Source organism: Macadamia integrifolia, chromosome 12 (assembly GCF_013358625.1).
Source record: "Macadamia integrifolia cultivar HAES 741 chromosome 12, SCU_Mint_v3, whole genome shotgun sequence".
Taxonomy (NCBI): domain Eukaryota; kingdom Viridiplantae; phylum Streptophyta; class Magnoliopsida; order Proteales; family Proteaceae; genus Macadamia; species Macadamia integrifolia.
The window spans coordinates 17247452-17319540 of record NC_056568.1 but is presented as its reverse complement, the minus strand read 5'-3'; the positions used below and the strand labels follow the sequence as shown (position 1 = coordinate 17319540).

Here is a 72089-nt window from a genome sequence, read left to right as displayed (position 1 = left end):
GTATCCACAGTCGGGGGCACCCACATTCAATTTTTTCAAGCCAAAATTGAGATGGTACTCGTAGTGCCAGTACAATGTGTAGCACCCACTACACGGGAACACCTACTCCAAATGCTTAGCACTTACTAAGCACTCAATAAAGAATACAATTAAATTGGGCGTATATCATTGTCTTACAGTCACGCCCTGCCTAGCATATACATCCACAACTAGCTAGAATACTTACAGTTCATCCACAACTAACCTAGCATGTATATATTCATACACAACTAACCCTAGCATACATACATGTATACAATATAAATCAAAGGTTAGGGAATCTCACAACCGATTGTCTGGGTTGACTGGGAACTTGCACTGCTCACACCTTCTCTTCCCTTGGCTTCTTGCTATTCACAATAACAATAAGCAAACTCATCCTTGGTTTCTTCTCTTTCTCTTTGGCTTTGAGTTAATATATCATTAACACAGTTCAACCACCTCTTTTACCTCTTTCCATAGCCTAAGAACAATTATCATCAAGTATTCATGTTCATTCAAGAACCAACAAAGAGGGGGAAGTTTCTCTTGCCAAAACCGTAGTCTTCTTTCATTCAAAGCTTTTTTTTTTTGCTGCCATGGTGTAGAGCTTAAAAAAAAAAAAAAGTAGCAACTTGGTTCATCTAATTAGGAGTTAAAATGAGGGAGATATGACCATTTGAAGTTGGAGCAATGAGATAGCTTGAAATGAAATCTTCGTAGGGGTGGCGTAGGCTATGCCGACGACGAGTAACAGGGGCGCAGATCTGACTGGAGATCTCATCTAAAAGATTTTATAATCTAAGTCGTCCGATTAAACCAATGGACAATAGATCTAAACCAATAAATTTTATTTTTACAAAGTCAAAGATGACATCATCATGTCGTACCTACTGACATCATCAGACGCGTTGTTGATCACCGATTGTCTGGTGTAGCTTGTTTCACGATACGTTGTTGGCTAACTTTAATAAATCTCCATTGATCTTGACCGTTAGATTGGAACCAATCTGATACGATTGGCTCAGATCAAGATATGGAGAATCTCTTTATAGATTATATGCACGTGTTATACAAAATTAAGACTCAATATGGTGAGGCACCAATGTCCGATGCACTTCACCAATGAGGACCTTTGCGTAGGAATCTAAGCCGTCTCGTCAGCGTCCAAGTTCAACAGCCGTTAGATGAGAATAAGGCCTACGTGGTTTCATCTGAACCCTCCATTCTACAACTCTATATTCTCTTTTATTACAACCAAACCTCTACCTCCATATATTTCAGTGCTGAAACACCCTTATTAACTTAGACCTTTAAAACCTTAAAATTACATAAAAACCCTTCAAATTTCAAAATTAAAATCTGGAAAATCCACCCAACACCGAGAGCAACTGATGAATTTTTCGGTTTGGATTTTCAAACCGGCTTCACGGAAACAAATGTAACTTTTTCATACAATATTTGATCGAGATGAAACGGAGTGCGTTGGAACCATGACTGGACAATCTACGACTTTTCAGAAGATCTGATCATCTGACTCAGTCATATAAAAGACCAAAATACCCCTATAACTTTTCAATGGTGCATCTTCCTCATACAGAATCAGAATACAATGAAATCAGAACCGTTGGAAAGATCTAAATTTTTTCGTATCGTTACATGGAGAACATTTTTTTAAAAAAATTCATCTTTAATAACGAAATTTCCCCCGACTGCCATAAATATCATAATTTCTTCATACGTTATCAGAACACGATGAAATCAAATGCACTGGACTAGATAAATTATAATATATATTTTTCATGAAGAAATGGTCTTTCAAAAATATCATTTTCACTGTCGAAAATGCCCATATCATAAATAGGCCAATTTTGCCAGTTTTGACCCAGAAACCCGCCACCACCTACCATAGATGAATCAAACCACTCTATGCACACAATGTGGTTATGTTATCACATTGGTAACATTGAATGCTTTCATGTCATCACTTTCGATCACGTCACCCAAACTGACCACATCATCATCGCCATGTGGCCAGGTTACCAACAAGGACAACCATACAACAACAGAATTACGGTCATTTTATATGACATTATTGTAAAATATTATTTAGTTGTGGAGGGATGCTAATTGTATATGTATCGCTCACTTTCAACAAAGATAACCATACAACAACAGGAACTACATCTCCTGTTGAATTACATGAAAAAATATTCATGTATGCCTTCATTGCTACCAAAATTACTTCTTGAGGAGTCCACACATCATCATATTGAAAGCCAAGTCATTCCTTGCACGCCATAGATATCAACAAATAAACAATGCCTTTGATAGCGATTGGCAAGTAAATTTTTTATCAGCACAAAAAAACTCGTCTCAACCTTTCAACCATTCAATAACTGAGGGCTTCCTATTTGTAGGTGGTGAGTAAGAGAGGTTGCTTTCAAACCAAACCAATTTTGTCTAGGAGAATATGATCAACCTTTTCCTTCTCAGCATCACAAACCTATAGGTATGATTAATGGGCATTTCCCAATAATAATTCTTCGATATTGTTGTGTAATAATCATTTTGGAAAAAACTTAAGCTCTGACACTTCTATTATTAATAATTTGCTAAGAGAGGGAACCTCCACGACTAACCTTAGCAAGATGCCATTATTTCTTATGATTTGGAGTACTTTAAGAGAAGGAAACCGACTAGGCATAGTCACCAACTTGAGGCACTCGTGTACAAATATTTTCTCAAGGTGAGGGAAGGAAGGGAATGAGCCTCGCAATTCCATCCATTCTTCTAAGTTGGGCATATGTTAGAAAACAAGCACTTTCAATGAAGGGAATGTTGTTGTAGTGTGGGAAGCTTGAGTACTATTGCTACCAACCCCATGATAGAACTCACTACCAAGACTCTTTATCCTTTCCACTCCCTCTGAAAGAAGAATCTTAAGAGACGGTAGCCATCCAAGTGGGGGGGACATGTTCCAATCTCTTGCAGTCATATAAAAAGAGTTTCACCAATTTAGGGAGAGATATCTTACACCCATGCATCATCCATTGAGGAAAATTATCACCTCCAAAGTTGTTGGTGATAAATTGTTTCAGATTTGGATGAGGCCTTTTTTTTTTCGGTAGGTTTTGGATGAGGTCAAAGACCTTCCAACACACCATTTTCGTCAATAACAGTTTTCTTATTGTCATTTCCTAACATAAAACTACTGTCGCCACCCAAAACATGAATTTTCCATGATTAATTCAACACATCAAGCTTTTCTTTTCCCATTAAATTTGCTTCCTCTGCTTCCCTCTACTTCTCACGTTCTCAAGATTGTAGATACTTAAAATTCCTCGAAGGTCCATGCATTGCAACTCTTTGATATGCCTCCCCTTTTGTGGCCTACAACAAATTTCAATTATCTATTAAGGTAGATAATCTTCCAATCTCCACAGGCATTTGACTTAAACATCCATCTTCACTATAAACATTAAGTTTCCCAACTTTACCAGTTTCCTCATATATTGGGGAAGCTCTTTAGAGGACAATATACAAGATCCAATGTCTATAAATTATAAAGGCTAGTGATAGATGTAGGTAATGTTTCAATTAGATTGCCCCTGAAGCTAAGGTACCGTATGTGTTTCAACTTCTTATAAAGGATGGTACATCTTTAATTCTGGAATAAGATAATTCTAGAACACGTAAACACTAGAGTTTTTTAAACAAAAAATCAATGACATTTTTTTCAATTGAAGTACTGGTTCCTGTGCATTTCAAATGTAATGATCGCAAGGTTAAAGTGATCGGGGCATTACAGATGGTATTAGAGCATTTGTAACGCTCCAACCTCATTAACCTTGTCGTAATATTGTCTTCTTTGACCCATGGGCCTGAAAACTTTGAAACGAATTGTACCATGTTAAGGAGGCTAGGGGTTATCAACTACCCCAGTAACCTCCCTTAGACGATGTGGGACTAAAGTTTACATACCCTCATCGATCTCTTAAACCCCTTGATATTTGTTGTATCTTGGTGGGGATAGCTCGCCGATCTCTCAGGAGGACCCGATACACTTGCCGTATTCTTGGGTGTCACATCATTTCTCCCTTTGTATACGTCTTCGTTGTGGCTCCATATGGCGTTGGGGTTCGCTCTAATATCACTTGTGATTCCCTGACCCCATTAATATTGACACAATATTGTTTTCTTTGGGTCATTACTTCTTGAGGAGTCCACACGCCGTCACATTCAAAGCCAAGTCATTCCTTGCATGTCGTAGATATCAATAGATAAACAATGATAGCGATTGGTGAGCAAGTTTTTTATCAGAGCAAAAAAACTCTTCTTAGCCTTCCAACCATTCAATAACTGAGGGCTCCCTATCTGTAGGTGGTGAGTAAGAGAAGCTGCTTCCAAACCAAACCAATTTTGCAAAGTCACAACCTAGGAGAATATGATCAACGTTTTCCTTCTCAGCATCACAAAATCTATAGGTATGATTAATGGGCATTTCCTAATAATAATTCTTCGATATTGTTCTGCAATAATCTTTTTGGCTAAAACTTAAGGTCTGGCATTTCTATTATATATAATTTTCTAAGAGATGGAACTTCCACGACTAACCTTAGCAAGATGTGATTACCTTTTATGATTTTGAGTACTTTAAGAGAAAACCGAATGGGCATGAGCACCAACTAGGGGTAGTCGTTTACAAATATTTCCTCAAGGCGAGGAAAGGAAGGGAATGAGCCTCACAATTCCATCCATTCTTCTAAGCTGGGCATATGTGAGAAAGCAAGCTCTTTCAATGAAGGAAATGTTATTGTAGTATGGGAAGCTTGAGTACTATTTCTACCATCCCCATGATATAACTCACTACTAAGACTCTTTATCCTTTCCACTCCCTCTGGAAGAAGAATCTTAAGAGACGGTAGCCATCCAAGTGGGGGGGGGGGGGGGGACATGTTCCAATCTCTTGTAGTCATATATAAATAGTTTCACCAATTTAGGGAGAGATATCTCACACCCATGCATCATCCATTGAGGAAAATTATCACCTCCAAAGTTGTTGATGATCAATTGTTTCAGATTTGGATGAGCTCGAAGACATTCCAATACACCATTTCCGTCAACAACGGTTTTCTTATTGTCATTTCCCAACATAAAACTATTGTCACCACCCAAAACATGAATTTTCCATAATAAATTCAACACATCAAGCTTTTTTTTTCCCATTAAATTTTCCTTTTCTGCTTCCCTCTACTCCTCACGTTCTCAAGATTTTAGATACTTAAAATTCCTCGAAGGTCCAGGAATTGCAATGCTTTGATATGCTTCCCCCTTTTATGGCACACAACAAATGTCAATTTTCTATTAAGGTAGATAATCTTTCAATCTCAATTGGCATTTGACTCAAACATCCATATACTCACCGATACGTACCGATACTCTATGAAAAATTCAAAATTGAAGTGAAATGTACGTTTCGGTATGTATCGGTACGTATCGGTATGTATCGATGCGTATCGGTAAATGTATCGACCGATACACACCGATACGTACCGATACGGTCATAAAATGGCCAAAATGGGTAATTTTTTAGAAAAACATAATTTTTTGAGGTGTTTTTGTTCCAAAGTTGCTGCCAACCATTTTTCTCTCTAACTAAAGTGAAAATCAAGGTTGGGAACAAGGATTTTACATTTATGGGACAATTACAAACCTTGGATTCTTAGTGCGATACTCTCAATTTACTGTTTATGCATAATACATGTTATATATAACTTTTTTTAACTATTTTTTTATGCAAAAGTGTATAAAAAAGTGTTTTCTATCCATTTATATGCGTATCTTTAGTGTATCTTAGCGTATCTCTGATACGTATCTTAGTTTTGGCCGACCGATACGACGACCGATACCAATACTTTAATCCTTGCTTGTAAGTATTTACTTTAGGTTAGTCACATCTATGTGGGATAATTATTTTCACATGGGATCCCGACACTTTGCTCTTCACCTGTCTAAGAATCTTGTTGAAGCTATCTAATTGAGAGATGAAAAGGAGTACTTTCAGCATTGGTAATTAGGCTCATTCTCAAAGTGGGACACCAGATAGCGCCATCATGGTTGATAATTCTCAGCCCGGGCCAATTAATAAATGAACTATCATCTGGTTCGGCGGCACAGCCCAATAGGATGTATCCAGATCTAGTGGACCATGACCTCCTGTAATTATCTCACACCATCCATTGGGTGTGGGACCCACACCCAGAGGTGGTTCTCACCTCCTTCAGATGGTGTGAGATTATTGCCAGAGGTCATGGTCGGCTAGGAGAGGATCAGACCTCCAATAGAATACTACTAAATGTGGCCAAGGGCTTTGTAACCGATGGATGGTTTACCTTCTTCAGTCCAACAGCCAATCATCCAACCAAAAGTTAAGAGAGTTTGTAAATTTTAAGTTCTAATTAACCCTTAATTTATTGATATTAAAAGTTATGATCTTAAACAGTACAATTGATTATCGAGAAATATAGAATTCTTCTATGAAAAATCAAAAAAAAATTCTTGTATTTTCAAATTAACCCTTGATTTACCCATCCTAGTAATTGGAGACTTTAAAGAGTTAATGGAGGAGAATGACAAATTTGATGGGGATTAGAAACTAAATCAACCTTGGCCAACTATTCTCTAATCATGTCCTCCCTTCAATGGGATCTAATCACAGTCCTCTCTATTTGGGCACTTGTTGAGAGGCCCTTATTATCACCTCCTTGGAAAATGACTCGATCACTGGTAGCCCATCTTAAGAAGAGATTAAAGGTGTCATCTTCAATTAGGAGCCCTTCAAAGCTCCTGTGTATAATGTCCTCTCAGCCTTTTACCAAAATTGTTGGACAACAATCAATGATTCCGAAAATTGTAAAGTGCTTGTAACGTGGAGGAGTTCAGATCTATTAGCTTATTACCTTAGCATTTGCTGTCGGTCCAAACCTGGATAAAGGAGGAGGGTTGGTGCGTCAAGTTAATTGGGAGTCAAAATCAGAGAAACCCTTGCCAAACCCTTTTTACATATGGATTTTAGAACTTTATATTATCATCGTTATCCTAGGGCATTCCCAGCTAGAACAAGTGATGTGCTACACTAGGACTCAGGTGTAGTGAAAAGTGAGCAAATGGGGCTCTTGCACTGTGGATGAGTGTGGGTAAAGAAGCTAATCCAAAAGTGTAGGATTAGATTAACATCTTGGAACATTGAATTTTTAACGGGTAAGAATCTAGAATTGATACATGTTATGAGGAGAAGAAGGATTAATATAACCTATATTCAAGAGACTAGATGGAAAGGTTTAAATATTAANAATACATGTTATATATAACTTTTTTTAACTATTTTTTTATGCAAATATGTATAAAAAAGTGTTTCCTATCCATTTATGTGCGTATCTTTAGCGTATCTTAGCGTATTTCCGATATGATACGATACCCTCTGATACGTATCTTAATTTTGGTCGACCGATACCGATACTTTAATCCTTGGGTATGACCCTTTTTTTTTTTTTACAAAACGTACCACTAGATGTACAAACTCTCTCTCTCTCTTTGAAATTCTCCATTACAGGAAGTGGGTTCTTTGTTGATCATTACTTTCATATACAACTCAACACAATTCAACGCATTGATATATAATTGGAGAGACATCAACTTTTGATATACCAAAACCCATAATGCATAATAGTCTCTCAGGTTTAGAGATAATTGTGAGTTGTCTATGTGAATCTTATTGCTTAAGCATTTGAATATTCCGTTTAAGATTCTGAAGTGATCTAATCCAATGTGCACACTCATAGTGTGCATTGGAGTCATCATTCCAGCGATAACATAGTGCGACGACCATATGAATGAAATGTCCAATTTCGTCGCTAATCATGAACATTATTAATTAAAAACGTAAAAATAACTATAGCATGTTAATATTATACATAATGAAAAGAATCAAATAATTAAATTTGATGGACACACTTCTAACAGGGTTTTGCTAGCATCATTTGAATGCTGATAGAGAAGCAATATGACACAAATACTAACCCACGTAAGGAATCATGGTGCAACTAAAAAAGAAAGGGAGTGGAAGAAAAGAAAAATATTGTTCTGACAACTGATTAGTTGCTGTATTGTTCCTCCATGCATGAATCTCAAGACGTGAATTTGATTTTGGTCATGTTAAGGAATAGTCCTCTGGACTCTTAAAATTTCCAAAGTTTAAACAAATTCTGATTTCCAGCATGTAATGTAGTATAATATACGGATCAGATAATAAGAAAGTGGAATCAAGTAGTGAAAAGACGCTTATGCCCTAGTTTCACTTCTCTATGGGTCATACGCAACTCTATTGGGTAATCTTCTTTCTCTTTACACTATATTACAACATCATGGTCCATAACTGTTACAATGGGCCATGATGGTGATGGTCCATTACATATCATTGGCCTAACCTAAGTACCAAATGGCTCGGTATCAAATTTAGTAGTAAAATGAATCTGTGTATGGGTCAACGAGTCCACTTTGATTAATGAATAATTATCATGGTTTCAAGTATAACTATCTATCCATTATATCGTATTGGTTGTATCGGTATTGTCTGAGACTGATATCTAATACCTGATCGATTCGGATCGATTTAGTATCATTTTAGGGGTAAAATAATACAAAAATATACTTTTATTCAAAAAGCAAGGGAAAAAGTGACCGCTATGCACCAATTTGATCAGATTCAATCTGGATTGATATTGTATCAATATCTGTACCGGTACTAAGAACTAAATCCTTGATAATGATAGACACCAATATCGGCAGGGATTGGAGCACACACCCTCCACCACAGATTAAAAGAGGGGGGGGGGTGTGCTGGGAGACTTCAAATTGGGCAGCTAGGAATAAAGAGAGAATATGTCAAAAGGAGAAGGGGAGGTAGAGAGACTGCGAAAAAGGGTTGTAGACTCCATAGTTTGAGGAATCAGATTAGATTGTATCAGTTTCGGTTGGATTAGAGTGGTATCAGCTCAGTCTGATGACTCCGATCTTAATTCTTAACCGATATTGTATCACTCGACATTTAAAATCAATTTTTAAATGACAGCGTGGGGTATTTCTGTTTAATCCAAATCAGATCAAATCGATATCAACCCTCTTCGATCCTAAGATCAATTCCAATACCTTAGACTCTTGATACCTGGAAAAGATGGTACATGTTCTCTTGGACGTTCTCTGTATACGAATCTACAAGGCTCTCCCTATGATGCATCCATTGACTTGGCATTTCGCATGGCATGGGCGATGCCAATGCATGCAACTATGCAAGTGGGGGTGTGGATCCTTTCCTTATCCTCTACCAACCCTCAAAATCAAAAGGTGAATTAAAAGTATATGGATACATGGGTGACATGTAAAAATTGTTTGCAATCACTACATCGGTACAATGAGCATCAAGTGGGAGCCTCTTGGACCGCGTGATCCGATGCCCTCAAGCGTCCATGAGTGACTGGTAATTTGAGCAAAACTTATATGCTAAATTGTTGACTTTGGAATTACATTTGTTCTTTTCGATCATTCCATGTCACTCTCCCGCGTAAAGAAGCTTCAAAATCCCTTTATCCATCCATACTCCAATGTGCCCTTTCTTCTTTTTAATCTCACAAAAAAAAGAACGTTGGGAAAAAAAACAGAAGAACCAAAGGTGCCATGGTGGCTGATGCCCATGCGTGCGCCTCCCGCAGCTTCTCTCTTCACTTCTCGACCGTCCACCGCTACTTTCCCTCCTTCCCTTCTCACCTCACCAGATTCCCTCGGTCTACCTAAAACTATCTTTTTTAAACGATCGCCTTACTTTCTCCTTCATTCCTTTCCAAGACAAGAGAGATTCTCTCCATCACTTTTTATTATGCTTGTTCCCTCAACTCTCTGTTCCAAATAGTTGTATAGGTTCTTTCTTCTTCTTCTTCTTCTCTTCCTTTCTCCCTTCCCTTTCCAATTTCCATCACTGTTTCCTTTTCGTCCCAATTTGTACGAAATTGACGCATTCATTTCGATATTAATGGCTTCTTCAGAAGTAAACCACCTTGCTCAGCCTTGCATCTACGGTGGGTATACCCTCTCCCTCTCTCTCTCTGTATATATAATATATACATATTCTATTGATTATGAGCTATCGCATTACATCTTCTGCAATCCGTAATCTGTTTGAGAAAATGTTTTGTAGAACTATTAATCAGAACTCAATATAGCCTTACATACTCAAGTTGCTTCCGGTGGATGTGGAGTATTCACGACTCTTTATTTGATTCTTTATTTGATGCTTCTCAGATATTTTATTTGATTGAGGTGAAACAGGGCAATTTGTTTCCTCTTATGCGGAGAGAAAATCTCGCTTCATGAAATGGATTGGCAAAGTCTTTAAAGTGGGATCAAATCGTAGAGTAATGGGTGGACGGCATCCACAATTTCTTGGGGATGAGAACATTATGTCTCGGGCTCCTGCTAGATCGACGGTAATTTCATTCTGAGTTTGATTTCAGATTTCTTTGTTGGTTTATTAAGTTATTGTTCTTGGTGTTATTGGTGATATTGATGAGAAAATCATATAGACTCAAAATATTCCAGTTTCTTGTGCACAGTTACTGCTTGGAAATTCCTTCTATAGATAGAAGTTGTATGAAACAGAGGATAGATGTATACTTACATTGCTAAAACAAAGTCATTTAAATTTAAAAAATATATGTCAGTTTAATGAGGAATGGTAGTTTCAGTTTTGGCTACTTCCTCTACTTCTTGTCTCCCAATCTTTTCTTTTTAGGTGTCAGAAAGTTCTATGGCTAAGCTTTGGATGAGTTGTTAACAGGATGACAGACCCAGAACTGAGAATGATGATGTGGACCAAGCGATTGCACTTTCTCTGGAAGAAGATTTTAAAAGACGACACGGTATGTTGTGGTTTAAATTGCCTGCTCAACAAACAAGCAGACAAGAGTGCAGATTTTCCGGCCCATTCTGACTTGTTGAGGATATACTTCTGTTCACTTTGTTGAGCTTTAATTTAGGTTTCTCTCTCCTTACTAATGAGGATACCTTGAAAGCCTTATAATGCCTATCACTGCTTCTTCTTTTTTCGCCTCCACCTTGTTTTCTCCCCAAGGAGAACCTCTATGATATATTGAATATCTGGGTTTCTTCAGGGTACAAAAGCCGCGACGATGACGACCTTGCGAGAGCAATTCAAGAAAGCCTGAATATGTCTGGAAATCCTCCTAACCCTCCACAATATTTCACTGGAGTATACAGGTTAGTTTGATGAAATTTTCCTTTGTCTCTTTCCTGCATTGTTTCTGCTTTTCTTTGGTTATCATAGTTGAAAAACTTGGTGAAGTCACTTGGTTGAGTCGGTTAGTTTTTACGGGCCTAATCCACTAAGTCAGAACACAAGTGCCTTGTTGGGACCCTAATATGGTTGTAGAAGTTAAAAACCAACTTGTTACTTTCCCAAGGGAGCTCACTGGAGTAAAACATTACCTTAGTCAGCTACACCTACATATTCTCTGATTAATCCTAGCTTTGCATGATTTTCTCATGGATATGTTGCTTGGTCACAGGGATCAATGGTAAATTGGTTTGGTAATGCCACTTCCCCCCTTAAATGGATACAATAGAAACACTTCATATCTAAAATTTGAGGGTTATACTCATTTTTCAAATGCATCGCTAATTAGGCAGATTAGTCAAATGGAAATCAAGTTAATATTTTTGAACAATAATGCTAAATTCCTATTAAATAAAAAATATATACTAGATGAAAAAAGTCCATTCAGTTGTTTGTTAATTTCGAGGTCTATATTTCATACCATGAGAAATTTGGTTTCAAGTAATTAAATTTCATGAACTGGTTCCTGATAGATCATTGATAATGCCAATATTCATGTGCACATTGCAGATTTTGTAGTGGCTGTAACTGTGAAATAGGCCGTGGAAATTATTTAGGATGTATGAGAACCTATTGGCACCCAGAATGTTTCCGTTGCCATGCTTGTCATCACCTGATAACTGAGAATGAGGTATGAGGTTCCTGAAACATGTTTGATGTTTCCTCCTCTTGTTAGTGATTATTTTTCACTAGGAAATTTTGAATAATGCATGTACATGATTCTTTATGGTAGCTGTAAATCCCACATAATTATATTTCTTAAAACGCTGAATTTTCTCTGTTGAATCAAAGTTTTCCTTGTCAGGAAGGGATCCATACCACAAGTCCTGTTTCAAAGAGTTACATCATCCAAAATGTGAAGTCTGTCTCCAATTTGTAAGGAAATACTATTCTGGATTTGAACTCTATTTCTTACTGTTCTTCACTAGGCGGGGATTATGCCATGAATTTATTTGTTCCCTTTTTTTTTTTTTTGTTATTTGTGTTATTTTATTAATTTTATTTGTTCCCCCCCCCCCTTTTTTTTGGTATGTGTGTTATTCTATTATTGTTGATGAGAAGGGGTTCTTTTTATCTTACACTTCATCAGTAGTTCTCATAATACATATGAACTTTGTACAATTGATTCAAGCTTAGCTTGCCCATCTCTGAAGACACTGCAACTTTGTTTTTAATGATAGTAAGCATACAAAATATGATGACTTCTTATAATATGTGCTGTCCTACAATGATCAGTAATGGTAGTTATATGGTATTTTTATACTGTAAAATATAACTTTCATATAATTATAATGTATTGCATAGCTTTTATGTACTTATGCTGGGCGAAAGTAGTTTTTCTTCCTGGTCCAGGCAGAAATCCAACTCTGAGTGACCATGTTTTCTCATGAATATGCTTTATCATTTTTTGGATCATTGTAGTTTTTTGTTCTAATTATCTCCTCTTATCTTATCAGATCCCTACAAATGGAAATGGTTTAATTGAGTACAAATCTCATCCATTTTGGTGTCAAAAATATTGTCCTTCACATGAGTATGATAATACCGTCCGTTGTTGTAGTTGTGAGAGGCTGGAGGTATGATTACTTTCACTACATCATGAACACTGGTCCTTCAGTTATTTTACTGTATTATTAAGGAACTGTTGTGTTTCAGTTATTCTTCCCCATAGATTCCCTGCATATGCCTTTTTCCTACAATCCAAAGCAGTTCATATGCCATGCTTGATTGTTCCGGTTGCTATATGTTGGTTTGTTATTGTGATGCAGTCATGGAATGCGCAATACATTTCTTTGGATGATGGACGGAGTTTATGCTTTGAGTGCATGGAGTCTGCTATCATGGATACGGGTGACTGCCAACCCCTTTACCACTCCATCAGAGATTACTATGAAGGAATGAATATGAAACTAGATCAACAGATTCCCATGCTGCTGGTTGAAAGGCAAGCCCTCAATGAAGCTATTGAGGGGGAGAAAAATGTAAGTGATGAACTCTTGTTATATTATTTACATATTTCATTTGTGCAAGTATCCTTACTTCAAAACCGATCCTTCTTTCCAGGGCCACCATCACATGCCTGAGACAAGGGGTTTATGTCTATCCGAAGAGCAGACTGTTAGCGGTGTATGACCATGCATCTATAGCTTTGTTTTTGCTTATTCATAAAATGTACTTTATCTTCATTGTTTAAAGTATCAAATCTTTATTATTATTATTATTATCTTTTCATTTTCTTCATAACATATTTAGATACTTCGAAGGCCAAAAATTGGGGGGAACCGGCTTATAGGCATGAAAACACAACCACAAAAGCTGACTCGGAAGTGTGAGGTTACCGCCATCCTTGTTCTGTATGGTCTCCCAAGGTAATGATTCTTAATATATGTTTTTGACTTTTATTTTCTTTCACTTTATGTGTCTTATATTCACAATGCGATTTCTTCCCATCAATTCAAGCTTCACAGTCTAATCTGTTGTAGTACAAGGCATCAGACATGGGGTATTTAAATGAGGGAGGTGTAATGATCCCATGTGACCATTCCATAAGGGAAAAAATAACGAATAACATAAAAAAGATAAAACAAGAGATTGTTTGTCTAGTTAAGATGAAAGGATGAAAAGTGGCTAGACAGTGGCCTTCTTTAACCTTTCCTTAGGGTATTCGAAATTTCTTGCTGCTTTGAGCTTCATTTATTCTGCTTTGGATGACACTGGTATTCAAGAAAACTTCTGTGGTGGTTTTAAATCAAAATTAAGAAATACTACTCTCGCCCAAGAAGCCAAAGCTACAGATCATTGATAGTGTACCTAATTTAACTATAGAAGTTCAACTGTGAGATCATGCACCTTTGGTAAGAACGGAATTAACACACGAAAGCCATCTAATATGGCAATATCTAAACAAGGAAACCCAATACCAGGAAAGAAAGATACAGGGAAACGTATATAAGATTTACACAGTATTACACATCTAATACTGATCATATTTGAAACACTGCAAGAAAACATGGCAACTTGGGTTCCATTTCAAGCTTCTTGGACGCTTCCAAGGGTTATAATTCTATAAATATCTTCAATTTGATATCTATTTTATTGTAGCTGAAGTATAAGAAGATCATGATGCAATATTAATGTTTATAACTTAAGAAATATAACATTTTAATCTGGTTTTAGTACAGCGTATTTCCCGTCCGAAAAGATAACTTTTGAAAATGTTTCTTATCAAAATTGTACAGACAAACAAATTCTAAACAGATTTTTGAGATGACAATCTCGGTCATGCCATTTGTATGAAACCCTTCTCACCCGTTTTTGAAAATCTGATTAGTATTTTATTGATTGTATCTTGTTCCTGACATGATGGAAATGACAGTCAAGGAATTAAACTTCTATGCTGGCTTGCATCTTTTGCTGCCTATTTATCCCTTATTATTTGTCTAGAAAATTATTTTCTTGCAAGTAAAAGGTATATAGCATATTTGAGTGGTGTTCCAAAGTTCTCTCTGTAGTTAAGATTGGGACTGGCTGATTCTTGACAAAAAGCCCTTATATCATTATGTCACTGGTTGCAGGTTACTAGCAGGATCTATCCTTGCCCATGAATTGATGCATGGATGGTTACGTCTGAAAGGTTACATTATATTCCACATCCTTTCTACCTTAAAATTATATTCCAAATTCTTTCTACGTTCTGTTTACAAGCATTTTCTCATTGGCATTGTCTCAGTATAATTTTTCAAACCAGCAGGGTTCCGCAATCTAAGCCCTGAGGTGGAGGAAGGCATCTGTCAGGTGCTCTCTTACATGTGGCTCGAGTCAGAGGTCATGCCTGGATCAAGAGGCATGCCATCTACATCAACAGCTTCATCATCGTCTTCTTCATCATCATCATCTAAAAAAGGAGGTAAATCTGGGGCTGAGAAGAAACTGGGAGAATTCTTCATGCACCAGATTGCTCAGGACAAATCAACAGCCTATGGTGAAGGATTCCGAGCTGCCAATGCTGCTGTTAATAGATATGGGTTACGTAGTACTCTGGAACATATTCGCCTGACAGGAAACCTTCCTTTGTAAGTGCATTAACTGTAATTTCTGCTCATCAGATGATGCTTCATCATCGGTTCCATCCTAGAGATAATTGTACTGCTGTGCATTGGAAGGATTGAGCTGATTGTGGAAAAAATGATCAGCTACCCTTAGTTTTTGTGGGGTCATTCAGGGTTGGTTGTTTGTTAAATATGGCTTTTCCAAATGTAATAATGAGCATGTATCTATTACTTTCCAAGCATATTTTCCATCTTCTGTGAATATATTTTAGAGAGATGAACTACACATTTTCTTCACAAACTGAACTATAACCAAAATACTACAGTTCAACAAGAAGCATGGACTTCTATCCCCCACACCCCAAATTTTCCTGTAAAGTGGCTTGGGTACTCCTAGTCCATGTTATGCTGATCTATGGCTGTCACTGAGAGAGGGGGGGGGGGGGGGTGGGGGGTCTATCAGTGACCCAAATTTCTTTCTTTATTCTGACCACTGAACATATCATAGGTTGTTGGCAGTGCACATTGATAATCACATAGTCGTGTACACACCTAGCCTCTCAATCACAGGCACTTCCATCCATCTTGCACAAAGCTAGGTTTCCATTCATAAAATGCTAAAAAAAAAAAAAAAAAAAAAGAACAAACAGGGGAAGGAAAAAGAAAAAATATACATGAGTTTGTGCTTGCAGGAACTACAGGAACAGATCCCTAAGGGTCAAAGTCTTCATCTGAACCATACTCAGGGTCGCCTTTATGGAATGGCAAGGAGTCTGTGGGTGTCAATCCCAAGTCCACCAACCTTCAATCAGATCCTGAATCTGTGCTTGCTGCTGGGCATTCTCCTACTGATAGGAGCAGACTTGGTTCTCCAAAGCAACAATCCTTCCATCCTGAGGAATATGAGAGATGGCCAAGAAAAGAGTAATAAAAGAAGAAGAAAAAGAGAGAAGGGGAAAGGTACCTTGTTGATCACCACCTCACACAAGCCCTAATGCATCCTTTGGATCTTAGTATAGACCTCCGAAGACACTTGAGAAGGAATATATCAGCCAAGGGAGGTCAAAAGCCAAGCAAACGAAGGATGATTAGATGCTCACATAATTATATGGAATAGGCAGCCCGAGAGAAGCATCTATGTCTGTTCTTCGCCTCAAAAGATGGGGGATGCTAGGATTGGTTGTGTTGGGATATGACCAACCTGGGAAGCCATGGAAGGGAATGGTGGCTATCCTAAGGGATCCACCTACACTAGTAGAAGGTCCAGCTTGGGATGGACCAGCAGCACTGACATGTGATTGAATGGTAGAAAGGTCTACCCACCGTGTTCTCCCCTGAAAGAACATTGATCAAGGCTAAAAGGAATTGAAGACTAAAGGTGATACTCAAGGAGGAGTAACATACCACTAGGCCGTCAAGACCAAGAGGGGTGCAAACAATCTCTTCCTTAAGGAAAGTCTTGTAGTGCCTGTCCCACTCAAGGAACGAATCATCCCATATTCTGTCTGCCAGTCTCTCGATTTGGTCAGCAGGATTGTACTCCAGACAATGTATGGTTGGTGGAGGAAGACAAGGAGAGAAGTGTATATCAACATCAGACCATTGCGGTATACCCTCTCTCCTAAATACCATGCATGGCCCCATATACCGCTGAATAGGACTTGGTTCTCTGATAAGTATCTAGCCCGAGTAACTTCATCAAAGTCTGGGAATGTAAGAGGATGGAATGGTCTCCAAGCGACCTGCAAATTCAAGAAAAAATAAGTACGGCACACGACATAAGAAAATTTAATGACAATGCATGGCTTACCTTTGTAAGACCGTTCAGGAGGGCACAGGCAGTGGTCCCTGGAGGATGGCGCCTGCCCCTACATACTTGGCTATCTCCCCATCTCACAGCTATGGGAAAGGGTGATGCTTGAGGGTCCTTCAGTATGGGAGCCATAATCTCCAGATGCTCATAGCACCAAGGCTGATTTGAAAAATCCAAGTGAAGAAATGTAACCAAATGAAAAGAAATGAGTACAAGAACAAGGGATCATCTGGAGGCAGTAGCCCACTCCCTTGAGACTTCAATCTGCATATGATAATAGATCCAGAGATCACAGCAAATATGCATAAGCAGCCCTACCCCAATCCCAGGTGTCCACGTCCCAGATATTCCGGAAGAAGGCAACCATGGAAATGTCTACCCCGCCTCGGAGGTCACCAAAGAGACACTAACCCACAATGAACAGAAGGAAAGAATGGGTGTCACCTGTGCCATGTTACCAGGGTTTACCCCCAAGCTAGCCCTCCACCAACAAGCACTGATCTCGCCAAGGCGGATATATGTCTGATCACCCTTGATATCTATGCCTGTTAAGTCCGTGAACTCCCTAGCTGTCAGAGTCTCAGGAAAGGTCAATAGCCTCCCCCCCAAATGGCATGCCTGTCAAGGCATAGCAGCACAGGGGCGTGATAGTGATCTCGCTAGTAGGAAGATGAAAGGAGTGAGTACTCAGCCACCACCGCTCCATCAGGGCCCCTGCCAATGTCGGGTTGAACTTCCTAGTCTCTATGGAAGCCAATCGACTCAAGCATGATGAGTTAACCAACTCCTTCACTCTGCGAGGGAGCATCTTGTACCAATCCTGAGCTATGTTTGGATGGCCATATTTGGCCAAGGTCGGTGGTACTCCCCCATCATGCTTCTGGAATAAAAAATAATAACAAAAACAAAAATATAAAACAAAAAAAAGAACCAACAAAAATAAATGATAAGGGAAATCAAAACAATAATGAATGAATAAAATGTAAGGACTTACCCATGAGCCCCATACTGAGTTGCAGACATGATTCTAAGTATTGTAAAGTGTTTGTCCAGAGTACCAGTCCGCAAGGCCCTCATCCCTTTGAGAAGAGTTTCTACAACCATCCAACTAGACCTCTCCACAAGTCCTTCTCTTTCTTCTCTTAGATATATTTCCCAAAATCATAAAGAACCCTAAGAAGTTCCACAATTTATAAAGAAACCCAAAAAGATGTCAAATTTTCCAAGTGGCTCCTTCCTCAAGAACTATGAAGATCTTCAAAAGGAAGATGAAGAACTTCAAAGGAAACCTGAAGATCTTTGGAAAAAATTTGAAGAAACCCGAAAAAATGCCAAAAGCTTTGGATTTTCAAAGAAATTCAAAAACCCGAGCTCACTCGCTCACAAATCGTTCCCAACTCAGAAAAAATTGGAATGGAGAATGAATAGGAAGTGGGACCATTTTATGGGTAAAAAATTTATTTTCAAAAAAAAAATAATAATAATAAAATAAAATTTTTTGAGATTCCAATTCCAAGGTGCAAATTAAAAATTCTTACCACAAATACCAAGTTCAAAATTATTTCTTGTGGTAGATGAAAATTATATCACATGAAAGTGGAAGGGAAAATCCAAATTTATGTGATAGGTGAAAATTATATCACATGAAATGGGGAAGGTAAAATTCAAAATTCCTTTGGTAGGTAAAAAATTATGGTCAAAACTTCAAACAAAAAAAAAATCAAAAGCAAAGAGCCAAATTCCAAATCAAAAAGCCAAAATTCAAGACTCCAATCTCTTGGTTCAAAATCAAGAAACCCAATCAATGGGCAAAAGAGAAATCGAGAAAAGAAGCAATTTCATTTAGCCTACCCCAAGTGGCCCAATTTCATTTACCTGGCCCCAGGTGGCCCAGTTTCATTGACTCAACCCCAGGTGGCCCAATTTTATTGACTCGGCCCTAAGTGGCCCAATTTCATTGACCTAGCCCTAGGTGGCCCAATTGCATTAAACCGGCCCTGAGTGGGCCAATTTCATTGACCCAGCCCCAGTTAGCCATTTTCATTGACCCAGCCCCAGGTGGCTCAGTTTCATTTACCCCGCCCCAGGTGGCCCAATTTCATTGACTTAGCCCCAGGTGACCCAATCCCATTTTAACCCGGCCCCAAGTGGCCCAACCTCTTTGAGTCCGCTCCGAGTGGCCCGATCTCATTAATGAATCCCTAGGCTGGCACATGGAAGCCCGGCCAAGGAAAATTCAGGAATCCAAATGTTTTCTTTTACAAGATTGAAAGAGCAGCGAATTTCTTTCTTGTAATCGACGGTCCCAAATAGCCCAGATTGGCTCGAAAGACCCAGCCTGGAGACCAAACCCCCTAGACTAGCACATGGACGCCCAGCGTAGGAAAAGACAAACATCAAGTACTAACATCTTTTGCAGGATTGGAAGAGTAGCGAATTTATTTCCTACAATCGGCAGCCCAGGTAAGATTTTAAAAAACTTCAAAATAGTTAAGAGATATTACCTGTTGTATTTTTCAACTCCATCATTTATGAGCAAGATAACAACAATACATGCTCCAGGTGACAAAATGTGATCGTTCTTTTTTTTGCCCTTCGGCTATTGGCATAGGTCTTGGTCAAAGAGGGGGATTTTATAGACACCCAATTTTGTCACCCTCCTCTGACTATGATGAATTATAGATCGTGGACAAGACCCATGCTTCTGATTAACAGAGGTGATGACTGACTGTTGTAACCCAATCCAAGAACACTTCATACCTACCTAAAAACCCCATAAATCCCGTGTGGGGGAAAATAGGGTCCAATTATGATTTTTTTATATACGAAGGAATCCGGTCAAAATAACCATTTGGATGGATAGTACTCAGAATTACGATTCCAATGATATATGGTATGTTAAAATCGAACCGTCGGATCTCCCACAATCATTTCTAGAAATTTACACCTGGTTGCGTGCATCCCCACACAGGCCGGCCAGCCAGCCAACTAGCCCTTCATGCACGCCACCCGCATTGGCCAGTCAGCCAATAGGCTAGCCCTATAAGCACACCGCGCACACTAGCCAGCCTCCGTACACACATCCCTCGCGTGCTAGCCTGTGCTCCCCAACGAGCTAGCCCCTGCCTACCAGCCAGCCTGCGTAGCCCCTACCTACCAGCCCTGTGCGCCCCTGCGTGCCAGTCCACGTGCCCTTGGCTATCAGCCCCACACGCCCACTGCCTGTTAGCCTTATGCATGCATCCAGCCTGCCCTATGCACCCATGCATGCCCCATGCACCCCTACCTAGCCTCGTGTGCTGCCGTCAATGGCAAGAATTTGTGTTCCATTGACCCGACGGGTGAAGAGATTTTCTCTTCATCCTCTTGTGCATTTCAAATTACCCCGCTAGCATACCCTACGCCACAATCTCCCATTGTCCCAAAAAGGAATCTTTTTACCTTATTGGCCCAAAAAAATTTACTTTTTTCCTATTAGTCCAAGAAAATCATCTTCCATCCCATTGGTCCAAATTTTCATATTTTCATCCCATTGGCTTAGAAAAAACACTTTTTTCCCCCATTGACTAAGGGAATTCCCTTTCCCTCCCCATTGGTTCAAGAATCCTATAAATACCCCCCTTTGGTTTAAGATAACACAACACCACAACATCGAAGTCTCCAAGAGAGCATCCTTGGAAGAGAAGCTTTGCCCTCTCTCCTCCCCTTTCCCCCTTGAGGTTTTTCATGTCTTCGGAGGGATCTTCATAAGATCTGAAGTGTTTTTCAGGCCTTCGAAACTCTTCAACCCTTTGCCTTCTTTGAGTGAAATTTTTTATAGAAAAAATTTTCCCTTAGTCTCCCGTCCCCTCTTGAGGTTCTTCCAATCTTCGGAGAGATCTTCATAAGATCCGAAGTAGTCTTCGGATCTTCGAAGTGTTCTTCAGGCCTTTGAAGTTCCTCAATCCCTAGGACCAGCCCATCCCCAGTGGAAGTTCTGTCTGAGTGCCACCTCATCCTAGCCCTCCTATAGCCTATCCCCAGTGGAAGCTCTGTTGGAGTGCCACCTCAGCCAAAACCTGGAAGTAGCACATCCCTGGTGGAAGCTCTACCGAATCAATACCACAGTCAAAATCCTTAAGTAATCGTTCCTAGTTGGAACTCTGTCCAATCAATATCTCTCGAGAAAAGGAAGTTGGAGGTCAAGACCATCTTCCCCTGAGCTAGAAGAATCCAAAGGACAGTCCGTGCCAGTGCTAATCAGAGGTCCACCCCTCTTGACCCGAAACAAGGGTCAAGCTCAAGTATAATTTCTCAATAGAATTAGCATAATGTAGACTTTATATTGACCTTGTTTTAGTGTACATAGTTATTTAAATTTAGTCAATGTATATATATGTGAAAACTTAGCCATGTATGCAGAATATGAATAATTATGGAAAATATTCATTCTTAAGCATCTAGTAGGAAGACCGGTTGAACTAGGTAGATTGGGTGCCTAACACCTTCCCAACTCTATAACTTGACACTTACCCTAAATCTCTAGACCAAACCAATTCTTGGGCCCTTTTCTAAAAAATTAGGCCCATCCCTAGGTCCTAGGCCCATATCCTAGGTGGCGACTCCAAACCCTTTTGTATATCCTGACCCCCATATTAGACCATCATCAAATCCCCGTCTGGAATGATGAATTTTATACTCCTATGAAATAAGCCCCCACGTATCTCCAAGCGATGATACGGTGGTGCCGGGCCCACAGTTAAGCACACATGACACACCCCTCCCTCATGAAAGAGAAAGGGAGGAGAGAGGACGGATTGTAGGTAGGTCCTTTTTTCGCCCTCCCCACTAGAAAGGGGGAAGAGAGATCTCATCTTCTGGCCGCTACCCTTACAAGACTACGCAACACTGGGATTCCCATTGGCCACGAAGTGTATCCATTTTCAAATGTAGTCCCCGAGTATATGATACTGATAACACATCGGCCACAAAGTGCAATCCACGACTATAACTAACTCTAATGCACATAATCAATGCATGGATGCAAAAATCATCGATAATCACGGTACCGATACCACCTCGACCACACAGGATTCTATTTCATACATATAATAATCATGCAGTGATCATGATATCGGTACCATCTCGACCACACTGGATCCCGCCATACATTTCAATATACATCTCATATCATTGTTATCATTTCCAATACAATTAAAGCAACATAATTATCAAAATCATGTTCGTCAATCTAAATATGTATATAATAAAATGAGAATTTAAATATACGATCGCATGTGAACAATTGTTAATATTGTAAACATTCCATAAAAGAGAAGGCAACCATCCCTCACCTTGTTTATACTTGTGTGGATTGGGGTTCAAGTATGGCCATCAGTCGTTCGATTTAATTTCAGCCTCAGGGTACGTGCGCATCACTGTCCTAGGCACGAAGGTAGCTGAATATCAATACGTGTTAGGAACATCAGGAGGGTCCAACCTAGTCACCCCAAAGGGTACATGCAAGGTCCCAAAGTGATAATACTGTCACTACAAACACTCACCGGAAACAGGTACTGTCCACTGGAAATATTAGACCTATTTTCGGTGGATATAACAGAGAGCTCCTAAGGCTCTGGTGGTCACCGGAAACACTCACCAGAAAAATCCCTAGTGTTTTCGGTGGCAAATTTCTGGTGGCAGTACAGAAACTGCCCGTGTGATTTAGGGCTTTCCAGCTTGGGCCCGATCTTCGGGATTTGTTCTGTGGAGTTTTTGGGGGATGTTCCTAGCATCTTTCTAAGCCATTAAAATCCTGATTCCACCGAGCCATTTGGGAGATACATCGATCGAATGATTGAAACCCTAGGTGGTCATTTGGTCAATCTTATTGCTAGAGCTCACCGAACTTGATTTGAGCTCTGCAATGGCATCGAGGAGATAAAATATGCAATCCCCAAGCTCTAGAGATATATGGGTCAAGATTCCCCCTATACCTACCTTGACCTAGTTCAAAATGAAGAGAGAGAGAGTGGTAGAAGAGGTAGTACTTACCTCCGGCAAGGATTTCGGCAACTAGGCGGGCAATGGGCACTAAGGTAAACCAAGGTAAGCTTCTCTCCTCCTCCTTCCTCTTCTTCTTCTTCTTCTTCCTCTTCTCTCCTTTCCTTTCCCATAATTTGTACAATTGAGAAATGAGGAAATGAATCCTCATTTCCACTTATATGGTAAGTTAGGCCTTAGGGCCTATTTGGTTTGGCCCTAGTCCGGTCCGAATGGGTTAATCCAACTTTCGAGGCATGTGGACCCTACTACTTTGGTCTATAAGTTGATCATGTCATGAGTTAGGTGTGAGTGAGGATTTGGAATCATTCAGGGTTGTCTACGACGCGGGTGGAGGGATCCACAGGCATCGAAAGCCAACCAACAGCCTAAGTGCCCAGCAAAAATAGCCAACAAAAACAGGCCTAGGTTATTTTGGTGGGTTATTTCCGGTGGTCAAGACAGCAACCTGTCTTGACTGCTTGTTGTCCACCAGCTAGTCTTGCACAGGTAATTGCCCTAGGCTGTGTTCATCGTCTTTCAGTAATTTTAGTGTGTGTCGAGATTCAGGTGTGGGGTGTCAGGTCACTAACCGTCTGGGATCGAAAGGTATGATTCCCCTCTAGTTGGACTGGCAAGCAATACACAAACATGTGGGATCATCTCTCCCCCTTCGACAATGGGCAGCTACGAGCCAAAACACGGTGGTACTTCCCACCTCTGGTCCGAGACCTATCACAATAATTCAAATTAAACCGAGTCAGGGCACGGGTGTAACACCTATTGCTTTCAATGTGTGATCCTTATAAAGTCTGGATATGGGTCATTTTCACTAATATTCAACTTAGTGGTCAACTTAATTTCTGCAATTTTTATGGATGTTGAATAAGTTTGAGTTAGTTTTATTATAGAAAGAGTGACTTTACTTGGATGAGGCTATAGTGGTGGGAAATCATGCCCTATGAAAAAAAATTCGATTATATTTTAGTCTGATTTTATATTAGTTTTTCTTACTGTAGCCAAAAAAAAAAGAGCAACATGAATGATACTTGATATGCATTGAAATTCAGGTGAGAGAGAAATAAATGGATAAGGCTATAGTTTGGGGGAACAAACCCTATGAAAACTACCTATTTTTTTATTTTTTATTTTAGTTTTGCATAAAGATCCTCAAACTAACAATTTCAGCCATGAATAAGCTTGGCTTTCTTATTTGCTACTTTGAAGTTTAAATTTCCAGCATGTTTAATGATTTGGTCTAAAATATTTAGATTTTTTTTTTTTTTTTTTTTTTTTTAAGAGGTCAGGATTAAACTGTTCAAACAAAAAAAAAAAAATATCATATATGCTTACACTAAATATAGACAGTCTGTTCTGACCTTCTCATTTTTATTTTTTTTTTTTTTAATAGATGTTTAATAGATATTTTTTTTAAATGCAAATCACATGAAATTTCTAGTTGACCTAATCTATTTTTATATTAAGTATATGCTGGGAAACTTAACTTTTACATGGACAATGGTTCAGTAAGAATGTGAGTAGGTGCTATCAGTCACTGTCTCAATTAGATTGAGATCTCAAGCACAATTAAGTCAAATACATAAGCAAAGGAATTGAGTTGTGCCTGAACCTAACAGTTTTAAATGTAGATAGAATTTACATTGTGCCCTCAATAGTATAGAATATTATTTATTGGATTAGCTAGTAACGCCAAAAATTGATGAAATGTGGTGTTAATGCAATGGTTGTTGTGAGATTTCTCTTTTTTATTTTGGGGTGGCCTTTTTTTCCCCTATTTGGGGCTTCTCTGATAGATGAGTAAACAAATTAGTTTCTAATGGATGACAATTCTTTGTTACTCTGCTTACTTTATTTTTTATCAATGGATTTTTCTATTTGGTATGTTGTTTCTCCTTTCAATATGATTTTACGTTTTAACTTGAAAGAAAAAAAGAAGGTTTTCATTCATCTCATAAAAGAAAGAAAAAGTGATGTTGTATTGTCATCTTTTTAGTATCAAGCCTTGGTTGATGTTGCCAAGAAAGTTAGAGCAGATGATGTGTTTCACATGTATGCATAAGAAAAGAAAATGATCAAGCTCATCTTGCTCTTTTGGAACCTAAGCTGCTTCCTAATATCGTGAAATCTAATGTGTTATTGCAGTTCCAATTTGAATTAGCTTTTTTTCTTTGAATCTTGATCTTATTGTTATGGCTTTATGGAGAGAATGAGAAATAAAATGGCAAGAAGATGCTATTGATTATGCAAAGAACATGAAATATAGTGACACACATGATCTGATCTTTAGTTCAATTAAGTAGAAAGTAAACCTTATATTGTGACTTATACTGCAATTATAAGAGTACTTTGCAAACAATGGTGGCTATAAGAAGCTGTTCTTGAGAAGTAGTAAAATAGTTATCGATTAACTAGGTGTATAGGATAATATGTATTGTCTTGATTGTGTTTTTGAATGTTGTAATGTCTATTAGATTGCCTTTTTTTGTGGTTGATATTATAAAATGAAGTTCAACCAATGAATAGTAAAACATTGTACAATATATATTGCATTAGAATTTATAATTTGTACATGGGTACATAAACCCTAAGTTTTGAGTCTTCGCCTTTTCAGTTGCTGAAAAATAAAATGTGTCTACCAGATTTTCTTCGCCTATGACTTAGATACCAAACACAATACCATCATCCCATTGAAATTCCACATTGCCCTTTTTTTAAGAGCTGCAAGTAATGATAATTTTATTAAATTAGGACAAGCTTTATGGGCATTATATGTTTTTACAATAGTTGAATCTTACTACTTGTAGATTGATGGATTTTCTATATAAGCATTTTACCAATATGGTTCGTGGTTTTCTGTTTCTTTATGAAAAGACTAACATAATTTACTCTCATCATTGAAATCATTATGACCAATGCTGAGCAAAGAAGTGCCAAATATTATACTTTAGTACTCCATTGTTTGTTAGAGAATAATTATTTATGGTCTCTTACTCAATTTGAATGTAGTGAAGATGTATGCAAACAATGATATGATCAATGGATACTCGATTGTTTTTTAGAAAATTATTATTTTATGGACTCTTACTTGATTTTGAATGTAGTGAAGATTAAGACGCATGCAAATCGTGATATGACCAATGGATTCATATGAAAATAAAATGATTATTTAAGCAATTCATATGACAAAAATTTCTTGAAATATCACTTGAACTAGAAAAAAAACATTGGTAACTATCACATACCTTATTTTTAAAAATTTTAGTCATAATATATTAAATTGATATAGGGATTTATGCACTTATAAACATATTTGCCTATGAATAAACTTCGCATGTTGTCTTCCAAGGAGTGGAGTGTTCAATTATGGTATCTACGGCACCGTTTGATAAGGTTTCTGCTGTTTCTGTGTCTAAAAATAGCATAATCGGTTTTTCACGTTTTTGAAAATAAAAAAGGATTTTTTGGTGTTTGATAAATCTGTTTCTTGAAACGTTTTTTGTAGACATAATGCCACTAAAAAATCCAATAGTATCATCGGATGCCCAAAAGGGAGAGAGGGTTCAGTTGCCTCTTTTTAGGTTTAAATAGTTGAGAGATTTATCGGGCACAACAACCTTTTTTTTCCTCTCAAATTTGTTTCTAGAAACAACAAAACAAGTCTGACTTGTTTCATCAAAGTCGTTTCTAGAATTGTAAATAGGCATAAATTTTGATTTATGTTTCTAGAAACGGGTGATATGGAACAACTTTATCAAATATTTTTTAGGTTGTTTCTCCATTTTTGGGAACAAGAAAACGCAGAAACAAAACGTTATCAAATGGTGTCTAGGTGTGATAAACAATTTCATACATAGCAGAACAAGTTGCTTACACTAGTTAATTTAGTGTTGTCTTATAAGGTATGGAGAACTGGCTTGTTTATATATTCATGGGATTTTTTTTTTTTTTGTGTGACATGTTTTATAACTCTATGTCATTTAGATGGCAGTGGGTAAGCTCGATGATAAGGCAGGATTTTTCTTTTCAAGTTTACACAATGTCAAAGTTTTTGTTTAATTGAAAAAATAGTTTAACCTTTATAATATCCTTTTGTAGAAGGAATGTTGGTGGCATAGATTATAGTTCAATTTGCTAAGTATGGGCTAAATGTTGAACTAATGTAAGTAATCAAATAGTGTATTTCTCTTGTTGTGGGAGTTTTAACATTAGTATCTTACTTCTTGGATATGTAATCTGTTAATTTTTTTTCTCCCTATGTGCGTTGTCCTGTCTATATATATATTCTTTTTGTTCATCAATTCTTCTCCTGTATTTATTTGTATTAGTTAGCTGTTTATTTAGATTGTGGGTTGATTACCTTACTCCATCTCCTTGTTTTTAATTCTATTTGGAGCCAAATGCTTCAATCCTGAATGAAAATTTTAGATTTTGAAATGGAGAGAAAAATGTGAGATTAAAAATTCAGATCAGGTTTGCTTTCTTTCTCTCTCCACCTATTGTTCGTTCGCTCCTTCAAAGACATTCTATGATATGTCCCCTCACTCCCTTCTTCTTACATCTTTCTCCTTCCTCTTCCTCGTACCTCTTTCCTCCCACTCCATACATCTCTCCTGTCTCCCACTTCCTCTCCCCTTATTACAATATTCCCTAGAAAATACACCCCTCAACTCCCTTATCATACCTCTCTCCTCCTCATCAACTTAATTCTCATTTTAAATTAATTTTGTAGGGACTTATGATTTTGAGTTTTGGAGTCCTATGCTAGGATGAAAGTGTCACATTACATGTGAACTGAGGGATAAGAGAGATATCACATGATGAAGTTTGACCACACATGACATTCTAAATGAAGTATTTCATGAAGATTTAGATTCTTTTAGCTTAATTGTATTATTTATTTTAATCTTAATATAAATCTCTACAAGAACATAAAGTCTATAAAGAAATTTAGACCTAAGTAAAAAACCAAGAAACTTGGAGACCGTACATATAATGAGCCCTAAACCAATTACAAATGTAGAACAATTATAATTATGTAGACAATACAGAATATAAGAAATGTGCAACCCCAACACTTCGAGCATTTTCTTTTGCACAACTAAACAAAGAAATTTAACAAGTTCCATTACTAAAAGACTAAAATTGATAGGAAAAAAAAAATCAAAAACCATTTCACGATCCTCTGTTTCCGAATCAGAATCAATTCGGAGTTGTACTTGAGAATCGTACATTTTTCCTCTCCTTGTGCGCCTCGCTTATTTCCTAGATCTCTATGAACCTCCTGCGATGATCCACCAATCCTCCTTCTAATACCATTCATAGGTACGAATGTGCAACCACGAGGAATAACCCGATCAAACAATCACACAACACGTAAAGAATTCAATGTGGTTAGGTAAGATTGCCTACATCCAACCGAGAGAACTAGAGAGTTTTAATAAACCAAAAAGTTGTAATAAACCAAAAAAACTCTCTACACCTCTCTCCACCTTACAAAGTGACCCCCCTTTGCTTGTCTAGTTTTTTTCACAGAGACTATGTATAGGGAAACAAAAAAATCCTAATCCCTACGTGATTGCAATTATACCCTCATACATGTAATGGATCCCAAACCTAACCCAATTATAATTATAGACCAATTATAATTATGTAGATCATTATATAATACATACACAATCCCATTAGTTGCTAAGTCTTCTATTTTACGGTCCCCCGTGGTGGCGGGCAGTCTTTCATGACCAAATCATTTAATGATATGAGCTTAAATAGTTTGAATCATTATGAAGATTGATCTACATAAATCCTATGATTCTCTCAGTAGAAGATTCTTATTTGAAGTCATAGAAAGGATGAAGTTTTCGAAGAAGTTTCTAGGGTGGATAAAGGCTTGTGTGACCTCTTCCTTATTTTCTATCTTGGTTAATGAAAGTCCAACAAGGTATTTTATGGGAGGAAGAGGTATTAGACAAGGAGACCCATTATCCCTTTATCTATTTACTATGGCTATGAAGGGCTTTTCAGGGATCATGAGGAAGTTGGAGGTGGAAGGAAGGATTTAACTCATGCCAAGGTGCGAACCTTCACATTTGAATCACTTATTTTTTGTGGATGACTTCATAATTTTTATGAAGGGAGTTCATGAATCTGTTACAGCTACAATGGGGCTCTAAATGAGTTTGCTACCTACTCTGGGCTGCACCTCAATAGAGCTAAGTCTTCTATTATATTAGGGGCCTCGTTCAAAATAGTAGGATGCAACTTTTAGAATTGATGGGTTTCAGGGATACAAAGCTACCTATTAGGTATCTTGGTGTCCCTCTCATTGTTGAAAATTTATCTATGGCAGACTGTGCTCCTATTCTGGATTTGATTCGAAACAAACTGGAGGGTTGGAAGTCATGGTTCTTGTCTTATGTTGGTTGCCTTTAATTGATATCATCAATATTGCAAGGATGCTAAATCTACTGGTCAGGGGTCTTCGGCTTATCGGGTAATTTGATTTCAGAGATTAAGTCTCTTTTTTCTAATTTCTTATGGTTTGGACCTATGCTTGAAAAGAAGATGCATTTTATATATTGGGATGCAGTTTGTAAACCTAAATCAGAGGAAGGGCTAGGTTTAAAAAGTATTAGAGATATGAATATTGTAGAGACTATGAAATTAATATGGTAGATTGTATCTCGTAAAAATAGCATATGGGTGGACTGGATCTATAAGAGATATTTAAAAAATGATTCTATCTGGACTGTTAAACAAATAACTGATGCTTCATGGGTATGAAGAAAGACCATTAAGTATAGATGCCGAGTGGAATCTTATGTCATGCATCTTATAAGAGATGGCAAGTATACTAGACTATGGCTAGATAATTGGCATCCCTTGGGAATTCTCCTTAATAGATTTGGAGATCAAATACCCTACGATGATGGGTCAAATAGACTAGCAAAGGTAGAGGAGATTATGAGGGATGGAAAATGGACTCTAGGTCCAACTACAGCTCTCCGGCTTGTGTAGACTTAGGAGGCCCTGCCATCTTTAGGTCCGCTACATCATATGGATCATGATAAGGTGGTTTGGAGAGGGAATTCAAAGGGGATTGGCCACTTCTATTTGGTTTGCAGGAAATATCCCAAGGCATTCTTTTACTTCTTGGAGATGCCTAGTGGATGCATTATCTACCAAAGCCAACCTTGTGAAAAGAAATGTGGGGGTGTGGGGGTGAATAGCAATTGTATTTTCTGTTGGGCTGGTATTGAGAGTAGGGATCATCTTTTCTTTCAATGCTAGTTCACTTCTTCTATTTGGAGACGCATTATGGCTTTATATTCTCAAACCGGGACTCAATCCCTGGCCATTACTAGCATTGTTATATGGATAAAGTATAAGTTTTATGATGAAGATGACCTAAAGGTTATTGGAAGGCTAGCCTTATGTTCTACAATTCAACAAGAATGGCAAGAAAGGAATGTAGGGATTTTCAAGAAAAGGGCTAGAACTAAGGGGCATATTATAGCATGCATTATGGATGATGAGAAGAATAGGTGTAAGGTTACTGGGTTCATTGTTTTTTTTTTAATTTTAGAAATTAGGCTTTGGTGAATAATTGGAGGGGTGAATGTTACATGGATTACTAAGACCCCAAGAACCTATCAATGGATATCCCCTCTAGTACAAATGTTTCCTCTTCGTTGTGATGGTTCTCTCACATAGGATAGGGTAGGTTATGGTGGAATTATCAGGGAAAGAAGTGGGCAACCAGTTCTAGCTTTTGCTGAAAAGGGAGAGGTAAAGTCAGTATTATATATGGAGTTTATGGCTATTCTAAAGGGGATTGGCTTATGTAATGAATTGAATATTTATCATATATTAATCAGATCGGATTCAAAGTTAGCTGTGGATATTGCAAATGGGCAGGTGGAAGGGCCATGGGAGATTCAAATCCTTAAAAGTAAGATTGTGCATTTGCTTATGGAGTTCGAAAGGAAGGAGGTTATACATATGTGGAGGGAGATTAATAGCCCAGCTGATTATATGGCCACATGAGAGGATGAGGTTACAATTCTGCCAGAAGAATTTCCCCAAGATTTGCAAAGACTTGTGGACATGGATGCTAGTCACACTCTTTATGTTACAAACTAATGTAATGTAATGATGATATGAGTGTATGTTTTGGGTTTAGCAAGGCCTGCCCTGCTTGTTAAGGGATCTCTCTACCCATCTTTAGCTTTGTCGAAAGGGCATGGGTGAGGTTGCCTATCTCTCTATTTCTTATTTTTCTCAATTCACAAAGTTACTTATATAAAAAAAAATGCGGAGAACTCTAGGCACCTTAAATGGTGTTTAAGAGGTCTAAAAACTTCTTTATCTTTGAACTTAGAAAACCTTGGTGATAGTGAAGTATTAAACAATTCCCATTAATGATTTGGTCATAAATTCAAATATACAAGATTGACTCTAATAACTAGTTAGGTATCTAGAAAATGGCTTGAATCATTACATCAAGATAATGGTGCTACACAAGGTAGTGTCATCTCAGAAGATGAAGAGCTTCAGAAAGATACTATGTTGCAAGAGGGCAAAAGGAAGGCCATATGAAGATTGGGATGAGCTTAAAAATTATTATTTCAGACTTGAAAGAAAAGTCATGATGCTAAGGGAAGTGAGTTTAGAGCAAGCTTATGGTTGTACATGGAGTACAAAAGAAAATCCTTAGCTAGTGTGAAGGAAATCCTTGGCCAAGAGTTGTCTGGGTGCTAACCCAATAGATTATGATTGGTTTGCCAATCCGATAGACTAAGATTGTTATAAAGACTTGCTTCCTATCACTTGGAAAGTGATTCGAAAGTGGAAATAAAATCCCTAATCTAAGAGGACTTGGGGTAGTGGATGTAGGATAGAAAATCCGAACCACTCTTAAAATTGCTTGTGTCTTTTAATGTCTCTCATCCCCCCTTCTTGTACAAGTTTCTTTACTTTCTTTCTTTCTCACCTAATTGATTTACCTCATTACGTTTGAATGCTCACTTTTGTTTGCAATTAGTTCATTGCAAATTCTATTTTGCATTTAAGTGCTTACTTTTGTTTCCAATTGGTTGTTTATAAAGAGCCAAGTAAAAATTGTTCGAAGACATCATTCTAAACCAACACCTTCAAGCATGGTTCTAAGTATCAGTATTGGATTGGCCATATTGTATCGACCGATACTGATATTGATACCTAACTGATTTGGATCGGTTATTAGTATCATTCTAGGGGTAAAATCATAAAGATTTTTTTTTTTTTTTTGAAGTAAGGGCAAAAGTGATTGATACACACCGATTCAGACTACCGATACCAATAACTAAATCCTATACTTTAAGAGGTTTTATCATTTAACCTTTTGTGGAACTTGAGGTTGTTCATAAAAGAGTTTGATCACTCAGTGTGCTGATCAAAGGATTTAAGGTGATCAAACGAAAGGTTTTGATCACTCGAAGTTGTGAGTTTATTTGAAAAAACTCACACCCAATTCACCCTCTCTTTAGTGTTGTTATTCGATCCAATACCACCTTTGGATTTGTAGTACACCATAGAAAAACTACAAATTGTAAAAATTTAATGTAACTTAGGAAAGCAAAATTTAGGTAGCTTCTACATTTAATCTTAGAAAAGTTCTACAACTCCGCTTTTAGACCTTCACATTTAGAATCCCAATTCAATTCCTCTTGGAAGCTCTTCAATCTTAACAAATATCATCATTGGAGAGCCCATCAAGCATGAGCTGCTGCGAAAGTTGTCGACAATGCTCAACTTGCAAGAGTTGCTAAGGGAGGAGAGAGATACAGAAGGAGGAGATGGGTGGATCATGGTTGATGCAATGATGGTTAATGTCGTTATTGTGACACCTTTCATTCCATTCGATGATCAATAATGTGTAGGCTTGTAAGATTCCATTGTACACTGCTAGTGCTAGTATGTAAATAATTTTCTCATTAATAAATGAAATTTTCTTTGTGACACAATTTAGAATAATTTGCAACCCTATTTATTCACCCTTTTAGTATGAGAATTAAAAAAAAAAAAAAAAAAAAGGATAACTACAGGATAAAAATAAGAAATGACCATATTAGAGCTGATTTCGGAGTTATCCTAATTCATGATATATTATAAGAAAGTCATTTGAGGTGATATGACCATGTTCAAGAGTGTCATGTGATGCACCAATAAGGAGTCTGATTCAAATCGAAGGAACTAAAAGAGCTAAGGATGGCCTAAAATGACCATATGAGATGTAGTGCAAATAGACATTCATATTTTAGATTTTGTCCTAAATATAACCTCGATAGATCTGATTGGAGGGTAAGAATCTATTTAACGACCCCATTTAGGTGAAATTTTATTGATTTGTTATGTTATATTATTTATTTATATGTTTTTTTAATTTTTTTTATTATCTTTAATTAGATCTATATAATTGACCTATTTAGTGGGATAAGTTTGACTTATTGTCTCTCAAAGTATAAATATTTAGCCTCACATGTGTACAAAAATTTGGAAATATAATGAGAGCTTTTGACAAAGATTGGTCATTTTCAAATTCTTTTTGAGAACCCTGTTACACTGACTTATGGACACGGTGCAATTATAAAGGAACAATAAACTGTCAAGCCCCTTGACTAATATTGAAGTATGATAGTTATGGTACAATAGCTTTAAGTCCTGGTTGCGCACTCCTGCGCTCCCCTACTCTCTCGCTCCTCCCTGCAAGGGGAGAATTCTAAAGAAATAGATAGGATTTTTTTTTCTTTAAATTATTAATAGTTCCTTATCTTTAAATTTAAATTAGAAGAAGTAGAAAAGGGATAGAATATTTTCCATAGAGTTCGTGAATCGATTTATTATTACTTATATTTCATTTTGTGGGCATTTTCGGTTTCTACTTTCTAGGGTTGTTGAGCGTTTCTGGTCGTTGAAATTCTAGGTTTCGAAGCAGAAGAGATCTATGGCTTTACAAGGGCAGGGAATCGATCCTGCTGTTCTTGACGATATCATTAATCGGCTTCTAGAGGTCCGATCTGTCAGACCCGGAAAGCAAGTTCAGCTCTCAGAGGCCGAGATCCGCCAGCTTTGTTCTGCTTCCAGAGAAGTCTTCCTCCTGCAACCCAATCTCTTAGAGCTTGAAGCCCCGATAAAGATATGTGGTATGTTCATATCTCTATTGCTCAATTGTTTCCGGTGATTTGGTTCATTTCTGCCAATGTTTTTACTACTTATCTGGGGCTTGGTTGTTTTACTGGAGTTTGAAGCTCTGAGAAAAGGGGAAATGGAGGCGGATTTTTTTTTTCCCTTATCGGGTGTTTGGTTTTGGTTCGGTCCGATTCTCTGTCTGAATAGGATTAGGAAGAACAACTAATGAAACTAAGCAGGAATCTGGTTCCTTGGCCTTTGAGTAGGTTCTTACTTGCGATGAATCAATCACTAGAAGTATTATACTTGTAAGACTTTCCTCATGCCTACAGTATGACTAAAAGAGAATTAGATTTTAATGTGCAGGCGACACCTTTTTTAGCGAATGCATGATAGGTTAATCTTCTTTGGGTTCCTTTCAACTGGTCATGCACATGCACAGCACATGGACATGCACAGCTCATGGACATGCACATGCACATGCACATGCACATGACACGCACACGGAATGCAGTTGAGTTTCGCAAGTCTGCAATTTTTTCTCTAGATCGCTTAATCAATGAGCAGAGCCAGAGTTTCATTATGTTGATGGAGGTTTTGTGATGAACACTAATGAACATTGGTCAACCAACATTGAGCTATGCGAAGTGGTAAAAGTTGCTGCTAACCAACATGGGACTAAATTCTTCCCTAATGTTATTCCTAACCATCATCTCGATGACTGCCATTTTATCAAGAAACAGCCCTTTCGGATCAAATTCTAAGATCCTTCCCTACATTCTTTATTCTAGCCCTTTCGGATCAAATTCTAAGATCCTTCCCTACATTCTTTATTCTTTGATCCAATAGCCCTCTTCTTGCCTTCTCTTGGATTTTTCTTTACCGACCCATTAAGCTTCAATTACTGCTGCAATTAACATCATTCAATGAAAGAGCATGCTGCCATGTCTTTTTGATAGGTATTGGAACCCATTAAATGCCATTTTTTGTGGGTGGAAAGCTGGGTATTCACTAATAGTGAGAGACAGTCTAAAGGTAGTAAGGGTAAATAGAAGGGAGAATGAGAGATCTTAGTATCCTGTAGTGGGGATGCAAATGTCAAAAATAAACTGTTGTACAGTTGACATTGCTAGGGTGGGTTTGAAGATGGGACCTAGTGTATAGGATTTCACAATTGAGAATTTGCACCAACACTTGGATTGGCCTCATGGTAGAAAAATCCGATGATGCCTTATATAAATGTTAATCAAAATTTTGATTACAAGAAATAAAAAAAGATAAAGCAAGAAATATAATAAATTTGAGTAATTGCTTATGAAAAATCCTTTATTCTCTGTGAAATACTATTAACTATGGGATTTTTAGGTGTACGACTGAGTGGATCATGCCCCCTCCTCACTCGAAGTAATGCAGGCGCAGTCCAAAAATTGGTTTTATCTTGCTAGTATCTGGTTGTAGGGTTTTGTTTTTAAGTGGTATTTAGTTGTAGGATTTTGTTTTTAAGTGTTTATTTGTAATGAGTCTAATTATAAGCCCAAATTTTTAGGTCCACTAGGGTAACCGTGATTAATATCTTTAGTTTTTGAATTAGATTAGGATACTCATTTGCTAGTGAGTGTTCTGTTTTGACAAAGACAGTTGTTATTTGGAGTTGCTTACCTCCCCCTTTTGAAAATCATGCCTTGTACAAAGACAGTTGCTGTATGTCCCTCCCTCATGAGGTTATATACTTATATATAAATAAACTTATTTTATTAGAAAAAAAGAGTGTTCTGTTTTGACTCTAATTAATGTTAGTCTAGTCAGAGTTAGTGTTTTTGTCTATTAGGTCATTTAGTGGTTCTTTAATTCTGTTTGAAGTTTTTGAAGTTCACTCAAAAACTACTTTTGAGTCTTATATAAGGATATAAGCCCCTTTCAATTTACACAGTTGATTAGAATTTTATTTCTGAAAGTGTTTTGAGTTGTGCGATCTTTTCCCCTATCCCTCTCTTGTCCTCTCTTCTATACTGTTCCCATTCCCAAAACAGCGCTCTTGTCTCTTATTGTTATTCTCTTCTTTATTCTCTATTTTCCCCCCCATTGCAAAACTGCTGGAATATCAAAACCAGCAACCTTTTAAGCCCTGGATTTGTCAGGAAAATCTCCTTCAAACTGTATCTGTGTTGCAGCCAATCAAACCCTTGGTTCCTATTCTGTAATTAGGATTGGCTGGTTGTGTCACAAAGGTCTTGCTGTTATAATTGGGCATCACCTTATACTTTAATCAATAAACTTTAGATAAACCAAGGAATATAGATGTGATAGTGTTGCTGTAAATATCGTCCTGGTAATCTTCCATGCTGACTTGCATAGAAGAATAGACAAGAGAGAGCCGGACTATTCCGGCAAGGGACTCTCCGATGCCTAAGTCAGAAAACTAGCAACAGGTAATCTCTTGTCAATAAGAATCGATCCCCTTTTTTGGGGGTTTACCTATATACTTATAGGGCACGGATGAGAACTGTTGGTGTGTGGCGGTTGTGGTGAGTCCCAATGTTAAAAGGTGGTTTATTCTTGGTAGGAGTTCTCCTGAGAGTCCTATTTGGAGCGGGTTTCCTTTGTTAGTAGAATCCTTAGTTGGCTGGATCTCTTGGAGAAATCGCATCCTTGTGCTCCAAGGGGTAAGGATCTGCTGAGCTGGCAATAAGATCTACTGAGCTAGGCAGTCCGTGATCCTCGGGATCGTCTCCGCCATAGTCGGGATTAGGTCAAACTCCCTAATGCCCTCCACAAGGCCAGCAACCCTCCACCGTGGCTGCCCTCTTGCCGGCGGTGCTCTCTTTGCTGCTGGAAAGATGAAGAGTTGAGATAGTTTGTTAGGGTTCCACAAACCCTGCTTGGAACTGACTTGGTTGCCCTTTCTTGTAATGGGCTTGAGATGTACTGAATATGTTTATGACATGTTTTTGAATCTTTAAGCCCATGTGTGCCTTGCTTGCACCTGGTGTTATTATAAAACTAAAAATGATATGATATTAGTTTCTTTTTGCTGGGGGTAGGGGGAGATTTTTGGTGTGTTCAATCACATAAATGTAGTACACTGTACACCAACACATTATTTAACAGCAAATGAAGATCAGCCACTAGTGGAGCTATATAGTTTTTATGTTTTTATTTTTTAATTGTTGATAGGTGCACAACCTTTAAAAAAAGGTAGGTGCTTCATATATTAATTAAATCCTAGATTCAAGCTTTGACACTTAAATTAGGTTATTGAATTTGTTAGGTTTCCAAGGCTGCATTTGAAAGAGTATAATGGTATGAACCACCCATTAATGCAGAAGTAGATTTACAAGTAAACTACCCCAGTAGTTTATAAACCCAAACAAAAAACTCAAGACCCAAAAGTTACTCAAGACTAACCAGCAATAGATTAGGAAACAAGAGAAATAAGCCCCAAGGATATAGTAGCAATGCAACAACAAAACCAGGCCAAAAACCAACCTGATAGGAGAGAGAATGACCTGCGATAGGGCTAGAGAGAGAGAGAGGTGCGGCTGGGTTTGTGAGGCTCCAATTGAGCTGCAAACTTGGTTGATTGTAGGACCTAGGGAGGGTACAAAAAACCCCAAATATGAAGAGCTTCTGACTCCTGGTTTGAGGGTCATGTGATTTCTTGATTTTCAAACCTAGGAGAGAGAATTTGAGAGAATTCTCCAAGAACTGTAGTAGGGATGTTTGGTCAGCAACAAGAAGAGGGTCGAGTGATCCTTGGGTGGCTGTGAACACCCTCTGAGAAGGCCAAGTAGATCAGAGATCAATTAAGGAAGGAAGAGGAGATCGATCTCTCTCTTAATTCCTCCATGGGTGCTGGTCGGTTCTAACTTTGAAGTTCTGAACAAATCTGATTTTCTTAGTAGTCTTCAATGTCAGTAAGCAGTAACAAGCACTGACAGTAGTAGTAAATAGAGAATGAAAGAAAAAAAACAAGACAAGTGTGGGTGGGATTGGCTATCTCGGCTATTTAAGCAATTGATTGCAATCATTCATTATTCAAATCAAAGAATTGAGAGTACATAAGCTCCTCTAGGGCAGATTAGATTCAATTGAAATAACAAAGGAAATAGATTCAAATCAGGACTCTAACTAAACTAATGAATTAAATCCCGTTTTTCTTCTTTCTTCCCATATTTTAAGTACATTAAAGTGGCCCATTACAAAGAAAATCCATGGGATTAAAGACCCAACATATACATAACCCAACTCAAGGCTTATTTGCAATAAAATAAGCCCATTAAATGACTTATCTGCTTCAATTCGCCCTCTCTTAGAAAAATTTCGTCTTCGAATTTTGTAGTGTGAGGGTAATTATAGCATGGTGCACGTCCCTCTTCAAGCCGTAGAAAAATTCAGGTAGCTCTTTAATAATAAAGATGTAGTCTAGAATGTGAGGAGCTCAGTCTTTAAGATACTTTAATGGGATGACGAACTCCACATGCTCAACCCCAAGGTCTTTAGATGTATCCATTAGGTTGTGTTCTAGCACGTGCTCTACTTGCTCTTCTCCGATCATAGGTTCTTCAAGTCCTTTGTTCCTGTCGTTCACAATCTCCTCAATGTTTTCATCAGCCATTACTTTAATCTTGAACCCTTTAGGATCTTCTACTTGGCTGTCCATAATCACCATAGTTGTGGCAGCACTAATCTCCTTGGGTTCGATCTCTTTGTCCACCATTGTGACTGTCGCTTTCGATTTCATCCAAATGAATACCATTGATAGGAACATCAATGACCAACTCTTTCTCAACAATAGCAATCTTATGACATGTGGATGGCTTTTGAAAATTTGGTGGAAGGAAGTACATTCTTCGTTTATGCTTAGATAGGTACATGCCTGCCAACTCATACTTCATCTCCTCCCAAGTTCTAGGCTCATGTCCTTGAGCTTGAAGTTGCCTTCCACGGACTCTCCAATGTATTCGAACACAATCACTCATCTGGGAACATGCATATTGGAGTCTTTGTCTCTGTTAAGTTGTAGTTGTCAAAATACACGTCAAATTCATACACCCATTCAAGGAATTCCCCTTGAAAATAACGTGGCTGAGCATTAGATTGGGTAGTAGTAGTCTCCTTCAACTCTTCAAACTTTTAGACCACAGTGTCCATCCTTGTGTTCAGCCGTTGGAGGGATCATAGTTTTTAAGGCGATTGCCTTGGCGCTAATGCGCTCTAGAGATGGTAAGGCAGTGCTCCGTCTTATGTGAAGTGGCACCTTATGGGTTTTTTTTTTTAAACACATTTTAAAATTACTTGATGAAGATTCCAAATATAGATTTTTTATTGGTAGGTGTATGGTTTTGTTAACACTTGAGATGTATGGGATCGGCTTTACTCTACCAAAAATAACAAAAACAAACAAAACAAAAACATGATTCACAAACAGGGTTTAGATTTTGTCAAGGGTTTTAAGAAAGGGCTTTGAGAAGGAATCAAGGAAGAAGGAAGAACCACTGATCTAGGCGACCATTTTGCTCTGGCAACAGTGAGCTTGCTTCGGCAACGGTGAACTTCATTCTTCTTTGACAGGAGTGAAAATATAGTGGATAACCTTAGGGCTTAGGCACTCATTTTGGCATTATAGAGGTAAGTATAATAAATACTTGTATTTTTTATGTCTTCTTTTCTTTATATTTATAATTTAGTTTCATAATTATGTATTTATATTATATATTAATATGATTGATGATTGATGATTGATGATTGATGATTGATGATTGATGATTGATGATTGGTGAAAATGAACTTAGTTTATTCACTTTATTGATTTTTTTCTTGATGAATATCTTACATTGGTATAAATATGAACCTTTAATATTTATTTAACATATGAGTAATAGGATTCAATTAGGATTTGAGCAAAATAGATTGGTTTTATAAAAGAATTACACAGGAACGCTTTAGTTGATAAGGCGACGCTTTATGCCCGCCTTATCGCTAAGGCGCTCCGAAAGACCCTCAAACGCCTCCGTCGCCTTACCGCCATAAAATCTATGGGAGAGATTTCATCACATTTTCCAGTGAGTATTGTTTGGAGCTTTCTTCAGCCATAGCTCTGATATCACTTAATGCAGAAGTAGGTTACAAGTAAACTACCCCAGCAGTTTGTAACCCCAAACAAAAAAATAAAGACCCAAAAGTTACTCAAGTCTAACTAGCAATAGACTAGAAAACAAGAGAAATAAGACCAGCAAATAAACCACCAAGGATACAGTAGCAATGCAGCAGCAAAATCAGTCCCAAAACTAACCCGATAGGAGAGAGAATGACCTGTGATAGGGTTGGAGAGAAAGAGGTGTGGCTGGGTTTGTGGGGTTCCAATTTAGCTACAAGCTTGGTTGATTGTAGGGCCCATGGAGGGTACAAAACCCCCAAATATGAAGAGCTTCTGACGGTTGGTTTGAGAGTTATGTGTTTTTTTGATTTTCAGACCTAGGAGAGAATTTTTCAAGAACTGTAGTATGGCTGCTTGGGTAGCAACAATAAGTGGATTGAGTGATCCTTAGGTGGCTGTGAACACCCTCTGAGAAGGTCAGGCAGATCAAAGATCAATTGGGGAAGAAAGAGGAGATCGATCTCTCTCATAATTCTTCCATGGGTGTTGGTTGGTTCTAACTTTGAAGTTCTGAATAGATTTGATTTCCTTAGGATTCTTCAATGTCAGTAAGCAGTGACAACAAGCACTAACAGTAGTAGTAAACAGAGAAAAGGAAAGAAAAGAAACAATACAAGTGTGGGTGGGATTGGCTATCTTGGCCTAAGCATCTCATCTGCAGTTATCTCGGCTGTTTAAGCAATTGACTGCAATTATTCATTATTCAAATCTGAGAATTGAGAGTACGTAAGCTCCTCTATATGTAGAGGGCAGATTAACAATCATATCATAACTAGGAGGTAGACTCCAAGTAGGATTAGACCTTACATAATAAGAGTTGGATTCCAAATATGACTAGACTAGAACTCCAACATGGAGTAGGTAACTAACTAGTCATTCATTAATAGGAAAATCTAAAGTGACTAAAACTGAAATAACAAAGGAAATAGACTCAAAATAGGACTCTAACTAAACTAATGAATTAAATCCCGTTTTCCTACTTTCTACTCATATTTTAGGCCTATTAAAGTGTCTATTACAAAGAAAACTCATGGGATCAAAGGCCCAACACATATATAACCCAACACAAGGCTTATTTGCAATAAAATAAGCCAATTAAGTGACTTATCTATATCACCCATGGTTCCAAGTTCCACAGCAATTTCCTGAAACTTAGTGAAATATTTCGGCTTCGTAAAGGCTCGAAACCAAACCACATGCGATACTTAAAGATGTACATATTTCGGCCGAAATTTTGAGGTTTCGGCCATTTGGATTTTGAATCCATCATTGAAACTTGCAGAAAAAAGTGTATTGGTTTCTACTAAAATTTTGGTTTCGGTTGGAATAGTTTTGTTTCAAGCCTGGTTGCTTGAAGCCCAAACTTAGAACCTTGGAACTACCACATTTTATCTATTAAGAAAAAGAATCAGAAGAATGCCTTTTCAATTACACAGATTGGGGGTTTGGGGAGGGGATTCCAACATCCATCCAAAATGGTTTAGATAATGGTAAATCCTAACTCCAAATACAGACTGTAACCAGGAGCCAAACCAAGTGATAACAGACTATTTTCATATGCAGTTGGCTAAATGGGTACCTGTTACCTGTTAGATCTTAGATAGTGTTACAGGCTATCTTGTGAGGGTCGGGTAGACAAGACTGGGAGACTTGCTGTTAATTAAATAACCAGACAGTTGGTTTGATCCATAATTTTGTAGTATGAATTATAAACACAGAATTTGAAGAACATGATTTATTTCTCCTTGTGTATTCATCCTCCCTGTTAGAAGTCTGATGTTTTTCTCAACAGACAGGTAGTTTCTAATCGTGCATTGCTTCTGAATATGCAGGTGACATTCATGGGCAATATGGTGACCTCTTAAGGCTTTTCGAGTATGGGGGCTTACCTCCCCAAGCCAATTATTTATTCTTAGGCGATTATGTGGATCGTGGGAGACAAAGTTTGGAAACTATATGCCTCTTGCTTGCTTATAAAATAAAATACCCTGAAAACTTTTTTCTTTTAAGGGGAAATCATGAATGTGCTTCTATCAATCGGATATATGGATTTTATGATGAATGCAAACGGCGGTTTAATGTGAGACTTTGGAAAGCCTTCACAGATTGTTTCAACTGCCTCCCTGTGGCAGCTCTTATAGATGACAAGATATTATGCATGCATGGTGGCCTGTCCCCTGATTTGACAAACTTGGAGCAAATAAAAAACTTAACAAGGCCAACTGATGTTCCGGATACTGGTTTGCTTTGTGATTTACTCTGGTCTGATCCAGGTAGAGAAGTTAAGGGCTGGGGAATGAACGACAGAGGAGTTTCATACACCTTTGGCACTGATAAAGTGGCAGAATTCTTAATGAAGCATGATCTAGACCTTGTCTGCCGTGCCCATCAGGTTATTGACATTTATACTTCACCTTTTAGTTTCTGTTTCTTAAGATGCTGTATACTGATATTTCTCTCTTTCCAGGTTGTGGAAGATGGCTATGAATTCTTTGCTGATAGACAACTTGTTACAATATTCTCAGCCCCAAATTACTGTGGTGAATTTGATAATGCTGGTGCAATGATGAGTGTGGATGAAAGTTTAATGTGCTCCTTCCAAATTCTAAAGCCTGCCGAGAGGAAAACAAAATTCATTATGTCTACAAAAATCTGATTTCACTTATGAAGTCTTGGCACTTCCTAGCATTGGAAAGGTTTGTGACATTTTTACTTTCCATAATCTTAATATTTTGTTTTGTTCTGCTGATGATAATATTTTGGTACATGGATTTCCTACATTCTAGTTTGCTCTTAATATTTTGTTTTGTTTGTGACTTTTTCTTGATATAATCCTTCTTACTAATTTGTTTTTGTGGATAATTTTTGTATGAAAAAAGCTAGTCCAAAAGTATTACATTAGCATCTTGACACATTGGATCTTTAGTGGGTAAGAGTCTAGAATTGATAGATGTTATGAGGAGAAGGAGATTCCAAACCCTGTTTGTGAATCGTGTTTTTGTTTTGTTTGTTTTGGTTATTTTTGGCGGAGTAAAGCTGATCCCATACATCTCAAGTGTTAACAAAACCATACACCTACCAATAAAAAATCCATATTTGGAATTTTCATCAAGTAATTTTAAAATGTGTTTAAAAAAAAAAAAAAAAAACCCATAAGGCGCCACTTCACATAAGGCGGAGCACTGCCTTACCATCTCTAGACCGCATCAGGGCCAATGCGTTGGCAAGGCGACGCCTTAGCAACGCCTTAAAAACTATGGAAGGAGGATTAACATAGCCTGTATTCAGGAGACTAGATGGAAGGGTAAAAACTTTAAAGAGTTGGAATTTTGGCATATGGGGGGATAAAAGTAATTGAAGTAGAGTGGCCATAGTAGTGGATAAAGATCTAAAAAATGATGTGATGGATGTTAAAAGATTTGGAGATAAGATTATGTCCATCAAGCTTGTGTTGGAGAAATAGGTTGTTAATATAATTATTGCTTACGCACCTCAAGTAGGATTAGATGAAAGTAGTAAGTTATAATTTTGGTAACAAATGGATGGATTATTGCAAGGTTTTAGTCAAAGAGAAGATATTATTATTGGGGATGATCTGAATGGACATGTTGGAAAGATCGTAGAGGCTATAAAGGTGTACATGAAAGATATTGTTTTGAAGAGAGGAATGAGGAAGGGATCTCAATTTTTGCTATGGCATATGATTTATCCAATGTAAACACTTACGTTGAAAAGAGAGGAACATTTAATTACCTTTAAAAGTCGGCATCATAGTAGCTAAATTGATCTCTTCTTAATTAGAAGGTTTGATAGATTGTTATCTAAGGACTACAAGGTTATTCCAAAGGAGAGTTTAACCACACAACATAGATTAGTGGTCATGGATATGTGCCTCACTACATAAAATCGTAAGAAATATGTGCTTATTTTACCTAAGATAAGGTGGTGAAGATTAAAAGGAGATGTGTCGAAATTATTTACTGATATAGTGGTCAAACAAGAAAAGTGGGACTTGGAGGGAGACACTAATATGATGTGGAATGGGATGACTACTTGTATTAAGAAGGTTAGTACAAATGCCATAGGCAAATCGAAAGGAAAACATCGTTCCTCTTGGGAGACTTTGTGGTGGGATGATGAGGTTCAAACAGCCATTAAGACTAAGAAAGCTTTATGACATGGCAAAGGATTAAGGATTTAGAAGATTTACAAAGGTATACATTTCTAAAGCTCAGAAGATAGTGGAAAAGTAAGGGTGAAGAAATGTGAAGATCTTTATAACAATTTGAGCACAAAGGAAGGGGAAAAAGTTATTTATACGATAGCTAAAATGAAGGAAAGGAAGAGAAGTGATCTCGATCATGTTGGATGTATTAAAAGTGAAGATAATAAAGTACTAATAAGAGATGATGACATCAAGGAGAGGTGGAAAGATTGTATAATTTTCTATAGCCTACTAGATGAAGACACTTCGAGTAATATTGTCCTGGAAGACTACATTACCCATCAAGACACCATATGTCATAACTATATATGAAATATTAGGATGTCTAAATTAAAAAAAAAGCTTTAAAGAGGATGAAAGTAGACAAGGCACAGGGTCCAAATGAAGTCCCAATAAAGTGTGGAAGAGCTTAGGAATATGTGGTTAATCTTGGCTAACTAAGCTGTTTAATAAGATTATGAACACAAGGAAAATGTTAGATAAATGCAAAAGAAGCTTTGTGGTTCCGATTTTTTACGAAAATGAAGGTGATACTCAAAACTGAAATAAATATAAAGGCATAAAACTAATGAGTTATAATATAAAGGAGGAGGTTATTGAAACCCACTTGAGACAATAAACTACTACTACGGAGACTCAATTTCGTTTTATGCCAAGAAGATCCACTAAAAAAGCTATTTACTTAGGAGACTCATGGAAAGATTTAGAGATTGCAAAAATGATTGCCATATAGTATTTATTGACCTAAAAAAAGCTTATGATATAAGTCCCTAGAGAGTTAATCTGGCAAGTACTAGAGAAGAGAAGTGTTTCAAGTAAATATGTGCATATAAGTGAAGATATACATAATGGTGTGGTGACTAGTGTGAGAACTGTGGGTGTCGAGGTAGTAAATTCCCAATTACAATTGGGTTACATCAAGGATCAACTTTAAGCCCTTATTTGTATACGCTTGTCATGGATGATTTAACTAGAGATATTCAAGATTATGTTCTTTGGTGTATGCTTTTTGTTGATTATATTGTTTTGGTGGATGAGATAAAAGCGGGGATTAACGCCAAGTTGGAGTTATGGAGATTAATCTTGGGATCAAAATGGTTTAAGATAATTGTAGAACGAAGACAGAGCATACACTAGGATAGATAATGAGATGGTGAAAATTGAGGAGAGAGATTCTACATGGTGATTATTTTAGGTATTTGGGCTCGGTCATAAATAAAGAAGGGGATATAAAAATTGATGTTTCATATAGAATTGAAGTAGGATGGATGAAGTGGAGATGTGCGTTCGAAGTGTTGTGTGCTCGGCATATTCCTTTGAAACTTAAAGGAAAATTTTATTGGGCAGTCATACAACCGGCTATGATGTATGGTGCTTAATGTTGGGTAGTTAAGAAGCATTATATCGATAAACTTAGTGTAGTGGAGATGAGAATGTTGAGATGGATGAGTATCAAAATTAGGAAAGATAAAGTAAGGAGTGATCATATTAGAGCTGATTTAGGAGTAGCTTTGATACATGATAAGGTATGAGAATATTGTTTAAGGTGGCATGACCATGTTCAACGGAGGCCTGTGGATGCTTCAGTACGGAGTAGTGATTCGATTTAGATTGAAGGAACTAAAAGAGCCACGGGCAGACCTAAAATGACCTTAGGAGACGTGGTGAGAAAAGACAGGCATAGCTTAAGCCTTGTATCAATTGTAATAGAGATGATTGGAGGGCCAGGATTCATGTAGTCGACCCCATTTAATTGGGATAAGGCTGAATTGTTGTTGCTGCTGTATGGAAAATTGGTTGAGAGCATGTGATGTAGCTGAGGCCAAGCAGCACCTAAAATAGATGGAAATATTGGGACTGCACAGATGGGTAGGGTGTTTATGGGGCTTTTATAAGTGGGTGGGATGTGAAATGGGTGAGAATGGGAGGAGTCCACATCCTTGGACAGGCCTTGGTTCAAGGTCTGATCCAATATTCTTGAAGGAATAGGCACCTTCAAGTACTACAATCATCAGCGGTAGCAACACGGGAAGTCTTTCATTCAACTTTGATTCAGTTACCCATAGGATTACATAGGGGATTTGGATTATCTTTGTAATTTTTGAAATCTTAATTTACTTTAGGGATTTGGGGTGCATGAGAGATTTGGTTGTTATTTAGTTACTTAGTTTACTAAGTTTGGTTATTATTTTTTTTAGATGGATCCATGTAGCCAACCCCATTAAGTTGGGATAAGGCTGAATTTGTTGTTTAGTTTACTACAGTTTCTATTTCTTGTTAGTTGCTTTTATTTTTAAATGTTTTTGGAGTCTTGCAAGAAGTTTTAATCACCCATTGATAGATAGATTTGGTTGGAACGAAAGTTTTGTTGGTGTTGTTGCCAAGAGCTGTGAGTGCTCAAGTACTGCTACGTCTCACCTGATCTTCTCTTCTCAGGTGTGATTCATCTTCTTCCTCCTTTACTTCTTCTGCTCTTCCTCCATTATCTATTCCTTCCTTCTCTTATGCTGTCCTGTTTTTGTTACTCTGTTTTAGCTAACTGAGTTCAGCCATAGAGGGAGTCTATCTCTCAGCCTCAAACTTTTGGGTCTGAAACATAATTATAGGGTGACTCAGATTGTAGCGTCTAATGGTGAAATACCATCTGAACTGAAAGTCCAACACCAGATTTCGAATCTGGTTCATGCATAGTTTTTAAGGCGTTGCCTTGGCGTCCTACTTTGATTTATGTTTATTGCTTTCTTTTCTGATGAGCATGTTTATATTATAACCTATGCTTTGTTTATTATTTGTTGGGTTTCTCATATTAAGCCATTACTTGCATAATTATATCATTGTGCACTGATATGGCTTCTATGTTGCATATAAGCATAAGGGAAAAATCTGGGTACACCGCTGTGTACCGTAAGCTATCGCCACTATGTCTATCTCTTTCTTCCCCCTTGGAAATTACTCCCCTTGCATGATACCCCATCCCACATTCCCATTGGTGCTGCCTGCTAGCTTACTGCATACAGGCAGTGTGCCTATTCCTCTCCCTAAACGTAATTATAAAGAATTATCATTGCTATGTTACATATAGTCATTAATGCATGCGTGGGTGACACCTAGGCATGTGCCTTGTTTCCTAAGCACCCTTCCAACACCTTGGATCGCCTTGACAACTATGGTTTCATGTTCTACCTCCAGAACCAGTTGCAGAATGGATTTATACCTATTCCTATGATCTTCTTGGCTTCTTATTACTTGATTCAATAGAGTAGTGGCTGGCGATCCACCACCTGAAATTTCAGGTCGATATGTGGTCGGACGAAGGACTTCTGTTGATCTATACCAGTTATGTCCTACTGCCATAGATCTATCGTAAGGTTGAAGGTATTATTCATCAAATTTACAGATAATCCGTTAGTCGGATACTACTATGATGCCCTTCCTTCATTCAGTTTTTCCAACCTTATTGCTAGCCATTTGAATTCACAATATTGTCCTTCCTTTTTTAAGTTAATTACCATTCTGTCCCAAGTCTGTTTCCTCTTCCAAAAAGACTTTAAACTGTTCCCAGTAATTACAGTTTTGCCATTATCCCATTAAATTGAGTTATTACCATAGTTATTAAGGCGGAAAGGCGATTGAGGTGTTGAGGGTCTTCCGAAGCGCTTTGGTGATCAAGGCATGAGGTGTTGCCTTATTGAATGAAGCATTAGCGTTGTTTTTTGATGTAATCATTTTATTTTGGCACAAATAGCATATTAAAAATTGTGTAATTCTACTTATATGCTAAATAAGATTAAAGATTCATACCATTTCGACAAGAGCACTCTCTATCAATATACACTAGCAAATCATTGTAACAACAGCAATCTTAATCAATATATAGAAGAATTCATACATTTTCGTATGTCATGCAATGGGAAGAAAGAACTAAGAATATAGAAGAATCAGCGTGGAAGAAAAAGTACAAAGTAGAGTGGATATTAGTTCCTAGTCAACTAGAAGAGCCATGGGATTTGGCTTGTCAAAGTGCTTGTCTTTGATAGGAGAAGTACCGAGTACGTAGTCATTTAATCACAGAATTGCAACTTATATCATCAGATGCACCGTTTACTTTGAATCATGGACTTGCAGCAGCAGCAGCCAAAGCCACTAGCCACACCACTAGAGAATGGAAGAAGAATGAGATGAATTTAAAAAAAAATTGCAGGCAAAAGGAGGGTTTCAGGGAGGAGATGGGGGAGAGAGAGGGCTTCAGGGAGGAGTGCCAGGTTACTGTCACATGGAGGAGCCAGTGAGCCACCCAAGCATTGGAAGAAGTATTAGAAGGAAAAAAAGAAAAAGAACCAGAAGAGCAAGAAGAAGAGGAGGGGGCTGGAACAAGAAGGGAAAAAAAAAAAAAACTAGAGAAGAGGAGGCCAGAAGAAAAATAAAAAATAGAAGCCAGAAACAGAAAAGAAGAAGAAAAAGAAGAATAGAAGGAAGAAACATACCTGAAGAACCTATCTGTTCATGGCTGCAGCATCTGAGTTGGTGTTGATGTCGGCGTCGGCATCAAGCCCCATCGAGTTCTTCTTCAAGTTCTTCTTTAAACGAAGGAGAAGGAAGAAGAAGATGATGAGCAGCTGAAAAAGAAAACCTGAAAAAGCAGACTTCTACACTATTTTACTTACCTTGCCGGAGCTGGAAGAAGAATTGCTGGAGTCATGGTCTCCAGAAAATTGTTGTCGGGGCCGGAATCAATGTAGATAATCGCTGCTGCCAAGGGTTTCATTTTTTTCACCCCTAAGCCAAGGCGTGTGAGATTGTGAGGGATGCTTTCGATTATTATTTTCTTTTATGTGATTCAGTGTGCTTTTGTACACAAGCCACTAGAAAATATTGAAATGGAATATAAAATAAAATAATAAAAAAAATGAAAACAACACATTACTAATTAAGGAGACTCACGTTTTACCCCATAAAAATGTATTAGCGCATAGGTGCTGCCAAGGCGTCGCCTTAATAACTATGGTTATTACCAAACTTGGACTCAAAAAGTTTTAAGATAAGTAGATTGAATAATGCAGGAGTAGATTACAAGAAATAAACTACCCTCAGCAGGTTATAACCCTAAGAACTTATGACCCACAGAACTTAATAACCCACACAAGACCCAACAAAACAGATCCCAAAAATTAACAACCTCCATGGGTGGAATTACAATCAAAGATACTTAAGAAACAAAACCATAAATTAGACCATTAAATAAACCCCCAAGGATACAATACCCATACAGGAGCAAAACCAGCCCAAAACCCAACCCGATAGGAGAGAGAAAGACCTGTTATAGAGCTGGAGAGAGAGAGAGGTGTGGCCAGGTCTGTAGGAGTCCAATTGAGCTGCACTCTTGGGTGTAGATAGTCCCTAGGGAGGGTACAAAAACCCCCAAAGTTGAGAGGATTCTGTTGGCTGGTTGTGAAGTTACAAGCTTTATTGATTTTCTGACCTAGGAGAGAGAAAACTTCAAGATTCTTCAGAATAGTAGCTGGTCGACTTCATATGGTCTTCAAGAGAGGATCGATTGATCTTCTAAAAGTGTAGAACCAGTCCCCAAAAGGATCTGCAGACCAGATCTCAGAGTTGGGCAGCAATGAGGGTTGATTGGCTTCAAGAACAGAAACTCTTTGGCTGATCGATTCTGGTTTTTAGTGCTTGGACAGATCTGAACTTCTTTAATACTCTCAGCAGTAGTAAACATAAACAGTAGCAACTAAGAATGAAAATAGAAAGATTAAAAAAAAAGAAGAAACAAGGGAAAGTAGGGGAGGAGGTGGCTATCTCAGCCTGGGCTTCTCACCCACAGCTATCTCAGCTGCTCTAAGCATTTAGTTGCAAACTTTATTTTCATTCAAATCTAAGATATATCAATGCATAGGCTCGTCTATTTGACTAGACACTCCTACTACAACTAGGACTTCAAATAGAACTAGGGCTAGACTTTTAACTTCAACATGGAGTATGACTGACTAACTAATAGTCCTTATAGGACATTACACTCGATGGGCCCCATGGGCCTTTTTGAATTAAAAAAAACTTAAATAAAAGCACTGAATATAAATCTTGTTTTCCTACTTTCTACCTATATTTTAGACCCATTAAAGTGGTCCATTTCAAAGAAAACCCATGGGATCAAAGGCCCAACATATACATAACACAACCTAAGGCTTCTTTGCAATAAAATAAGCCAAAGTGATTTATCTACATCATTGAAGATGGTATATGGTGTGCAACATTAGTTACACTAAGACGGATAACACAACGGTGAAAAGTGATGAGGGACACAACGGTGAAAAGTGATGAGGGAAATGCCGTTAAGTGATTATTTAGATATTTAGGTTCAACCATAAGTAAAGAAGATGATATAGAGGATGATGTCTCACAAAGAAGTAATGTAGGATGGATGAAGTGGAGAGGTGCGTTCTGGGTATTGTGTGATAAACATATTCCTTTATTAACTTAAAGAAAATTTTATAGGATAGTTGCATGACCAGCTATGATGTATGGGGCGGAATGCAAGGCAGTTTAAAAAGTGTTATATAGATGAACTAAGTGTTGTAGAGATGAGGAGGATGTTGAGATGGATGTGGAAAAACTAGGAAGGGTAAATTAAGGATTGACCATATTAGAGCTGATTTGAGACTTGCCTTGGTACATGATATGCGTCGAGGAAGCCGTTTAAGGTGGCATGACCATGTTCAATACAGGCCTTGGGCATATGATCTATTATACTTGATTTTGTCTTGATGACTTGTATGATAAATACATGGCATGGGGTTTGTATTGCCTATTTTGAGGCATTAGTCTAGTTTCCTTTTGAGGTATGTATTGCCTCTTTTGAGGGGTATAATAGTACGCATGACAAACTTGGTTCTTTTAAGGTCTTTCTCTATGGGTACTAGGAGATTTTCTCCCTTAGGCATGACATTCCTTAATGGAATGTCCAATTTTCTTGCAATACCCACATTTTATGTAGGAGGTAGAGGCTTGGTTACTTTGATCATTTCTTGGATTTTGCACTCTTTGCTTTCTTTTCGTTTAGTTTGGTTTTGACCATCATATCCAAGTCTTTTTCCATAAGGACTTTTACGTTGAGACCCAAGGAGCTCATCAAGGTTCTTTTGACCTTTAGTGAATTTACATAGTGTGGAAGTTTACTTTGAGTTATCCTCCTCAAGTCAATTCACTTAGAGGTCAATCCATCTACTTGTTGGTTTAGAGTAGTTTCCTCCTTTTCCAACTTAGATTTTTCACCCTTTAGCTTTCAACTTTCCTCATATAGAGCCTTGATGGCTTCTTGAAGTTCTTCATTTGAATCATTAGTTGAGGTTTTCACTTGAGTTTGTGGGCTTATCTCTTGTTCTCCATCCCCTTGTGCTATTAGGGCCAAGTTAGTAACTTCTTCCTTGGAGGCACTCTTTTCTTCTTCACCGCTCGAATCCCACATATGTTCAGCTGCATAAGCTTTCTTCTTGGTTTTTATGTGTGGGCATTAGGTTCTGAAGTGTCCTGGTTTTATGCATTCAAGGCATACCACATCTTTCTTGTCAATAAACATTTCTCTAGATTTGGACTTTTGACTTACCTTTGTATTTGAAGGATTCGTTTTTGTAGGGTATCTTTCCTTTCTTTTTCAGAAACTTATTGAAGCGTTTGGTGATTAGAGATATCTCCTTCTCCGTGTCGAAGTCCTCATCATCATCGCTTACCTCTCCAATGGTTTGAGGGGATTTTAGTGCAATTGTTTTCCTTTCATTCTCTGTGATCATGTTATCCGCATTTAGCTCCATCTCGTGAGTTTGTAGGGATCCCAGAAGGTAGTCTAAAGATATTTAATTCAGGTCACGTGCTTCTTCTATAGCCATCTTCTTTGGTCTCCGTAGTGTAGGCCATCTAAGAATTTTTCTGACCTTCTCAGAGTTTGTGTAAGTGTTACCCAATCTTTTTAAGTTGTTCACAACGTCAGTGAATCTAGTAAACATTTCAGATATAGTTTCATTTTCCTTCATTTAAATGATTCATAATCAGAAACTAATTGATCTTCCTTTCTTTCCTTTACCGCTGTAGTATCTTCATGTGTACTACCAAAGTGTCCCATATTTCTTTGGTTGTCACATATGATTATCCGGTTGAATTCCTTTTTGTTCAAGGCACATTGAAAGAAGGTGAGAGCCCTGAATTTGTATTGAAGGAGGTTTAAATCATCGACTTTCCATTCTGATTCGTCCTTTGGCACATTCTTTCCATCTACTTCCTTGGTGACAACGTATGGTCCTCTTTCTATAGCTCTCCAAACAGTAATGTTATATTCATAAATAAAGTTTTTAAATCTACTTTTCTAGAAAGAAATTTTCACTATTGAAGTTGGAGGCCCAGATGCATTCATTCATTCAGGTGTTCCATTAAAAGTGGCCATAGTCTTTGACTCAGTTAAGACAAATAGTCTTAAAATGGTTGAGCTCCCACTTTGATACTAATTAAAATAACCTAGAGGGGGTGAATAAGTTATATTGAAATTTAAAAATTCTTTGCTTTAAAAATCTGAGTATGTGATTGCAAATAATATGCGAAATATAAAGATAAACACAGTCACAGGAGACAGAGATTTATAACGGTTCGACTCAACTTGAGTCTAGTTCACTCCCTACAAGTTCCACTTATATGTTATAAGGTATTCCACTTATAAGTTATAAGGTATTCCACTAGCTCTTCCCTTTTAGTATAGTAGGTGAGGAGGAAACACCTTTACAACTCTTCTTACATGATAAGAGGATTTTTTACAAAGCTCCTTTATAGGTAAAGAGTGACCTAATCTTTTTATAGGTAGAGAGAGACCTTAGGCAGTATTTTAAGGATAAAAGGATCCCACTGCTTTATCTAAGTACAGTTTGAAATAAAGTGTAAAACAAATCCAATCCAATACTAGAGTTAACTCAACTCTTGGAGAAACACAAATTATGGTGGGATAGAAGTTTGAGTATTACCTCGTGCAGTGTGTGATATTAGTATGCAAGAATGCAATGATAAACAATAGAACACCTTTAACGTCTTCCAAGTAAGATTGCCAATAAGTGTGGAAGACTTGTATTGAAGTGCTTGGGTTCTTCTTTGAAGAGAGCACAAAGAGAAACTTAACTCAAGCAATGATCACCCTTTTTCTCACTTTAATATTTTTGATATTGATGCTTGAGAATTAATTGTTATTTTAATGAGCCATAAGCAGGGTATTTAAATGGGAGATTAAGGGTCTTAATTGGGTAAGAGGATATTTAAGATTGAGCAAAAATTGTCTTGACGGACACTTTTTAGCTCTACCAGTAATTACTGGATCATATATCCGTTGGGGTAATAGATTTGTTGGGATTTAAAAAAAAAGCCTTTGGAAAAGTCCACAAGCCATCGGTAGGCATTGGCTTGCCAGAGACCTTACCAGGAGGCATCCGGTAGGGTGCCGGCAGGGTCTGATTGTTACCGGTTGGCTACCATTAGCGAAAGTCCGATGAGTCCTATGTAAACAAAACTCTACCGGTAGTTACCATTAGGCTTCTGGATTTTGGTCTAATTGGCTGTCTTTACTACAGTCGTAACTTTCTCATCAGGATTCAAGACCCGATTTAAGTTTTGTTGGTTTCACAATTCAAAGATCTACACTTTTTCTGTACAAAGTGTTTTATGATTCAGTCATTATGAATGACTAAAATACCCTAAGTGAGTACCTTCTTGTTAATTCAGCAATAGTTATGACTTGGCATAGCCAACACATTATAGGTATAACGCGGTGTAGCCAATGAGCACCACCTAGAGTCAATACTAGGTTAATTTACAATGCATGTCTGCAAAATGTAATGTGGTGTAGTCTGTGCAATGTGTGCTATAATATAAGACTCTTCACACTAGGTCTTCAATTCGATTTCTTGTAGATTGTCTTTAGCATCTTCACACCATCTTGTACCCTTGATATCTTCGAGTCCTTGATGCTTGAGGTTGCCATGATCTTCAAGAGATTTTCATGTCTTGACACTTTAGCTCTTGAGGCCTAGCATCTTGAGGACTTCGATACACGTGTCATTATTGAGAACCCGCCTTCACGCATAACTTGGTAAATATTTATTAGTATTTACAAATATGGGAGTTAATATTCCAGAGGTGAGTGGGTATCCCCAACAATTTTTCAAGGACTTGCACAACCATCAATGAAATTGACTTGTTAACTGAAATATATATTATCTATAACTAACTAGCTAATGCTTCTTATGTTCCCCACTCATGCATTAATTACTTTTAGCCCATCTTTGACTGAGACTTGGACTGGATTAATTAAGATTAGAATGTCCCTACCTCAGTAACAATCTAAACAACAACAAAGCCTTATCCCAACTTAATGGGGTCGGCTACATGCATCCAAGCAAGGATAAAGAAGAGAAAAGGTAGAAGTGCAAGGATGCGAAAGAAAAAAAGAGTGACAAAGTAGAACACAACTACATGGGGTCCGATACATGGTTCCTAACCCTCCAGTCCGCTCTATTCGAGGCCATACTTGAGACAAGGCCTAATATGAGCATATTGTTCCTCGCAATTTCCCCTGTGGTCATCTTTGGCTTGCCCTTAGCTCTTTTAGATCCCTCTATCTGGATCAGATCACTCATTATTAGGGCATCCGCAAGCCTTATCTTAAAGCCTCTTGATTCCAAGGTTGATCTCCATAGCTCCAGTTTAGCGTTGAACCTTGTGTTTGTCTCATCCAATAAACAATATTATCAACAAAGAGCATACACTGTGGGACCCCACCTTGAATGGTCCCAGTCAACTCATCCATTATAAGGGTAAATACATAATGGCTTAGGGCTGATCCTTGGTGTAATCCAATAGTGATGCGGAATTCTCTTCCTTGCCTGCCCTTGGTTTTCACACTAGTCACCACGTTAGCATACATATCTTTAGTTATATCCCCACATATTTACTTGACACCCCTCTCTTCTCTAGGACATGCCAGATTAACTCTTTAGGAACTTTGTTCTAGGCCTTTTCAAGGTCAATAAAGACCATATGGATGACATTCTTAGCTGCTCTAAAAGTTTCCATGAGTCTTCTGAGAAGGTAAATAGCTTCTGTTGTGATGGAGGGCTAGTAGAGAAATGAAAGAAATCCCTGAGAGAACTCAGAGTTGCAGGGGAGAAGAAAAGGATCACACAAAGGGGGAAGGAAGACGGTCACACGACCAATTAAAACTAAGGTTTCAACCAAATATTCAATTCATCATTCTCAAAATCTGTCTAATAACTTGGATTACATGCCTTTATATAATAACTGGAAATTCAAACTTGCCTAATTAAAACCAAATTAAATTAGCAAACTCCTAATTACTTTCTAGTTATAACTAATGAAATTATAAATAGAATAAATCTCAAATTGGTAGCTTCCTAATTGACTAACAACTACCAAAAATAAAAGATTACATAGCTTCCCGAATAAAGTAACTCAATATTTCCTAAATAATGTAAATCCTAAAATATTCTATTGATCCCAAAAATCAAATCAGATCCGGTTCGTCTTGGTTGAGATTGCCCGAAGGGTCAACCTGGTTCAGCCTCAATTTTGCATCAACTCCCCTGATGTTTAGAAAAACTTGTCCACGAGTTTTAAAGAATGAATAAAAACTCACGAGTGAGGGTGAATTGCTTGTCGTCTGCATCGCGAACAAAATCCATGATGTGAAGCTTTGGAGGTGCATTCAAGTCCGGAAAATCATGGGAAAGAACGAATTCATGATGGTGAACAATTGGCACTGCATTGATGACCTTCATTACTTGATCTACAATTTTTTCACTTCCTGTTGTCATCACCTGTTTCACAATAGCACGGTCTTCCACTTGTGTTGATGCATTTGGTTCATCTTGTGGTTGCATTGGAGGTATCATATATTATTGTCACGATTCATGAAGATTAAATTTTTGATGCATGTGATAAGCCTAGAGGGTGCACATATTGTTGTCATGATCAAGGATGCTGTCCTATTGTTTCAACCAATCTCGACCCAATTTAATGATGCGTTGAGGAGAGTCAACACTTCACAGAAAGCACCATCATAATAATGAGAAACAGAAAATTCAATGAATACATCATCCTCTGACTAAAAAAATGATCTGATTGGTCTTTGACAACATATCCAGCACAGATTGTGAGACAAAATTGTCATGTTGTTTCTTGTCAATCAATAAACGAGCATGTTTTCCATTTGGCAGTCACACTCTGAATTTGAACACAATAGGTTCGATGACAATAATAAAAGGTCCAAATAAAATGAGCGGCAAAATGGAATATATATAAAAATCCTTTAGTGAGTGGCACACCTGTAAATATGGAGAGTCTTACCCTAACACAAAAAAAGGTCATGTGTGGAAGGGTAAACTTGACAAATGGTTTAGAAAAATAGGACTAAAGATAATAAGATGGGATGTGAGAGGTAAAAGGGGAATAGGGATGGTTCTCTTTTCTCTACCTCTTCTCAACTTCTCTTGTCTTTGTCTTTTTTTTTTTTCACTGCTTCTCTCTTCTCTTCTCGTCTCGTCTCGTCTCCTGTTTCTCTTTTCTTTTGGTTGCTGCTGGCAGAAATGCAGGGGCAATAGAGGAATAGAGGGTGAAATTATTAAATGGGAAGAGGGTTCATCTTCAACCTCTAACCTGCGATGTGAGCAACGGAGTCTGAAATTCAATCTATTGAAGCTTAAAAGGGTCTGAAATTCTGGAATTCAAAAACTTCACTCATAAGCCTCGTTTACCCAGTGGTAGTATAGGTAATCACCTCTCCTGAAGACCAAGCACAACTCCTGCAAGTTTTTTGGCTGTAGACAGAGAGCAGACATGTAACTCAGGTTAGAAGTCCCAATTCTGAGAATTAATGGATCTCATATTTGACAGCTTGGGTTGCCCTTGGGTATCGGCTCAGTTCCTAGAATCTGAGATGGAAAGGTGAAGAATCAAGGGAGATTGATGCCTCTCTCGTTGGACTGCTAAAGTTGTAGGAACAGAGCAGAAGAAATAAAGAAGAGAGATTTCAGAGGGGTTTCAACAGGGCCAAGAAGAGGACTGCTGCACTTGCAATTTTTTTTTTTTTGTTTTCACTGTTACAGCTGGTAAAGAAAAGAGGGTGGAGGGGTTTGCTGTAGAGGGATTGAAGGAAGGGAAAAATTTGGGGTTTCCAACTTCTCTGTTTGTGAAATGGAGTAGGTTTTTATTTTATTTTTGGTTTGATTGCTGTTCTGAGTCTCTGCAGAAACCAGAACAGAGGATGGGAAGGGAAGAAAACAGGGAAAGAGAACGAAGGAGATGGATCCTTCGGCTCTGATACCGCTTGATGGAGGGCCAATAGAGAAAGGGAAGAAATCCCTGAGAGAACTCAGTGTTGCAGGGGAGGAGAAGAATCACACAAAGGGGGAAGGGAGACGGTCACATGACCAATTAAAGCCACCAAGCTTTCAACCAAACATTCAATTCATCATTTTCAAAATCTATCTAATAACTTGGATTATATGCCTTTTTATAATAACTGAAAATTCAAACTTGCCTAATTAAAACCAAAATTAAATTAGCAAACTCCTAATTACTTCCTAAGTTCTAACTAATGAAATTAGAAACAGAATAAAACTCAAATTGATAACCCCCTAATTGACTAACAACTATTCAAAATAAAAGATTACATATCTTGCCAAATAAAATAACTCAATATTCTCTGAATAAAGTAAATCCTAAAATATTCTATTGATCTCAAAAATAAAATCAAATCCGGTTTGTCTCGGTTGAGATTGCCCGAAGTGTCAACCCGGTTCAGCCTCAATTCTGGGTCATGTTGTAGATCTCCCCGGCATAAAACCAAATTGATTACTTGAGATGTCAGATTCTCTTCTCAAGTGGACTTCAAAACCTTTTTTCGAAGCTTCAAAGTATGGCGCATAAGTTTTTTGCCTCTGTAGTTATTGCAGTCTTAAATATCCCTTTTATTTTTGTATATCAGAACTACAATACTCGTCCACTTGTTTGGCATTTTCTTTGTACTCAAAATCTTGTTAAAAAGGTTGGTTAACCAAGTTATTCCTTAACATCCTAAGCACTTCCATACCTCAAATGAGATTCGTTGGGGCTGGAGTCTTACCTGCTTTCATCTTTCTTAAGGCTTCTTTAACCTTAGTAACCTCCAATCTTTTGTATATAGATGTCGTGTGGTGTCTTGTGATTAATGCCCTCTTTCAGCTTAATCCCACTCGAGCTGTCTCTATTTAAAAGCTTGCAGAAAAATAATCGCCCCATCTCTTCATAATGTCATCATCCTTTACTGGCACTCTACCATCCTCATTCTTTGATAGATCTGACATGCTCGAAGTCTCTGCTCTTCATTTCTCTCATTGCTATCTTATAGATAGCTTTTTCTCCATCCGTTCTGTTCAGGTTATTAAAGAGGTCATTAATAACAACCTAATAACAATAAATTAAGAAAATAAAACTGGTATGAACAGTTACATGATAGTAATTAGGCCAGGTTTGAAACAGGAACCAGTTCAGTATTGAACAAGACCAGCCCAAATTGCTAGAAAATATTTTCTTCCTCTTCTTTCTAACTGAATACTGCATCATCATGTCAGTGTTTGTTTTGCCTTTTCTTGCGGTTGTTTGGTATTTTTATTTTTTCTTCTGATGATTGGGCTCATCTGGTTGGATGTAAACTACCATAAAGTTTAGAAGAGAAGAGAAATGGAAAAACAATTTATGAACATAAAAAAATGTCATTCAGGGTCAGATTTCTCACATTATTGTGGAAGGTGACTTAGGTGTCATAGCATGGATGAGAGATTCTGATAAGGGGCCATGGAGTTACCTCTTCAATCACATTAGGCTCTTGAAATCTTGAGTGAATTCCTCATTCGAGGGTGATGAGACCATGGTTGTGTTTTGGGCTGAGTTTTTCTTTGTGAGCGGTTCATAGCTTTCAGTTCTTATTTTTCCATTTTCCCCTTTTTCTAGGAGAGAGGGCCTATATGCCATTGAGAGTCATAATATTAGATTCTTTTCCTCTTTATAGATTCAGTTATTCATTGTAAAGGGGGGAAGGGGGGAAGGGGGGGAGGGGGGAGAGGTTTCTACATGCCTGTTGTAGGAAGTCTTTCCCACATGCCCCTTCGTAACTGATCTAGAACCGCAAGTTGAGTTAATAGTCAGACTGGAGAGAATTCCAGAAATATGACTAAGGTGACTCAGATTTGGTCTAAATTCCAATCAAGTGGCCTAGAAGAGGTATATTGGTGCCTCAAGATGTAGGCAGTAGTCTACATTCAAAATGTAGACTTAACAGAGTGCTTGGGTCTCTATCTCAGCTAGAATCTGGCCTAGAGCTTGAGAGCAGAAACTCAACAGTTAGTATACAGAAAAATGCTTAAGTGATCAAAACAGGTATATCATTGAATGAGAAAACAGAATCTGACCTTGGGAGGAGGAGAAAAATAAAGAAAGAGAGATATGGACTTGGGTCTCCCACCTAGAACTCGACCAACTTCTTACCAGTCTACTTGGATTCCCACCAAGATGTGTTGGCATCTTACCATGGTTACCATTGCATCTCACAAGAGAAAACTGTATCTCACAGCAAAGAGCTTTAGTTTTTGTCAAAATTGGTGGAGGTCTAGGCACTTCTCCTTTATTTATAACTCCATAGCAATCACTAATGTAGGAAACCTTTATATATATGTAGATTTGCAGCTTGTCTTTCTCCTCTGTAACCTCTTTAATTTCAGTTTGTGTTATCACCATGCTTATGTATGTGCATCATGTTTTGCTTACATTGGCAAGTCCATTGGTTTGCAGCTAGTCATCCTCCTCTGTAACCTTTGGACAAGATGGTGAAGGTTAAGGAAATACAAACGTGGTACATCGGTGTTGCCTCATCTAACAGGTATTATTTCTGTGGAGGTGTTATTATAGGGGAGTTTCAAGAAACTGTTGTGTGGCATGGTCAAAGGTGGGTGGGTATTTCTTTGCCAGTGCCTTTTCCTTCTGTATGGAGAACTGTGTTACCCAAGTACACAAGTCTCACGTGGCTATGGTTGTATGTTGTGGATGCCACCAAAAGATGCTTGTGTCAACTCCCTGAAGCAGTAGTGTCTTTCTATGATTGGGCCCAGAAATAACACTTATAAAGAAATCTCATTTTGCTGGATCGAATTCAAGTGACAGTGGCCATTGGATCACAAAACCACATTGGTTGAGCTGCTTTTGCTATTCCAATTTCTTCGAGTAACACCGGCAGCATCTCGAGTGGATGGTATCACAATTAACGGTCAGGAACATTCAGTTTCATTAGCTTTTAAATTAGGTATTATTATTACTTGGCGAAATCGTTGGCAGAAGTGCAATATGCTTGTGGTTTTCCCCTGTTATGAGTACATTCTCCAACTTGACATAGGCTGGTTTTTTTTCTGTTTTTTTGTTTTTTTTTTTGTGACTGCAATTGCGATTCTCCACTGCTCTCCATTGTTGTGCCTTTTTAACCCCCATCAGCAACCTTCCCTTTTCTTCTCATACATACAATATTTGTTTGAATTCAGTTTTCGTTCATCATAGTTTGGGGTAGTAGTGATATATACAGCGTAACAATTTTTTCTTTCCTCTTATTTGGGAAAAAAAAAGGTGGGGGGGTTTGATGTGTATTTTTGTTTTTGGTTTTGTTTTTCTGGGTTACAAAGTAGGGGGATACAAGGAAATGGGGACTAGATGTGGAACTGCACTCGGTGCCAACCAACTGTGCCAAGCAGTTGACCTGGGGAGTATGGATTAGGTAGCCCCTATACTACACTACTTCAAGGAGTTGCTTGCTCTGTGGGTCATAATGTTATAAGTGGCATACATCCTAAGGAATTCAGAGGATCCAATACGCACCAGTAAGCAGCCAACAGAGATCGAACAAAATCCCAGAATATTTTTTAGCTAACAAGGAACCCCTCGGACCTGCCTGCTAAAACCCTGGTTACACAGCCACACATAAATTGTGTAACAGATCAGGCGTAGGGAGACTCAAGCTTGAGACGTCTGTTAACGAAAAAATAGTGTGTTTCAATACAAGAATCCCAGATTCATTCTGTGCAAAGAGTTGAAATGAGTTGCAGCATGCCTGGATGATTGTAAGCTCGATTGCTGCCTGAGCGAGGGATTACTTGTCGCTGCCAATTAACATACTATACTTCTGTATGTTCTGATCTCAGATGTTCCATAAGCAAGGGGTGCTCTGTTTGGAGGCGGAAGATTGAGGAATGTAAGAAGTCATTTTTTTTTTCAGAGAAAAGAGTAGTCATTGTTGAATCCACCAGAAAAGCCGCATTGGTACAGAATCTGGAGAAGACCCGATTCCTGGTTTCAATATCAAGCTTTAGTGTGTGCCTTATCTAGAATTTCCAACATCAGGATACTTAGTGGATGAGGCAACAAATGGCATCGGTTCTGCTCGGTCCCGTTGTTGATCAGCTGGTTTGGGCTTCAGATGCAGCCTACTCTTTTGATGTGCACAAAGAGTTTTTGTTATATGGTTTGACTACTATAACTATAAAAAAAGAAAAAAAAAATATTACAAGAGAGAATAAAGGAAGAAAAACATCAAAAGCAACATTATTTATATGCCCTACAATATTTCTAGAGACAAATAACTTAGCAGTAGTGTGGAAGACATGCAATTCTTGTTCACTGAGTCAAAACTAAGATCATGGATTGAGAAGTAATGGCTTGTTATCTAATGGATGGAATTGTAGCAGGTCTCCATGGTAAAAAATGTAGTTGAAACTCTACTAGTATCCATCTTGTTTAATTTCTTGGAAGACCAAATTCTCTGATGGAGAAGCTGAGTCTCTCAAGCTCAGTTGCAACTTCTTTCATGGTGGTCCTCTTGCCATGCATTCATGTTCAAGCATCTAGTTGCGAATACAACTGCCTCAAGTTCCTCTTTTTACATTCTTCTACAACCTGAGCATCAAGGACCTCAAAGTGGCTAGTCTCCTCCATTGAACAAATGAACTCGGCAACTAGACTTCTATCTTCTAATATAGTTGAAGATAGGTCGTCCCCGGTTGATAGCTCGACAAGTACCACTCCAAAGCTATAAACATCACTTTTCTGTATGGATTGCCTTCGTTGGAAATACTATGGGTCTAAATACCGAAATGTCTCTTGAACCAAAGTAAAAGGGGTTATTCTCAATTGGCACTGACCTTGAAATCCCCAAGTCTGACACTTTGCCTCTATATCGATCATCTAAGAGTATGTTGGTAGACTTGATATCTCTATGATAGATAGGTATGGAAGCTGTTGGGTGCATGTATGCTATTGTTCCTGCAATTTCTATAGCAATTATGCCATGTAAAGAACTCACGACTTTTATTGTGGATGTGGTCGAAAAAGAGTTCCAGTGGAAATAATGCGTAAACTTTAGGGGAACTTTTGTCTCCAAACAACATCCAAATAATTTAATCACATTCCTTGTGTTGATTTGGAATAGCTCCTTAATGAACTGATCAATTCGGCCTTGATCACTTGAAAGTATACCTTTATATATGGTACCTTTCCCTCCAAGATCGGGAATTTGGTTCTGATTATAGTTGTTTGTTGCTTTTTTCAATTTCTTCATTAATAGATATTTATTTCCACCCCCCCACCCCACCCCGACCCCCCCCCCCCCAAAAAAAAAAAATACTAATATTTCTGTTGTCTCGATATTACTTTTATTTGAAGAATTTTTTTGTTGTAGTAATAAGTGTTGCGGCAAGAAATCATCTTAGGTTGTTGTGGAACCTTCATAGAGAGGAAAACACACAAGAGTGAGCGTCGGATTGATCGGGCGAGGGACTCTCCGATGCCTAAGTTAGATCTCTCTACAAACAGATAATTCTAGTAGCAATGAAAAAAGTTCGATCCCTTCGAAAGGGATTTACCTGAATATTTATAGCTAAAGATAACGGCCATAGGGTGAGAGTCCCGCTTTGGTAGCTTCTTAATGCTGGTAGTAGTCCAAATACAGGAAAGGGCTGTAATAGGAAAGTGAATATGAGAGACGTTCTAGTTATGGAATCTCCATGTATTGGCCATATCCCAAGGAATATGGCAAGATATCATTCCCTCTAAGGAAGATTCGATTTTCTGTTGAGAGTCCTTTCTGGACTAGGATTAGTTCAGTACTAGACTTGGTAAGCCCTTTTAGATGTATCTTGGTCAAGAAATCTATTGGAATCTCATGCTGAGCAACCTTGGTCAAGGGATCCAGATGGCGAGTGTCTTGGATTGAGTAGTCTGGTTTTTGAACTACCTATCCCGAACGACTGCTACTCGCACTGTTGGGCTAATGAGACCTTGATACCTTGAGTGGTCTGATTGCCAAGCCACTTACCCTAAGCAACGTTGCATGTGCCACTCTTTGTTCCATTGGTGAAAGCCTTGGACCTGCTAGTCGGTTAAGGAACCATTATAGTTGGGCCTATTCAATAGTTTGAATAGTCGTGTAGTGGGACTTTCATGTAATGCTCTTCTGGAGCTTGTGCTCGCTGAGTCGTTCGGTTGTTAAAGTTCCTTTTAGCAAAGTAGGTCTGTTGACTACTTCTGGTTCGGGCACTCGCTTTGGACTGGATGAACAACCTGACTGGGCTCAGGCCATTCTCCCGGGCCCGCATTAGCACCTTCTAGGCTTTTGGGTCTAGTACTATTTCGGTTCACTTGGCATGCCCTTGATGGTTGCCTATTTTTTTCATAATAGATTTCCCCCCCTCCTGTCGAGCTGCTTGTGGTCGGTCAGAATACTTTGGGCCATAGCATCTCACAGCTAGAATCGTAGCCCTTCTTATCATGGTCGATGCCTCATCTTGCGAGAAGGGTAACTGCCTCAATGACTTGATCCTTCACTTCTAGAATTAGTACCTCCCTTATTCATTAATGCGTCGTGGATTCTCTGGGTATCGTTCTAAAACGGTGGCAACTTTTCATGATTGAAAAGATTCTTCTTTGATGGGTTGATGAATGAGGAGATGTCATGTCAACATCCCTGCCACCATCCTGGTGCTAGGGGAGTTGAACCAGTTTGTTGGGTTGGTCCGATTCACACATTTTCCCATGAGGTGTGTCCTTTCATTGGTTTGTATTAAGTTCCCCCATATGCCCTTTGGGGGGTGAAAAGCGTCTTTTCAAGGCTCTCCAGTGTTCATTTTCTCCATTTCTTCTTCCTCACAACTTCGAGAGTATATTGCTCCATCAGCATCCTGTTTTCTCGTTGCCCATGACCTTTGAGGGTTTCCTGTCTTCGTGGCTGTCACCATAGCTGTTGTGCTTCTTCCTTTGTTGGGCTTCTCTCATTTTACTAGTAAGTTTCCTCTTTCCTCACTCCCTTTTTTTTTATTTATTATAATCGCCATCAATAGTTTCCAACTAAGACCTGGAGGTAGAATGTGGGGCAATTTCCATCATTGATAGCGCAATTCTCTTGCCCTCTACTCTTGTGTTTCCTGGCGTTCTCTAAGGGGCTAATGCTGGTCCATCTATAGTGTTTATAGGAATAGGTTCTAACTCTGTTGGCCCTGATGTTCAGAGAGGTAGTGGCCCTACCTTTGTTCCCATGGGTATTGGATTTGAAGCCTTGAACTATCGTTGCTGTTAAGGTAAGAGGACCTTGCTAGGATCTGATCTCGCTATCATATACCTGACTCGATCATTTTGCGACTTCCATCGGGAGATGAATTTTCCTGTCCACGCTTGTTTATGAGGTATGTTTGTACGAAGAGTTCTTTAGAACTGGACTCCATTTTTTTTCGATCCATCCACTCGTTCGAGAGGTGTTTGCATATTTTGGCATTATTTCTTCTCAGCTCTAGTTGAATGGTTGTCACAATTTGCTTGGGTTTTGTGCTCTTGTCGATGGGCTTGACTGTTCCAAATCTTTTTATCTGTTTTTCACTTGCTTTGAGTCAGCGTTTAGAAATTAGGGTTGTGGAGGGGAATCCTTCTTTTATCAAGGGATGGAAGGTTAGGTTCTTTTTTACCTCTAGGTTCGAGGGGTTTCCGATCGACAATAATTGGTATGAGCCAGACATCGCTTTTATGAACAACCATCCTATCCTTACTGCTTCGGATGAACGGATTTCTAGGTGCTGATGGACTCTGGTCGTGCCGTCAACACTGCCAAGATGGGAGATGAAAATTTTCTCTCTTGGCATGGCTTGAGCTCTTGTGATTGACCTTATAGAGTAGCTTCCCTCTTCTTCATTTTTTGTGCGCTGACTTACTCATTTGGACTTTAATGTCGCTTAACCGTAATTTAATTTAGGCGGCCTTTGCCTTCCATTAGGCCTAAAATTGGAGGCGAGAAGAGGTGTAGAGAGAGAGAGAGAGAGAGAGAGAGAGAGAGAGAGAGAGAGAGAGAGAGAGAGGCAAAAGTTACCGATTGTCCCCTTGAAAGGCATCGAAAAAGGAGAAGGCCTAAAGCTACCTCGGATCGACCCGCTTCTCAAACTATCAAGGCGGAAGTTTCTGCTCATCCTGAGACTGACGTTACTCCGTCGACTACCTTGGTCGATTCGACGGAGTGCATCGCTCGACCTATTATTGAGATTAACATTGGGGGTGGTCCTCTCCATAGAGGTTTTTCACCCCCTATCAAGGATTTTCCTGCATATATAAAGCAGAGGGCTTCTCCGAAGGATCGGTCTGTGCTTCTTGGCATGTCATCACGACACGCGGGTGAATCCGAGAGACCTTTGGGAGGAACATGAATTCACGGTAATTTAGTCAGGGGATCACGTTCCTCTGACACGGGTGTTCATGTATGAAGAGATTGCGAAGATGGAGGAGGCCGATGCTAGGGGTGACTGTGTGACCTTTGACGACCAGAACCGACAGAGGATAGTGTCATTTGACGAATGTTCGATTTTCTGTGAGGAATTCATGGCTGGCTTCTGGAACCTCACATGTCGTTACCCTAGAGATTATCTGGGTATGGGTGACATGTCCATACACAAGCAATGCTAGAAAGGGAGGGCGACTCTTGCTTGACTGAGCTCTATTTTTTTGTCACCCCATTTTTTTCTATTTTTTTCCTCATTTGTAGCTTGTGCAGATCACATCATACGTTGCAAACGTGTATGACTGGTTAAAGGGCTGTCAGGTCAAGTTGAAGGGTTTGGCACTTTTACCTCAACAAAGGATGAGATGGTAGCTTCCTTGATTGAGTAGTTAAGGAACTTGACGGTTGAGAATGTTTCTAATTTGGACACACAAGAATGGATATCGATTCTCAAAGCTCAAGTCACTACGGCCATAGAGGTTCATGGGATCGGACGATACAGTTTGGTGGACAAAGAGAAAAAGCTACTTGGTCATCTCTTGAGTGTTCAGGCAGATCTGAATTCTACTCGAACTTGCCTTCAGGAGTGGGATATTGCCTTGCATTTATGAGCAGTTGGCCAAAGAAGAGGCTGAGCATTGTGTGGCTCAACTGGAATTTGGTCTTAAGTCTTCTCAAGGGCAGTTGTCCATTGTGCGGGCTCAAGTGGTTGAGGATTACAAGACTTCGAAAGACTTTGAAGACTATCTCTTCCTACCATATCGATGCCTACATCTATGAAGCCCGTGACTACCGAAATTTCGTACTTGTTAAGCAGCATTCTTTCGAAATCTTATCCTTTGTGCATGCAAGTTCCAAGACCAAGAAGGAAGTTATAGAATAGAAGGCGACTCGAGAATCAGTTGAAAGAGTGGAAACCCAACCGGGTGGACTTGTTGAGCAATGAAGATGAAGGGATCAAGGTGGTGGAGGCTTGAATGCTATGTATTTGTTTTTGTTTCTTTTGGCTCTTATAAAGCTTCTCTTGAATGAACGAACCTCCCTTATAACTCATGTGATGACTTGTGTTCGTGCTTTTTCCTCTACTGATCAATGAAGATCGATTTTTAATTTTTTCCAATCGAGGGTGGCCAGCCCAAGGTTAGTCTTTATTATTTTTTATAATCAATATGGATCGGGCTTGACTGCCAACTTAGAGTTGGTCTTTAGTCTTTTTCCGGTTAGCACAGACCAGGCTTTGCTGCCAACTCGGGGTTGGTCTTTATTATTTTACTGTATAGATTGGGCTTGATTGCCAATTGGGAGTTGGTCTTTAGTCTTTTGTCGATCAGTACAAATCGAGCTTGCCTTGCCAACTCGGGGTTAGTATTTTAATCTCAAAGCTAATACATAAAACAAAATTGCAACTAATAAAATGAAATAAAAAAGAATAACCAAACCGAGACGATGCATAATGGGCCTACTAGTAATACTTGAAAGTGCTTTGAGCCCTATGATTCTTGCTCGGGGTAGTCTTACCATGTTTCGACATCACACACCTGGGACGAAATGTGCCTTTTTCTCTTTGATAAAAGTAGCGTAGCACTCTCGCGAGCCCGTCTGACTTGAACAAAATTCTCTAACTTCTTGCTCTGTGGGGAACTTAACTTTGAGGTGCTTTGTATAGGCTATAGCCCCTAGATCATTCAACGCCGATCAACGCAGGATGATAATATAGGTTGATGCCATTTTGATGACCATGAAGTTGACGAGTGTAGTTGCCGAACGAGGGCCATCTCCAATGGTCACGGGTAGCTCGATGAATCCTTCTGTATATGCAGCGATTCCAGAGAAGCAGTACAAAGGTCCTGTGTAGGCTTGAGCTTGTCGTCTCCCAAGCTGAGCTCCTTATACGCATCATAAGACATGACATTCAAAGAAAAACCTGAGTCGATTAGAACTCAACGGAATGGACAGTTAGCAACCACCAGTTGAACCACGATGACGTCATTATGGGGTAAGTTCAAGCCTTGTAAGCCCTCGTCCTTGAACGTGATCACCGGATCTTTCCGAGCGATTTTGGTCGGCTCCTCTAGTACACAAAGCGAGTGTGCACCTTCTCTTTTCTTACTGACTTGGACCTCGGGCCACCTAAAATAGCGTTTATAGTGGGGCCATTCGAACTATTAGAGTATTAGGTCTTCGATCATTTGACTGTCTTTTTTCCACCTCATCCTCCTTCTATGAGTCACACTATCTCTGAATCAATTCCCCTAACTCCTAGTTTGGCTAGTCGGCTTTCGGGTTCCGGAGGTACTCCTTGAGATACCCTATTTTAATCAGCTCCTCAAGCTCTTTCTTCAAAGCTTAGCAGTCATCCGTGTAATGCCTGATTTCCTTATGGGAGCGATAGTACTTCTTCAGGTCATGTTCTTATGGTTTGGACAATATAGCAAGAAGCGAGAGGATAAAATTTTTGTCCTTGATCTCGAGCAACACCTTAGAAGGTGCTCTATCGAATTGAGTGAGCGATGAGTTCTCAGGGCTAGTGGCTCTCTTTCTTTTATTTTCTTGCTCATCTTCTTTAAGACGTGCAGTTCTCCTTTTCTTTTCCTTAGGTGGCTAGGTCATCTCCTTACATGCGGTTAGATTCTCGTCCATCATTACGTAATTTTAGCACCTTGCTAGGAGTTTCGACAGGTTCGTCAGATAGTTTTAGACATGGAATCGATCAGCTTCTCATGGGTGACCCCCTCGTAAAGTGCGTTGAAGGCCGAGCCATCCTCTAGGTCCTGGACAACCATGATGGCTTTGATGAAGTGAGCAATTTAGTTGTGAAGCGACTCGTCCTGTGCTGCCTGATGCAGAAAAAGATGTGCGTAGTCTTCTGTTGTCGAATGCTGATTTGGAATGTAGCGATAAAGGCAACCCCTAGTTGATTGTAGTTGAGAATTGATCATGGCTTCAAAACTGAGTACCACATCAATGCCGCTCCCTTGAGCGAGGCTGGAAAGACCCGACAGAAGGCTACTTCCGAGCAAGTTTGGATGGACTTCACCAAGTTGTAGTGTCGGAGATGATCCACCAAGTCGGTCGTCCCATCATAGAAAATGAAGGCTGATATCTTGAACTTCTTGGGGAGCTCGACCAATGCTAGCTCGACAGATAAGCAATTATGTGTGAGAACAATTGCCATGCTTTTTGCTGCTTTTTTCATGTTATTCACCTTCTCATCTAATTCCTGGATGCAGTGCTCCAAGCTTGTTTCTTTTCTGGGATGAACAACCTCCAAGGGAATTGGATCAATCTGAACAACTACAGACGCTCTAGATCATTTGGGGGATCGGTGATCTCTGTGGCTCCTGCGATGCTCACGGTTAGCCCCTTACTCCCGAATGGGGTGGTCTATGGGACCTATTTTCGGAATGAGGTGCTTTTCTTGGGTTGACTCATAATGGTAGATCAACCTTCCTGATGCTTTTGCCCCTCTAGGGGTCGGTGAATTGGATCAGAAGGAGAACCGCACGTGGGGTGCTCTTCTATAGCGTGGTCCTCCATACCGTTTGTGTCTGCTTGCAGCCCCCAAAGGCTTGGAGGGTTGAGGGTTACGACAATGGCACCTATTGAGGGTCCAGTGTCGCTGCCTTCACCTTCCCGTCGGTCGGCTTGCATAGTATCCAGATGTTGTCCTCTTGTGGAGCCCGCTAGTACATTGAGTCAATTGATGGTTGATCATAGATGCTTCCATTAGTCAAAGGAGTGACACGTAATCCTCCTTGAGAAGGTCGCCCCGAATTGGAGGATGAACCTGCAGAATATATCATTGGCTTTCAACAGTTGCAGTTGCAAGTCATTCACCTGTGCATTGGTCGATGGAGCACCAGGGTTTAACAACACAACTGGTTGGGGGTGGAGGTAGAAGCCCTCCTGCTGCTGGGACTTGTTCATTGGCTTGTTGGCGATCCTCTCCTTGTTCCGGGTGAGGCGAGCCAACATGAGGCGTCTGCTAAGGAAGATCCTCTGTATTTGCCTGGGCTGCCTGGTTCCTTGGCCCTCCTTGAGCACAGGATGAGGCACGGCATGTCTACTTTACAAAGGTCTATGGTTCTTGTGGGTGGCTTGATTAGTAGCATTTCCCATAGATGATACCAATTTGTTGCAAGCAAGAAATCATCTTAGGCCGTTGTGGAACCTGCAGAGAGGAAATAACAAGAGAGTAAGTGTCGATTGATCTAGTGGGGGACTCTCTGATGCCCTAAGTAATATCCCTTTGCAAATAGATAATTCCAATAAGAATGGAAAATGTTCGATCTCTTTGAAAGGGGTTTACCTGGATAGTTATAGCTGAAGATGGTGGCCATCAGGTGAGAGTCCCACTTTGGTAGTTTCCTAATGTTGGTAGGAGTCCAAATATAGCAAAAAGTTGTAAATGAAAGTGAATTTAGGAGATGTTCTAGTTATGGAATCTCCGTGTATTGGCTGTATCCCATGGAAAATTCGATATTCCGTTGAGAGTCCTTTCCGGAGTAGGATTTGTCTATATCTTGTGGCCCATGTGTTGGACTTGGTAAGCCCTTTTAGGCGTATCTTGGTGAAGAAATCCATTGGAATCTTAGGTCGACTGACCTGGGTCAAGGGATCCAGTTGCCAGACGATGGATACGTGCGCTGTCGGGCTAATGAGACCTTGAGTGGTTTTGATTGCCGAGCCACTTAGCTAAATGATAGGTTGTAGCCCACCCTCCGTTCGACTGGTGAAAGCCTTAAACATGCCGTTCAGTCAATGAACCAATACAGTTGGGCCTATTCAATCGTTCAGATAGCTGTGCGGTTGGACTTTCACGTAACGCTCTTCTAGCGCTTGTGCTCGCTTAGTCATCAGCTATCAAAGTCCCTTCGGCAAAGTAGGTCTATTGCGCTACTTTCGATTTGGGCATTCTCTTCAGATTAGATGAACGGCCTGGCTAGGCTCAGGCTGTTCGCCCGGACCCACATTGGCACCTTCTTGGCTTTTGGGTCTGCTTCCTACTTGGTTCACTTGGCATGCCCTCGAGGGTTGCATTTTTTTTTTTTTGCCATAACAATAAGAAACCACCATTTCATAGGACGAAATTTTTGTTTGAGTTTGTTCTTCCTTATTTTCTTCAATACTTTATCCAACCATATGAAACCAAAGAGAAGAAATGATAGTCCCAAGCCGCCAAGGAAAAAAGCTAGGCGAACCAATGTTAACAATGAAATTAAAAATAAAAAATTTGAAACGTCAAGTTTTTATATAGGACATTTAATAA

General features: G+C 38.7%; 2 protein-coding genes and 1 long non-coding RNA gene across 5 annotated transcripts; all 3 read left to right on the top strand.

Moving 5' to 3' along the window:
- The first annotated feature begins 9700 nt into the window (after positions 1 to 9700).
- Positions 9701 to 15818, top strand: LOC122057606 (protein DA1-related 2-like). 3 transcript variants are annotated; one of them, XM_042619761.1, is made up of 12 exons: positions 9701 to 10151; positions 10402 to 10559; positions 10910 to 10991; positions 11244 to 11349; positions 11996 to 12116; positions 12278 to 12361; positions 12943 to 13062; positions 13255 to 13467; positions 13550 to 13612; positions 13739 to 13854; positions 15061 to 15119; positions 15216 to 15349. In XM_042619761.1, exons 1-12 carry the CDS (start codon positions 10106 to 10108, stop codon positions 15218 to 15220), a joined length of 1173 nt encoding a protein of 390 aa, XP_042475695.1. In that variant the 5' UTR covers positions 9701 to 10105; the 3' UTR covers positions 15221 to 15349. The 3 variants fall into 3 exon arrangements, with proteins under 3 accessions (XP_042475695.1, XP_042475694.1, XP_042475693.1); XM_042619759.1 differs by having other exon boundaries at positions 9706 to 10151; positions 15237 to 15818; XM_042619760.1 differs by lacking the exon at positions 12278 to 12361 and having other exon boundaries at positions 9705 to 10151; positions 15237 to 15818.
- Positions 15819 to 34044: 18226 nt separating this feature from the next.
- Positions 34045 to 61593, top strand: LOC122057802 (serine/threonine-protein phosphatase PP1 isozyme 2). Its single transcript, XM_042620075.1, has 4 exons — positions 34045 to 34569; positions 42545 to 43104; positions 43180 to 43408; positions 60820 to 61593. The coding sequence occupies exons 1-3, from the start codon at positions 34371 to 34373 to the stop codon at positions 43366 to 43368; spliced, it is 948 nt and encodes a 315-aa protein (XP_042476009.1). The 5' UTR covers positions 34045 to 34370; the 3' UTR covers positions 43369 to 43408; positions 60820 to 61593.
- Positions 61594 to 63712: 2119 nt separating this feature from the next.
- Positions 63713 to 67940, top strand: LOC122057546. Its single transcript, XR_006133553.1, has 2 exons — positions 63713 to 65344; positions 67094 to 67940. It is a non-coding gene; the product is annotated as an uncharacterized LOC122057546 (long non-coding RNA).
- Positions 67941 to 72089: the final 4149 nt, after the last annotated feature.

What these genes read in the sequence shown, in the direction of transcription:
- LOC122057606 (XM_042619759.1), top strand. Translation starts at nt 10,106, where the DNA reads ATGGCTTCTTCAGAAGTAAACCACCTTGCTCAGCCTTGCATCTACG. An exon ending in GGGCTCCTGCTAGATCGACG is followed by an intron (nt 10,560 to 10,909) that starts GTAATTTCATTC and finishes AGTTGTTAACAG; the next exon opens with GATGACAGACCCAGAACTGA. An exon ending in AGATTTTAAAAGACGACACG is followed by an intron (nt 10,992 to 11,243) that starts GTATGTTGTGGT and finishes GGGTTTCTTCAG; the next exon opens with GGTACAAAAGCCGCGACGAT.
- LOC122057802 (XM_042620075.1), top strand. Translation starts at nt 34,371, where the DNA reads ATGGCTTTACAAGGGCAGGGAATCGATCCTGCTGTTCTTGACGATATC. An exon ending in AGCCCCGATAAAGATATGTG is followed by an intron (nt 34,570 to 42,544) that starts GTATGTTCATAT and finishes CTGAATATGCAG; the next exon opens with GTGACATTCATGGGCAATAT. An exon ending in TTGTCTGCCGTGCCCATCAG is followed by an intron (nt 43,105 to 43,179) that starts GTTATTGACATT and finishes CTCTCTTTCCAG; the next exon opens with GTTGTGGAAGATGGCTATGA.